Here is a 72,089-nt window from a genome sequence, read left to right as displayed (position 1 = left end):
TCACTAATTATTATACATTAGTTTTGTAATTATATGCTTAAGCTCTGTTTACTTCGATGTAAAATGGTTTTCGTCGGAAAATATTTCAAGGAAGCCATTTTCCCTGAAAATGTTTTCTATCAAAAACATTTTACAACATTTATAGCGCGCACGGAAAATAATTTTTTTAATATTTTTTAATATTCTTTTTTTCCAATAAGGTCCCCGTCGGGACTTGCCCGGGACCTCATCGGGACCTACCCGGGACTTGCCCAGGACCCTGCCGAGACCTGCCCGGGACCCCGCCATGACCCACCCAAGACTTGACCAGGCCCCGCCTGGGACTTGCTCGGAAAGCTGCCTAGACCCGCCCGGGACCTGACCGGGACCCTGTCGGGACTTGATTGGGACCGGTCCCGATCCAATCCTGGGCAGGTCCCGGCTGGGTCCTGGGCAAGTCCCGGGCGAGTCCTAGGCAAGTCCCAGGGGGATTCTAGTTAAGTCCTGAGCGGGTCCCGGGCGAGTCTCAATCAAGTCCCTAGCGGGTCCTGAGCAGGTCCCGGTGTGCTGCCGGTCAAGTCCCGAGCAGGTCATGATCAGGTCCCAGGCGGGTCCCAGGTAGGTCTTGGTCAAGTCCTGGGCGGGTCCCTGTCAGGTCCCGGGCGGGTCTTGAGCAAGTCCCGGGCAGCTCCTGGTCATGTCCTGGGCGAGTCCCGATTAGGTCCCGGGCGAGTCCTCGGCGGGTCCTGGTCAAGTCTCGGCGGGGTCCCAATCAAGTCCCGAGCAGGTCCCGGCGGGGTCTCGGGCATGTCCCGAGTGGGTCCTTGGCGGGGCCCGGGTAGGTCTTGGTCAAGTCCCAGGCATGTCCTAGTCAAGTCTCGAGCAGGTCCCTGTCAGGTACCAAGTGGGTCTCGGGCAAGTGTCGGTCAAGTCCTGGGCGGGTCCCTGTCAGGTCCCGGGCGGGTCCTAGGCAAGTCCCGGGCAGCTCTTGGTCATGTCCTGGGCAGGTCCCGATTAGGTCCCGGGCAGGCCCTCGGCGGGTCCTGGTCAAGTCCCGGCGAGGTCCCAATCAAGTCCCGGGCAGGTCCCGGCGGGGTCTCGGGCATGTCCTGAGTGGGTCCTTGGCGGGGCCCGGGTAGGTCTTGGTCAAGTCCCAGGCATGTCCTAGTCAAGTCCCGAGCGAGTCCCTGTCAGGTACCAAGTGGGTCCCGGGCAAGTACCGGTCGAGTCTCGAGCAAGTTCTGGGTAGGTCCGGGCGGGTCCCGTTCAAGTTCGGTCAGGCCCCGAGCAGGTCCTGGTGCGGTCCCGAGAGGGTACTGGACGAGTCCCAGTCAAGTTCCGGGCGGGTACCGAGCAAGTCCTGACGAGATTCTAGGCGGGTCTTGGCAAGGTCCGTTGATTTAAAAATGAGATGCTCACAGTCGAATTTTGGAGTATAATCATTACTTTATCAGTATTTTGTTAGAATGAGAGACAGAATGTAAAAGAAATTATCTTTTTCACAGTCTTGGATTACAAAGAAATATTGATAAAACTGAAATGAAATACAATAACCTTCCTGATAAAAGGTGAAAGCATATAGGAAATAATTTTGATCTTTTCCATGAAATCTTCTTTTACCAGCCGACTAACCAATTGGTTCGCATGCACCTTACTTCTGTGTAGTCTAACATCACCGGTTCAACGTAAAGTTTGGGCCAGAAGGGAATCCTCTACAAGTTATTGGTAGCTCTCGAAAAAAGTGCCACTTAGAAACAACGAAAGTAGGACAGACAAACTTCACCACCAACTATGATCTAGTTTACTAAATCAAGATGGAGTCACGATATCATGTGCAATTGCATAGCAAAAAAAGAGGAGAAACATGGGTAGTAGGAAAACTAAACAAAGAGGACTACTCCATGGGAGGAGTACGATTAATAGGCCCATTGTTATACAAAAGCTGATAAAATTAAAAATATCATAAAGTAGGAAGAAATAGTGGTCATCCATGATTACCTTCCCTGCCTGGTGTGGGACTGTGCAATTACCGACTGGATTGTGTTGAGGATCGCAGTTATCTTGCCAAAGTCCTCCCGGGGGGGTGAGTACCAATTGGAAGTTGATTGTTAAATAAAGCACCGCAACTACCAACAGGATACTACGCAACTCATTCGGTAGACGCATTTGTAGACGAAGCATAAACGTTTGGAAATCACGATCAAAGTTATATCTGAGGTAAACTTCATGAGTAATAGCTCTACGACTAGGAGAAAGACGTAAAACTTCTCTAGCTTCATGTAGCATATGCTCCATCTCACGGCTGATTGGCCTTTGCCCTTGCCAGATGGTACAGCCCTCTAAATTCTCAGAGTTTATTGTAACTCCATCACTATTCAATAATCGCTCCACGACCTGTATGACGCAGTCATGCACAATTAGTAATCCCGTCACTTCAAAATGGAAAACGTACAATAAGGTAATGTTACAAATTAAAGAAAAAAAAAAAAAATCATTTGAAGTCAATTTTTAGCATGTTTCTAAAATTGAATCCTTAATATCATTCATTCGAGCAACAAAATAGAGCACTAAAATGCCGACTCAATATTTCTTAATATATAGAAACTATGAGTGGAGAGAACTTGCCTGTAGTTGATTTTGAGATACTGCAACGTGCAACAAAGTGTTGCCTTCCTCATCCTTTGAATTCAGCAGGTCCCCTACGCCCGACAATAAGGCATCTTTGTCTTGTTTGTTATGTGAGGCCAACTTATCATTAAACCTGGTCCTCTCATACCAGTTCATAAGGATGTTAAAAGCATCTACCTGGTTGTTTTTCAGGGCAATATGAAAAGCAGTATCTCTTCGAATTGTTACATTTTTTATAGACTTGGGGCAAACATTTAAAAATTCAGCCAAAAGAACAAGATTTCCTGTTTGAGCTACATAATGCAAAGGAGTCACACCCTCCTTTCCTTGAACACGAACAAGGTCTTCATCAACATCAAGTAGCTGGCGCACCACTTCGGTTTGGTTATTTTGCAAAGCAAGGTGCACAGGGGTAAAGCCATCTTCATTAGGCTTCTTAGAAAATGACTGCTTTAACCTCATGATCTCCGAGGCAAATCGAGTGTGCCCCGCAAATGCAGCTACGTGTAAAGGAGTCTCAACAAACGGTAACTCGTCGATCCTATCCAAAACTTTTACATCCATCCGTATCAATGCGTACAGGGCATCAATGTTTCCCTGTTGAGCAACATCCCTCAAACTCTGATCCATGCTAGAAGAGGTGAAAGTCTGTCGGACAAAATTAAGAAAATGGCTTTAAATGAGAAGATTATGAAGTGTAAAGGACTGTGCTTCGATCTATTCCGCGAACCTGGGCTTTGTCAAGTTGTGTCAGTTGTACTTTGATTTTTTTTTTTTTTTGACATCTTGGAATCTTATTGGCTTTTGTTTGGTTTTAAGTGTCTTTGTCAGCAATAACTAATTCGCTAATTTATTATTGTATAATGTATAAAGTCTGAATGAGATGGATGAAAAAGAAAGAAATCTTTTTTTCTTTCTAACTGAAGGAGATTTCGGATCCTCTAACAAAGTATTTTTTATATGAGAAATGATAAATGCATAATTTTTTTTCACAACTTTGGCCAAACTTTTTTCTTTTTTAAAAATAAAATATAAAATATAAAAAATTTATGAAGCAATAACATCCTATGTGATCATTTTTTAATTTAGTATTTTTTAAAAAAAAAAAAAAAAAAATTGTATTTTTTTTCATAAAAATGGTATTTTTTAAAAAAAAAAGAAAAAAAAGAATGGTAAATATCTCTAACAACACATTTATCATATTCATTCTTTGATGAAGCACAAATATCTCTAACTTGATACAAAACAAGACAAGAGATATGAGGTAAACTTCATGAGATCTAACCCTTGGAAGAGAGGAAGCTAACATATCCCTGATCTCATTGTTGTCGATCTGCGTTTGCCCTTCTAAGATGTCCAAAGTTGTAAAACCCGCTAAATTTGTAGCGTTTGTATCAATTCTAGCATCCAATAACCATCTCACGACCTGTATGATATAGTGATGTACTATTACCGATCCCATCTATTTAAAATAGTTTACAAATAGACAAGAATAAGATAATGTTACAAATTAAAGCAAGAAAAAAAAAACAAAAAAAAAAAGAATGAAAGAGATAACATAAATATCACTATCATGTGCTCAAGTGAAATCATTTGGAGCATTTTCCTGAAATTAAATCCTTAGTATCATCCTTTCAAGCAACAAGATAGATGTACCCCAAAATGCTGACTCAATTTTCAATATTAGAAATGTTAAATCATTATTTGTCTTAAAAGCTTAAATTCATAATGTAAATATCCTTGATCATGATCAAGATTATCGTTATCATGCTTCTCATACTAAATTAAATGTCTCTCTTTTCTTAGTGACATTACATGACAGAAGATATAGAGTACCTGATGTGTACGTCTCCAAAGCCTCCGAAAAAGTCTTATACATATTATGTCCGGAAATGCTTATTAAGCCCTAATATTTGGAGCAAAAGAGGACTGTTTCTCTTTCTCTGTTTCTTGACCTTGCAAGACCTAAAAGAGAGAACACTTGTCATGAATGTTATGGAATTCCTTGCTTGGGAACTTACACATATATTAATAATGGATGAGGATCTTACATTAATAAGATGTATGTTGATTGAGTTGAAATAATATAGTAGAGAGATTTTTATTGAGATTGCAGTATTGACATAAAAGTATAACCACGAAATTGGTATAGTGCCGCGTGGGGGGCCGCGTGGGAGTGGAGGAAGAAAAATAAGGAAAAGGAAAGAAAGTGGTGAAATACGTTGATTTGGGGGTGAGTGATTGAGGAAGTGTCGGCAACCACAGAAAAATAAAATAATGAGAAGAGGGGAACATGTTACGTAGAATATTGAGGAAGAAAACTTGAGAAAAATGAAAGTTAGGCGATGAATGATATAAGGAGGACTAGAGTCCTCTTAGAATTATTTCAAAGGATCAGGATCTAGTGAAATTCTTAAGAAATTTTAGTTTCTGGAATTTCAAACTCAGGCTGTTCATTTTTCATCAAGGGACATTGTTCTACCACGTGTCTCACTACTAATAAAATAATAAATATTCATTATTTTATTATTTTATTAGTAGTGAGAATTTTATTATTTTATTAGTAGTGGGACACGTGGCAGAACACTAACCCTTAGATGGAAAATGATGGCTTAGTCGAAAATTTCAGAAACTAAAATTCCCCTAAGAATTTATTTAGATTCCATTCAAAATATAATGTGTTACCATTCAATTTGAAATGATCATTATTAAATTTTATTAAAATTAAGTGCTGCGTAAAAAATTAAAAAAAAAAAATAGTCATTGAAAGAGTGGTGAGTTTATTTAATAAGAAATTAAAGATGCTTAATGATTTCCCCACTATCATAAAAGTAATAATAATCCCATCCTTCAACCTTCATTATTCACATACTTAATCATACATCATCTTTAAAAGTATTTAATATAAGTGCCGTGATCACGCTGCATCCAAAATTTCCCACCGCTTTCTCATTTTGTTTTTTTTTTCCCCTTTTTTTTTCTCCTCTCTGTTCTTCCCTTTTGATTCCTTCCCACTTGACTTTTGGTGCATACTTCACTTAAATAAAAGAAGGCACCCATGTGAACTTTGATTAAAAAATGACAACACTATGAAATAAAAAATAAAAGAAAAAAACCATGCGTGAATTTCACACACAACCCTCCCACTTTGTTTTCTTTTTCCCCACACACAGTACACACCCCCTCCTTCGGTCCTTCCTTTTCTTTTCCTTTCTTTCGTCTCTACTTTCTTTCTTTTTTTTCTCCTTCTTTTCCCTCCAAAATCACTCACTTTCTTTCTTAAAGTAAGTTGTGTCGGCATACGGATAAGAGTCATAAGACCAAGGGAAAAGTTGAAAAAAATGAGAAAATGGAAAAGAATAGTTAGGCGTCTAAAATGTGAGGGGGTATATTTTATTAAAAATAAAAATAAAAATAAAAAAATAAAAAAAATAAAAGATAAAAACCTTCCATTAATGCATCTAATCATCATATTAATCATCAAATTCTTAACTCCGCCAAATACAATTATAATGATCACAGAATAATTACACAAGCTCCTTATATTATTTACAGAAAGATGTCCAACAGTAATAATAAAAATATATATAATACAGCAAAAGAAATAGTAATAATAAAGAGTGGATGTCTTCGTTGAGCCACTCCAAAAAAAAATGATTCCTGCGCACGAGAAAATTGTAGTTTGAGTACTATTGTACATAACAAGCTTGTACCCCGTGCAATGCACGGGTTGTTTTAAAAAATGATAGGACAGAAAAGAATAATAATAATTAGTGGATGTAAAAAAAAAAAAACCTGCTATAAAGCTTTTTTTTTTTTAAAATAAAAAAAAAAAAAAAAAAAAAAAAAAAAAAGCATTGAGAGAAAAGTTTATTTAAAATACTTTCAAATAGAGAAGTTTGAGAAATTACACTAACTAATTTCCTTCTCCTCATTCAATTAATTAATTGGCTACCCAAAATAAAAAACTTTCATTAAATCATGGTTAAAAAGTAAATGAATTATATCATTTATCTTTCTTCTTTACTCAAAAGCATAAGCAATGGAATTCATAAGGTATAGGATGAAGTCCAATCAAATAGAGCTTTTTTCTTCCAACCATACTTTCGCATTATAAAGCTTTTTTCCATATACTTTTCTCAATTCAAATGAAATTCATAGGAATAGAAAGCAGCCATGTCAATTAGATATTTTTTCTTTCGACAATCGTTCGTATATACAACGTTAAAAAAACTACTTTTACAGTAAAAAATATTATAAAAATTAAAACAAAAAATAGAGACAAAAAAATGGAATCAAAAGCACATAACCACAAAAAATAAAATTAAAATAAATAGACTATTTACTTCTTTGCTACATCATTTATCATTCCCTCAGAACACACCCCTTCAAATGCAAATTTCATAACCCAAACATTTTTCTTTTAAAGGAAAACACATCTTTCATCAAATAAACTAATAGCAAATTAACAACAATTAAAATCGATCCTTGATATCTATTGATCAGGGAAAGAGATCGAGAACACATGGTGTGATACCTGTTATATCTTAATACAAATAAAATTCATAAATTCTGAACATTTAGAAAAAATAAAAAATCAAATCAAATCAAATCAAATCAAAATCAAAATCAAAGCAAAATAAACAAAAACAAATAATTTCACTCAACATTTAAGGCAATCAAATAAATCATCTCACATTAGGTTCAATGCTTCATTATACATTTAGTGTTTTGAAAGAGTTTATGTTCCTTTTATGTACAAAAATCAATTTTTTTTTTTTTTCCTTCTTTTGCTCTTAAGAAGAGAAGAAAAAAAAAATTCCAAAAATACATGAAAATCCGAGTAAGTCACACAAAATGAAAAAAAAAAATCCCATAAAACATTCAAATGAATTAAAATATAGACCTATTATATTTCAATACAAATAAAACTCATAATTTTGAACATTCGAAATAAATACAGAGAAAAATAAACAATTTTTTTTAATAAATATAAAATGAACAAAATCTTCATTAAAATGGATGAACAAAATCTAAAAATTATAAATAAAAACAAGTTAAAAAAAATAAAAATAAAAAAAGTTACATTCACATGCATGGAATGCGTTGAAATATGGATTAAAATTTTATATATATTCTCGATCTGTTGTTAGAGCAGTTGTAATGGATAAATCGAAACTAAATTTGGTAGACTAGATAACACATGATTCTTAAAGATGATATTCTAATACTTATCGTGGTCATCTTAAACATAAACCAATTAGTGAAATAAGTGATCAATTTAATTATAAAAGAAACTAATTTTAGACAAAAAGTGAAAAATAATATAAAAATTAAATCAACCAATAAGGACAAAAAATGGAATTCAGAGCGCAGAGCCACATATAATAAAAATAAACAAATAGATTATTTATCGTTTTCTACTACATTATTTACCATTCTCTAGCAACACGATCTACAAATACAATTTTCAGAACTTAATCAAAATTATCTGTCTTTTTGTATTTGTTGCAGAAAAATGAAAAATAGTAATATAATAGAAAATTAATTAATTTCTTTTCTATGTACTTTCTTGGTTTCAATTAAATTCACATGTATACAAAAGAGTCTTGTCAAATACAGTTTTTTTTTTTTTTTTGTAAGACATCTTCTCAAATCTCAATATATAATAATAAATTAAACTACTTTTAGTACAGAAGTCAAAAATAATATAAAAGTTAGTACAAAAAATAAAGAGAAAAAATAACACATAACAACAAAAAATAAAGAAACAAATGGTTTATTTATCATTCTCTTTTGACACGGCCTGCGAATGTAAAGTAACCTACATTTAACAAACAAAATACATCCTCATGAATCTCTATTGATCAGGGAAAGAAACTGAAAATTCGTCGAAGAGAGTTCAACACAAAACTTACATTCGAAATGAAAATCTGACATTTAGTTTAAAACTTACGTTTAATGAGAGGGAATTTGCCGTTTGAGTAAAAGTGTGAAGTGTTTTAAACCAAATCCAGATCCCCCTTTCCCGCTTTGAATAGAAAAACAAAAAAAACAAAAAAAAAAAAACAAAAAACAAAATCCAAATTTCTATACGTGAAAAAGAGGGGAAGTGGTGTTTGAGTGAAAGTGTGAAACATGGTGTTTTAAACCAAGTCCAAAACGACTTTGAAAAGAGTAATTTTCTTAATCAAATTAGCACCAACAACTACCAAAATATACATCACAAATGAAGAATAGAATAAAAAAAAAAAAAAAATTAAAAAAAAAAAAAAATCCAAATTTCTATTCATGAAAAAGAGGGGAAGTGGTGTTTGAGTAAAAGTGTAAAAACATCGTGTTTTAAACCAAGTCAACAACTGACGAATTTGAATAGAGTAATTTTCTTAGTCAAATTGGCACCAACAACTACCGAAATATACATCACCAAAAACGAAAAAAAAAAAAAAAAAAAAAAAATCCAAAACCAAGTCCAAAACGAATTTGAAAAGAGTAATTTTCTTAATCAAATTGGCACCAACAACTACCGAAATATACATCACAAAAAAAAAAAAAAAAAAAATCCAAATTGCTATACGTGAAAAATAGGGGAAGTGGTATTTGAGTAAAAGTGTGAAACATTGTGTTTTAAACCAAGTCCAAAACTGACGAATTTTAAAAGAGTAATTTTCCTAATCAAATTGACACCAACAACTACAGAAATATACATCACTAAGAATTTTTAAAAAATAAAAATCCAAATTTATTTAAGTGAAAAAAATGAGAACCTTCAAAACTCGATTAGATGATAGCCAAACCGTGATGCTTCTTTTTTCTTTCTCTCTTAATTTCTGATTGCTTTTGCTTTGCCTCTCTATGGCAAAACCAAATGCACGATCCCCTCAAGCTAGCTTCATCTCCCCAAACAATTTTTCCAACTACCCAACTTTCCATTCCCAGAGGAGTTTTTGGAATATCCCACAAAATATCAGTTTATCGACTACCTTGAATCCTACGCGAAACACTTCAATGAAACAGTGCAGTCTGCTAAGTATGCTGAAACTTTTGGTTTGTGGAGGATCCAAACCAATAAAGAAAGCTGTTCAAACGACCATGGCGATCAAGTTGAGTACATTTGCTGGTGGCTTGTGGTGGCCAGCCAACGGTGAGAATGCAGAGAAAGGGATGTCCGTGTAGAACATCCTGAAGCCATCTTCTTCTCCATAGTTGTCCCCTTGAGATGCTCTATATTGGAATAACCGCATGCCATAGACATTTAGGAGAGAAGCAAAGTGAGTAGAGATGTATGGAAAAGACATTTGATTTATATACATTGTTTTGAAAGAGGTTTGATTTACTGTTTATTGGATAAGTTATTTTTTCAAAATAACTGAAGGTACAACGTTTCACCAAAGCGTTGTTTTGGTTTAAACCAAAAAAAAAAAAAAAAAACTAAACGTTTGTTTTACACTTAAACATGGACAGTTGTCTTCATAAAAAGACGCCACATGTCACAATATTAGCCTCTCTACGTCAAAACTCGGTTTTTATATATATGATGATGATGATGATTAGATTAGATTAGATATGGCAGTTGAGATTGAGAAAGAGGGTAGTTTGAAAAAAACACTTGTATTTTGATTTTAAATGAAATGACACATATCATGATACTAGCCTATTATACTTTAAACTTAAAAAAATTCAAACACATAGTTTCATTTAATATAATGATTTGTCAGATAAATAGAATGCCATGTGTCAAACTCTTAGACTCTCCTGTCTAAAACTCTCCTATTATATATATATATATATATATATATATATATGTGTGTGTGTGTGTGTGTGTGTGTGTGTGTGTGTGTGTGTGTGTGTGTGTGTTAGATTAGATATTAGATTAGATGTCTAAATTTTATTAAATAAAATTAATGCTTTATTGAAATACCTTATCGAGGATTAGAATTAGAAGTGCATGATAGTTTTGGAGGTCAATCTGAAGGCTCTTAGTTTGTTCCTGAAGACTTTTAGTAGTCTTCTATATGTCTATCAATCTTACATGTAGGTTGTTTGCGTCTGACTCCAACATATTGTTCAGCTCTATTTATTTTTTCCTTCTTTTCCCTCCAATCACTCACTTTTTTCTTTTTTATTCCCTTTCTTTCTTTTTGTCTCACTCACAACACACTCACGCTTCATTTAGTACAAAGGAGCAAGAAAGAAGACTTCTTACAAATGTTTGCACACTGTTAGAACAGTTTTCAATACGGTGGATGCGCTTTCTTCGAAGTCTTCAATACGTCGTCGTGCAAAGTAATATTGTTAAGGGGGTCCCCAGGGAACCGGGGACACTCCGATGCCAAAGTCAGAAAGTTTCTAAGAGAAATATTGTGCTTCGGCGCACAATAATTCAATACCCTCAATAATGTGTGAGGATATTTCCGGATGTTTTAGTACCTTATGTAGGGGCATATTTATAGGATTGGGGAGCTGAAGTAGACTTGAACTGGATCTTCTTATTTGAACTGGTTTGAGAGTCCAGAGTTGAGATAGAACTCAACAGCTATCATGTAGAGATAAACATTCAACAGATATCATGTAGATAAGTAGGACATCTTTATTCCAATATTATCCTAATTGGAATATATCTGTCTATTTAATTAATAGCCCTTGCTTATTAATTAATATCTTCGTGGGCCTATGCTTGGCCATTGGGCCCAGAATTTGATGGGCTTGTAGTATGAATTTATTCCCAACAGTTACCCCCAATAACCTTAGCCAAGGTATTTGGGTAATGGAAATTTAGTCAAAGTCCTCTGGCGACTTGTTGTTTGACCTTGTCCGAGACTCGTGTCTCCCTAGTGAGTGTGCTTTGAGCTCGTCAGTTGGAGCTCTTTAGTTCTATTTTTGGCATCGTCTGAGTTCCCGGGAGCACCCCTCAGCTCTATCCTTTGCCCGGGGTTAAACCCGTCCTAGTTCTGAGATACCTAAGGATCATGCCTAGGTCCTTCTCCAAGTCTTAAAGATAATCCAAACCTGCACAATAACCTTTAAGCAGTAATTTATAAGTCTTTCGACAGACTAACATTTGTTCCCCGTTCACCTTGGGGTGATTTCTTAATTTTGTTCAAGGTTTTCTCCTTGTCTTCTTGTTGTCGGGAATGAGTCTTCTTGTTTTTTGACCGAATTGTCTCCCGTTAATTGTTTTTGCCCAAGGTTGTCTCCTTATCCTTGTTTTAGAGGGCTGTCTCCCTATTCTTGTTTTTGCCCAAGGTTTTCTCCTTGTCCTTGTTTTTGCCCAAGGTTTTCTCCTTGTCCTTGTTTTAGAGGGTTATTTCTCTATTCTTGTTTTTGCCCAAGGTTTTCTCCTTGTCCTTGTTTTAGAGGGTTGTCTCCCTATTCTTGTTTTTGCCCAAGGTTTTCTCTTTGTCTCCAGTGGTGACATATCAGGGGGTGACATACCCGATTCTTTCTTTGACATATCTGGGAGTGATATACCTAGTTCTTTCTTTGACATATTCGGGAGTGACATACCTGATTCTTCTTTGAAATATCTAGGGGTAATATACCCGGTTCTTCTATCAAATATCATGGGGTGATATACCCAGTTCTTATATCAAATATCCAGGGGTGATATAGCCGGTTCTTCTTTAAATCCCGCTTGACAAACTAAGCTTTAACCTGTGGAATAACCTTGAAACAATAATTTATAAGTCTTTCAACAGAGTAACCTTTGTTCCCCGTTCGCCTTGGGGTAGCTCATTGTTTTTGTCCAAGGTTTTCTCCTTGTCTCTGGGAATGAACCTTTGCTTCCCTTTCACCTCGGAGTAGCTTATTGTTTTTGTCCAAGGTTTTCTCCTTCTGTTGTCTACCAAAGAGTAATTGTCAAAGGGGGTTCTCGGAGGACCGAGGACACTCTGTTGCTTAACTTAGCATTACTCTTTATTCAAATCAAATTTATTATTGAAAGACAATCAAATAATAAAAGCATAAATAAACCAAACTCTGGGCGTACTACTGATAGTACTTCTTCAAATGCTCCGCATTCCTTGCTATTTCCTGTCACTGCTACACCCGATCCTGGAAGTGGTCTTCTTTGTGGAGTTAGTCTTTCCTCCTCCGGCGAATCCTCCAGCAATCGTCTAGATCTCACCTATCACATCCTGGTGTCTCAAATCTCCGCGTTGTTGGCTCCAGCTCCTTTCTCTTCCTCTGTTATCATGCTCCCGGGGTTCATCTTCCTAGGGATGGTTCTCCCGGCCCCCTCCATCTTGGCGCGGGTGGTCCCATGGACGGTATTCCCAAGCATGGCGGTCCTGGTTATTCCTTGGTTGATCCCTTCAACCCCCCAAGAATTGAATCAACTTACCATTCTTGATAAATTTTTCTATCAATAGCCTCAGGGCTATACTTCCTTCGGTGTAGTGACCTCTAGCTTCATGAAATTCACAATACTGATCCTTGTTCTTCTCCGGAGGATTGCTGGGTATCTTTTGTGGCCAGACAAACTCTAGATCCTTTTTGATCTCCATCAACACCTCTGACATCTTAGCATTGAGAAGTGTGAAATCATAGTCCCGGAACTTCTTCCTTGAAGGCTTATGTTCCTCCATTGCGTTCTAGGTCTCCTTCTTCTTATCTTCTTTTTGTCCCGAATGTCTCGTGCTATCTATCGCCTCCAGAACATCAGCCTCATTGATGAACTCTTGTACCTTGCTCATCAATTCTTGTAGATTGCTTGGTGGTTTTCGCGACATCTTCCTCATCATCAGCTCTTTGGTCAAGAGCCTATGATAAATTGCTGAGTATATCAGGTCATCTAAGGGTTCTTCAATTTCTGTCTTCTCTAGGTTGAACCAAGTTATGAATTGCTTCAGGGTTTCATCACTACGCTGCTTCAGAGTAAGCAAATAGGACGGCGGTTTCTTCCAGATCCGTGAAGTCATAAACTGAGTTAATAATACCCGACCTAGATCTTCAAATTTGTCGACTGAGCCTGGGGGCAGCTTCCTGAACCAGTTTCGAGCACTTCCTGATAAAGTGAGGGGGAAGACCCTGCAAGCGACCTCGTCTGGGATGCCAAGGAGGTGCACATGTGACCGAAAATCTTCCAAGTGTTCAACTGGATCTCCAACTCCCTTGTAACTCATTATAGGAGGAGCCTTGAATTTTTCAGGCAACTGATTTTCCTCCACACGTGGGGAAAAAGGTGAACCGGTTCCCTGCAACATCTTCTCCACGAAGGTGTCCTTTCCTTTATTCTTCCACTCCATCTCCAGGTTGGTGAACCTCTTGTCAAGCTCTGCCATCCTTCGGTTGAGTTCGTCATCTCTATCTTAGATACCATCGATTTTGCTATCATTCACCTGATTTTCCTCCTTTCGGCTTACATGCTGCTTGAAGTTGTCTTCTTAGTGTCCTCCTCTTGGTTGATTATGAGTGCTAACACGGCTGTTGTGCTCTTCTTCGTCCCGCCCACCACGGGTTTCCTCGCGATGAGACTGCACTGATACCCGTAGACGGAGTTCTACATTTTGCCGTGTCAGGGAGGTATGTTGTGTTGAACCGGTCCCTGCTAAACTATGTGATCAATTGGGTTAATGCTGATAACTGGATCTATCGAGTCAATCTGGCTGGCATGGTTGAAAGGTTTTGGATTAGGCTGGACCAATGGACCGACATGGTTGGCTATTTCTGTTTGTGACTTTCCCTGCCGGATTGCCACACTTCCTGATCGTGTTGTGGCCACCATGGCGGAATTTTTTCTTCCTTTTTGCTTTTTATCCAGGTTAGGGTATCCCCAAAATGTAATAATTTGGAATAAGAATTACCTTATTCTCACAACCAATCAAAACCAAATTTGGAATTTAAACCAGAATAGCCTATTCCTAAACTAGAATAGGAATATAAGCTTAAATCAGGATAATCTATTCCTACACTAGAATAGGAATATAAACTTAAATGAGGATAACCTATTCTTAAACCAGAACAGGAATATAAACTGAATAAGAAAAACCTGTTGCCAAACGCCAATTTTCTTCTCCAAATTCCTCCAACGAACAGCCCTTCATGTTTTTCTTTTTTCTTTTCTTTTTATCTTTTTTCTTTTTTCTTCTTCCTTTTCTTTTTCTTCTACGAGCAGTAGCTAAGTACGTGCAGGTCCGGCGCTTCGGCAGTGGTGGTATCGACTGCAACAGAGTGGAACCGGTGGCGTTACAGGCGTGGAGACCGGTGGACTTTGGAGGTTCGTCGGTCACGGGTTTGGGCTTGAAGAGCGGCAAATCGGCGACGTTGGCGGAGCTGCGGGTTTAGGCTCCAGCAGCCCTGTCTTGCGTTTGCGCCTCCGGCGGGGGTGTTTGGTCCGGCGACGTGAGCTTTGGGTCTCCTGCAATGGTGGTTTGGTCGTGAGGGCAACCGCAATTTGAAGGTGCTGCAGGTCTGGAGCTCTGGGGCTTAGGCAGTGGTGGGTCTCCGTGAACGCGGAGAGGTCCCAGGCAGCGGTGGCTGTTGGGCTTCGTCTGTCCAGGGATCGGCAACTTTGCGGGCTTCCGGCAGCAGTGGGTCACACCGGCATTGGGTCTCCGGCAGTGTGAGTTGCGTCAGTGTTGGGTCTCTGGCGACTCGGCTTGGGGGTCAATGACGGCAGCTCCAGCTTGGGTGCTTGGCTCTCCGGCGGAGGTTGGATCTGTGGTGAACGCCAGTGCTGCGGGTCTAGAGGTTCGGTTGCCTGCGGGTCACGAATGTGATGCTGCGCACGTGTCAGTGAGTCGCATGGTTGGCCATTGGCCTATATATATATATATATATAACATCGTACTGTGCAGATCTGCTATGGACAAAGTAAATCGGCGAATTTTTTGTGTTGGTTGTTGCTGGAATGCGTGCTTACACCGTGATGAATTTTTTTTTTTTTTTATGAAAAACGAGATAATCTTTCCAACTGACGGCGTCAAACTGTTAGAACAGTTTTCAACACGGTGGATGCGCTTTCTTCGAAGTCTTCAATACGTCGTCATGCACTCTAAATCACTACAAAAAAGTAATATTGCCAAAGGAGTTCCCGGGGAACTGGGATACTCCGATGCCAAAGTCAGAAAGTTTCTAAGATAAATATTTTCGAATGTTTTAGTACCTTATGTAGGGGCCTATTTATAGGCTTGGGAAGCTGAAGTAAACTTGAACTGGATCTTCTTATTTGAATTGGTTTGAGAGTCCAGAGTTGAGATAAAACTCAACAGTTATCATGTAGAGATAAACATTCAACAGATATCATGTAGATAAGTAGGATGTCTTTATTCCAATATTATCCTAATTGGAATATATATGTCTATTTAATTAATAGCCATTGCTTATTAATTAATATCTTCGTGGGCCTATGCTTGGCCATTGGACCCAGAATTTGATGGGCTTGTAGTATGAATTTATTCCCAACACACACCATCAAGGCAAAGGATATTAAAGTGTTCCAAGTTCCAAGCTAGAATGTGAGTGGGAGCATTTCAAATTGTTTTCCAAGCTAGCATGCATGTGAAGAAGTTATTTCACAAAAGTGAACTTCTATTAAACAAACAACGAAAAACAATTTATCCTCTACACGAATCCTTATCTCTTAAATAAATTCCTTTTTTGTGCTATCTTATGTTTTTATATAGTGTATTTTGATTCGGTGTGATTTAATTTTTTTTACCAATCTTTGAAATTCTAACAGCAAATTAATTTACACAGAAAGCAAACCACGAGAATCTATGTCAGAGTAGTTTAACGAAAAGAAACTTCTCATCTACCTTCAGAAAGTCTACTTTGTTGAAGCTTTATCACTTAAATAAATTACTTCCTTTCGTGTTGTCTTAGGAGTCTACTTTTGTTGAAGCTTTATCTCTTAAATATATTCATTTTGTGCTGTCTTCTATTTCTATATAGTGTATTTTGGGTCTGTGTGATTTAATTTTTTAAGGGATAACTTCACTGAAGATCTTTGAACTTCCACCTGATTTCACAAACCCCCCTTAAACTTCAAAATCTCTCAATTTAGTTCACCGAACTTTCAATTGCTCTCAATGTGGACCTCTCCGTCAATTTTAGCCGTTAAAAATATAGAAAAGAACAAAATATCCCTGATTTTCATTTTTTTTTTTAAATAAAAAAACGTTTTGGAAGTTGGAATTTTATACAAAAGTCAAGGGTATAAACGTCATGCAACGTTTAAAATCTGACGGAGTGGTCCAAATTGAGAGCAATTGAAAGTTCAGGAGACTAAATTGAGAGATTTTAAAGTTTAAGGGGAGTTTGTTAAATCGAGTGGAAGTTCAGGGATCTTTAGTGAAGTTACCCCATTCAGGGATCTTTAGTGAAGTTACCCCATTTTTTAAACAATCTTAAAATTCTAATTGCATGTTAATTTATACACAGAGCAAGTTAACATTCTCTTCATTTTTAAGAGAAAGAGACAAATAATAATATTTTCTTAAGATAAAGAGACAAATATAATAGGCTATTTACTTATCAATCCAATCTTACCAAACAGTCACACATAAAAAAACAAATAGTACAATACAATTCCTACAACCAAATAGAACAAAAAATCAAACAAAACCCACCAAAAATTAAAATTAAAATTCTCGTAGCTCAAAATCTTTTTGTTACTCAATATTTTGAATATAGGTTATCAATGTTTTCCACTTTTTTTATAATACCAACAAATACCTTCCACTTCTCGTGGAACCTTTGTAACAAGACTTCCTTCTTATTTTTATGATTCATCAAACCTATCTTACTTTTATTCTCAGGGCATTACTAACATATAAAGCCTTGCAAGGCTTTCTTCAGAGCAAGAATTCATTATTCGGCTAAGAGCTACATTGATTGACGGACGTGAAGGACCACACCAAAGATTCAACATTACTACTGTTCAAGAGCTACCAAACGAAGATGGATCAATTTCCACAATCCAATAATTCATAGCTTCATCCTCTCCTTTCACTAACTAAATTGTAAAGTAGTGTATTTTGAAACAAATTTTAAAGTAGTCATGCAAGATGAAGACATATATGTGCTATGTCAATTAACTCTTTCTCATATTTTATTTGGTATATCATATTTACTTAATTTATAGTTTCACTTTTTTTGTCTAGCAAATTAAATAAAATTTTTTCCAATAATTTAGATATTAAATCTGTTAGGTCATGGATCAATTTCATAAGACCTAACGGGTCCTAAGCCCAAGACTCCGCAGATATGCAGGCCTGCTAAGCCCTCAGTCGGCTTAGCCCATGGAGGTCTCGGGCTCCTAATCCGAGACACTACTCATGGGCCAAAATAGTCAAAGGCCGAGGGACAAATTGGTCATTCTACCATGGAGATATATATTCATATTGTCCAACACTTGGATTATCTATATCAATTAAGATGTATATCAGTTGTTAGCACCTAACCTACCGTCACACGAAAGCTGTAACACCTATCCCGTGATCTTAGGTTACTAAGATCACAGAGCAGCTACAAACCATCCCTTTCTTAAATACCTGCGCAGCTGATATCAAGGGATAAGGCTCCGAGATGTGTGGGAGGACAAACTCCTTTTATGCCTATAAATACAAGTCACTTATCAGTGCTAAGGTAATCACAACTCTTACTATTTGAGTTTTATTGTTGCTTACATCTTTTCTCTCTCTTAAATCACTGACTTAGGCATCGGAGTATCCCCACCGAGAGACCACCGGTGACTTTAATCCTATTGTTTGTTCTTGTGTGAAGGCCCGACGCATCCTCGGACATCGCGATACCATCTGAAGAGTGCGCCATGTTTCATCCTTGAAAAACTGTGCATCAACAGTTTGGTGCCGTCTGTGGGAGCATTGAGATTTTCATCAGTTCCTGACAACAATTCGAAATGGTAACTACACGTGCATCGCATCCTTCGCCAGATGGCCGAGCCGAGCTGCCCGGCACAGCTGCAACACCTCTTGACCTCGCTGAGTTCATGAGGCAGATGACTGCCTCCATGGATGCGTTGAAGAAGCAGAACAATGATCTCACTACCAAGCTCACGGCTGCTGAAGGCCGCAATGGCCGACGGGAGCGTAAGCGAGAAGAAAGGCGGGAGAAGGAGCATAAAGAAAGGCGAGAAAGGGAAAGGCGAGAACTCATCTGCCAAGGCAAGCAGGTTGAAGGTAGTGCGAGCTCAGTTCATGGCAGCCGTCATACTACGACCTAGAACGAGGATCATCATGAGAAATCCTGTGCTCAAAACAAGGATCACCACGAGAGGTCCCATGCTGAGAGGTCTCATCGTGAAAGACGCCGCAGAAGGGCTCATCGCGACCGATCTCATCGCAAGAGATCCCATACTCTCCATAATGAAATTGATGCAAGTGCTGAGCTGGGAAACCTGAAGAGGAAGTATGCTGAAATGGTTGACAAAATGGCCAATGGGGAGAAAGGGTTGATGGCGGAAGAACTCATGGAGAACACCAACCTACCTTTCACGGATAGGGTGATGAACTTCCCCTTGCCCGACAAATTCAAAATGCCTCATGTAGACAAATTTGACGGCAATGGGGACCCTATGGAGCATATGGAAAGCCTTAGAGTACACTTTATCCTCCATAGTACTCTAGATGAGATCGCATGTCGGGCGTTTCCGTTAACTCTAGCAGGAGTAGCCAAGGAGTGCTTCAATTCCCTGCTAAGTCGGTGGATAACTTCAATTCCTTGTGATGTCTCTTTCTAAGCCAATTTTTGGCTACTCGGAAAAGGAAGAAGAGCCCAACTTACCTGCTTTCTTTGGTTCAAGGGAAGGATAGGTCCCTAAAAGACTTCATGCTCAGATTTAATAAGGAAAAGTTGACAGTAAAGAGTCCGAGTGAGTAAACGGTACTTGACGCTCTTATGCATGGGGTGAGAGCCGAAGGGCCACTGATGGCCAAGTTAGCGTAGAAATCTACAATGGTGACTATTTGTCATTTTCTAAACAAGGTGGAAGAGTACATCAATGAAGAGGAAACTGTTGCTGCCCTGATGAAGTCCCAAGAGAAGGTAACTCGGCAAGAGAAGAGTAGTGAGAAGGCAGCACCAGTGAGCTCCGGGAAAAAGTAGGCAAGAAACCAAAAGCAGCAGGATAAGAGAGCCCTCAAACCAAAGAACGAGTCTCTAAGAGAATTTAGCAAGTTCACTCCATTGAACACCAGTATGACCGAGGAGTTGATGGAGATCCAGAGAGACCCTAACTTCAGATGGCCAACAAGACTGAAGGGTCTCGCATCAAAATGAGACCACACCAAGTTTTGCCACTATCATAATGAAGTCGGCCACTTGATCGAGGAGTGTGTATCTCTTTGTCATGAAATAGAATCCTTCAATCCTTCATAAGGAATGGTAAACTGGTGAGGTTCCTTACAGGTGAGAGGGCCAGAGGAAGGGATCGTCAGCAGCCCCTGTTGGTCGAGGGAAACCTAGAAGCTGTCGGAGGCCGAAAGCAGAGGCAAAGACATGACAATGGCCCAAGAGATGATCGATATGCTAAACCAGTGCATAATCGGCAAGCTGAGCCGAGGAACGATTGGGAGGCGCTTCCCCCACCTCGGAATCATGATGTAGTAGGAGAAATCCTAACCATTTTAGGAGGTATAGCTGGTGGAGGAGAGTCTAACTCAGACAGAAAAGCCCATGCTAGAAGGGTGCAAACCGAAGAGGTTCTTTTTCTTGAAAAGGCCTGCCAAAGCCTTAAAGCGAGAGCCCATAGTCTTATCGTTCTCTGAAGAAGATGCGAAGGGAGTAATGATGCCCCATGACGATGCATTGGTGGTAACGGTGATAGTGGCCAACCATGTGCTCCATCATATCTTAGTGGACAATGGGAGTTCGGCTGACATCCTCTACTAGCCAGTTTTCAAACAGATGGGCATTGATCGCAGTAGGATCAAACCATTTGGTTCTCCCTTAGTCGGGTTTGTAGGGGAGCAAGTTCAACCTATTGGGATTATCTCACTTCCTGTAATAGCAGGAACGACTCCCAAGCAATCAACTGTCATGGTAAACTTCTTGGTGGTTGACCGACCATCTGCTTACAACGCAATAATCAGTCGGCCGACATTGAATAAGTTGAAGGCCGTAACTTCAACTTATCATTTGAAAATGAAGTTCTCGAGAGAAGGAGGAGTTGGAGAGGTCAAAGATGACCAGACTGCGGTGAGGAAGTGTTACATCACTTCCCTGAAGAAGCCTTCAGAAGCCACACCTTTGACGGTTAGTATCGTGGAAAGCAGAAAGGAAGGTGAACCGAAGGGCGAACCTGCCGAGATGCTAGAAGATGTGATGGTAGTAAACGGAAAAGTTGTGTAGGTCGGGTCTCAACTCTCCTCGAAGGTCCTAGAAGGCCTTGTCACTTTTCTGAAAAAAGAACTTGGAGGTATTTGCGTGGACGCACGAAGATATGCCAGGCATTAGCCCTAAAGACATACTTTACTAGCTCAATGTGGATCCAAGTATGAAACCAGTGAAGCAGAAGAGAAGGAAGTTTGCTCCTGATCGAAACATGGTGATAGCCGAAGAAGTAGAGAAGCTGCTCAGAGCTCGGTTTATTGAAGAAGTACACTATCCCACTTGGTTAGCCAGTGTAGTATTGGTTAAAAAATCCAATGGGAGGTGAAGAATGTGTGTAGACTTCACCGACCTTAACAACGCTTGTCCGAAAAATAGCTTTCCTCTGCCCCGCATTGATGCACTAGTCGATTCAACGTTTGGGTATGGTTTACTCAATTTTATGGATGCCTTTTCTGATTATAACCAGATGTACATGCACCCAGAAGATAGAGAGAAGATTGCATTTATTACTGACCGAGGCTTGTACTGTTATAAGGTCATGCCTTTCGGTCTAAAAAATGTAGAGGCAACCTACCAGAGACTGGTAAACAAAATATTCCGAGAGCAGATCGAGCAGAACATGGAAGTGTACGTGGATGACATGTTAGTCAAAAACACATTACCACAGGACCATATAGCTGACCTACATGAAACGTTTGAAACGTTGAAAGCGTATGGAATGAAGCTAAATCCTGCGAAGTGTGCATTCGGGGTATCCTCGGGAAAGTTCCTCGGCTATATGGTGTCAAACCGAGGAATTGAAGCTAATCCAGAAAAGATCCAAGCAGTTTTGGATATGCAGTCTCCAAAGAATGCGAAGCAACTCCAACAATTAACAGGTAGAATAGCAGTACTTAACCGATTCATTTATCAGTCAACTGATAAGTGTCTGCCATTCTTTAAAATCCTGAGAAAGTCCTTTGAATGGTCTGATGAATGCGAGGAAGCTTTTGGAGAATTAAAGAAGTATTTAGTCAACCCACCTTTGCTAAGTCGAACAGTCCCAAGAGAAGTATTGTATTTATACTTAGCTATCTCTCCAACGGCAGTAAGTGCAACCATTGTACGAGAAGAGGAAGGAGTGTAGAAGCCCGTATACTTTATCAGCCGAGTACTGAAAGGGGCCGAGGAGAGATACCCCCAAATGGAAAAGCTTGCCTTCGCTCTTACTATAGCGTCAAGGAAACTCCAACCATACTTCCAAGCTCACACGATAAAGGTTCTCACTGAATACCCTCTCAGAAAGGTGCTTCGCAAGCTAGACTTATCCGGAAGACTGGCCAACCGGGCAATTGAACTTGGAGAGTTTGATATCGAATTCCTCCTTCAGAACTCCATCAAGGGTCAGGCATTGGCAGACTTTCTGACAGTATTTACTAATCTGCTAGATGCAGAACAATGGCCGAGGGACGAAAGTTGGGTAATTTATGTGGATGGGTCATCCACAAGACGACATGGTGGAGCTAGGGTGATATTAATCACCCCAGATGGAGAAGAGCTACACAGTTCCATAAGGTTGGAGTTTAGAACTACCAACAATGAAGCTGAATACGAGGCCGTAATAGCTGGACTCGGCTTGGGGCGAGAGATGGGAGCCGAGTTTATTGAGCTACGAAGTGACTCTCAAGTAATTGTTGGGCATATCCATAGGGAATTCGTAGCCAAAGAGGAGAAAATGAAGCTATTCTTGTCAAAAGTACAGGACTTACAGAATTCTTTCAAGAAGTCCTGCATTGTAAAAATCCCAATGGAAGAAAATGAAAGAGCAGACCACCTTGCTCGAATAGCATCGACAGAGGAATCTGTGGGAGAATCGGAAGAGCCAGTCCAAACTCTATACCAACCTACCATAACCAAGGCAGTCTCGGTCTCAACAGCAGAGGCGGTACTGGATTGGCAGAAGGAAGTGGTGTAGTATCTGGAGAGAGGAATTCTCCCATCAGGAAAGAAGTCGGCTATCTAGCTAAGGAAAAAAGTTGCTAGATTTACCATGGTAAATGGAACCTTAAACAAACGAGGTTTCATGTTACCACTTCTGAAGTGCGTTTCCAAGGAAGAAGGTAATTATATATTTCGTTAGATTCACGAAGGTATTTGTGGAAGTCATTCAAGTGCAAGGATGTTGGCACATAAGGCACTTCGAGCAGACTTCTATTGGCCTAACATCACCAGGGACTCGGTAGAAATGGTCAGAAATTGTGACAAATGCCAACGTTTCGCTAACATTACCAAGCAACCCCCGGAGGAATGAAGCTCAGCCTCCTTACCATGGCCCTTCTCGCAATGGGGGGTAGATATAGTAGGACCGCTACCTCGTGGAAAGGGGTGTGTTCGGTTTGCAGTAATAGCTGTGGATTATTTCACAAAGTGGGTGGAAGTGGAGGCTTTAGTGAATATAACGGCTAAGAGTATAGAGAAGTTTTTATGGAAGTTTTTAAGTTTTTATAATACTTTGGTATTTCTATTAATTTTGCTTTCTATAAAACTGCAAGGTGTCTGATTGTGGAAGAACGGTAGGATTGGGTTCGTCGAAGATTGTGGGTTGGTTTCGTTCGAGATTTGGCCATGGAAAACAGTGGGTTGGTACGATGATTTGGCCGTAAAAGAACGGTGGGTTGGGGAGGAAGCTTCGTGGCCGGAGTGTGGGTTCATGGCCAGAGACTATTTTGCCTAGAGATGACCTTTGTCGCCGGAGCCTAGGATTTAGCGTTGAAGGATATATAAGATATTGGCTTTCGCGTTGAAAGAACTTGAAATGAATGATTCTGTTTAATGGGTTATGTTTTAATTCAAGGTGTTCAATTTTAATTTTTAATGTTAATATATATATATATATATATATATATATAAGGGAAAATTACAGTTTACCCCCTAAAGTTGACAGCGTTTTTCAATTCGAACATCAAAGTTTCAATTTTTGCAATCCACCCCCACAAAGTTTCAATTTTTTTCAATTCGACCAATATTATCCCAAAATTCCCATATTGCCCCTGATTTTTTTTTTTTGATGAAAAAAAAAAAATTGGGGGTGCAAAAATGGCTAGATGGGCAAAGGGGTGGCTACGGCCACCCTGAATTTTTTTAAAAATTTTTTTTATAAAAAATAAAAAAATAAAAATTAGAGACAATATCGGAAGTTTTGGATACAATTGGTCAAATTGCAAAAATTTGGAACTTTGGGGGGGGGATGGATTGCAAAAATTGAAACTTTGGTATTCGAATTGAAAAACGCAGTCAACTTTGGGGGGTAAACTGTAATTTTCCCTATTTTTAAAACAAAAAAAAAAGAACCAGTCTTTTTACTTTATTAAGTGGATTTTTTTTTTTTTTTTAATTAAGTGGCAGGATGCATATCTAGTCATAGCTGATGACTTGGCACTTATGATAGGTGTCAAAAATTAATTGGTCCACGTGTCAGTGATGTGGATTTCCGTTAAGAGTAATTCTAGAAGGCATACTTATGTCCTAGTAAGAATGATGTGGTTATTAAAATTATCATTGGGCTTGTGATTGATCATTATTGAATTTTGATCAAATGGTGATTTTAGTAGCCACATCATTCTTAGTAGGATACAAGTAAGACACAAGTAGGCCTTCTAAAATTACTCTTTATGAAAACCACAGGTACTTCCTGTGCTAATGACCATTTTTCTTGTAGAATGAATTAAAAACCACTTTAGACTATAATTATCAAATAACAACTTAGACTATAATTATCAAATAACTATTAAAACATATTGTAGTTTACAATCAAATAACTACAGTAATCAAATAACTAATATTTCTTATAAACACATTTCATAACAGAAAAATAATTTAGAACTAACATCAAAAAGTACAACCTTGATTGGTAATCTGAGTAGTTTAGCTATATGCGAGTTGTTATTTTGTACAGGGAAATATGTAAACAAATAAACAATAGTTAGTATTCCGTCTTCCGTATTCCGGCTAATGTGTATTCTGGCTAATGTGTTCCGTCTTTCATGCTCGAGCTATTGCTGGTTGTTTTGTTATGTTTTTGTATTTTCTGTTGTTTTTTGTTTTGGGTTTATGTCTGCCTATACTTTTATGGTTAGATCCAATTGTGAAGACCTTTTTTTCAAAACTTTGTGTTGGTGTCTTTTATTTTTTATTTTATTTTTTTCAGTATTGATTTGGACTTTGACATTGCATTTACCACTTTAGACTCTTTTGGATGCTGTTTCCATTTCCTAATGGGGGCTCAAATATATTTGCATTAATCTGTGCTCATTTTGTTTTTCTAACCGCTTTATACGGCTCATTAAGAATGCTGAGTCACTTGTTTATCCTATCTCCTTCCATTTTTTTTTTTTTTTTGAGACTATTTCCTTCCATTTGTTTGGGATTATTGTTTGGGAGCCCACTAATTATTCAATTAGTTTTGTAATTTCCCCTTTCAATTAGTTTTATTAGTTTTGTAATTAAATTAATTAATATAATTTATTACTATACATTAGTTTTGTAATTATATATACTTGGTTATAACTACTAATAATTATAACTGAATTATTAATGGTTATCAATAATTACATATCATTACGGAAAGTTATTTATACTTATCCATAATTTTTTTTTAAAAAAAAAAAAAAAAATCTATGAATTTCTTAGAATTAATTTTGAAATATATATACATATTTCTAATAACATTGTTATAAATTTTTTCTCTATTGATTTCTAATTTTCTAAAACTATCTAAAATTTTATGATTATTCATATATTTTTTTTTATAGTAAAGATACGTACTTATAATTCTATATAAGTTTTTTATTTTTTATTTTTTGACTGAATGGGTAATTTCGTAATGATGAAAATCAATTTGTACAAACAAACACTCCAGCATATAAAAATGCGAGTCGTGATTGAGAGAACAGCACGCCACGAAGGAAAAAATTTTTTTTTAATATTTTAATACAAAAAAAAAAAAAAAAAAATTGCATTGGCGTGCTTTGCACGCCGCGTGCTCTTTTGTTTCACCCTAAAAATGTGGGTAAATGAAAACAGCACGCACGCCGCGTGCAAAAAAAATTTTTTAAAAAATAAAATAAAATTTGCACGGGCGGGCCTGCGTGCGTGCTGCCAATCACTAGAAACCAACCATTACAATTTCCAGAAGGAAAACAAACTAGACAACTACAAACGTCCGGTCCTGTACGGCTTGGGTTTTGGGCAAGTCAAATTATATTTTTGTAATTATTTAAAAGTTAGATAATTCAAAGCCACCGCTTGGGTTTTGGGCAAGTCAAAAACCCCATTGAGGGCCTGACAGTTTAGGCCGAGCCAGGCCTTCATTTAGGGCCTAGTAGCTTGGGCCAAGCTAGGCTCTTTTTAGATCAAGGCCCGGTAGAGAAAATGCTTAAGCGTTTTTTTTTTTTTTTTTTTTTTTTTTGTGAATGCTTATGCTTGAACCAACTACAAAGCATTTTCTTTTTCATTTTTTTTCAATTTCTCACCAGGGGCTCCATGGCTCCCCAGTCCCTATGACCACCGGAATGGGGTCCATATATGGCCCTCCACGACCATGGAGAGATTTTGTGATAATTTTTTTGGAGTATAATCATTACTTTATAAGTATTTTGTTAGGAGAGACAGAATGTAAAAGAAATTATCTATTTCATAAAGTCTTGGATTACAAAGAGATATTGATAAAATTGAAATGAAATACAATAACCTCCTGATAAAAGGTGAAAGCATGCATAGAAAATAATTTTGATCTTTTCCATGAAATCTTCTTTCGCTAGCCAACTAACCAACTGCTTCACTTGCACCTTACTTCACCGTTTCAACTTAAAATTTGGGCCAGAAGGGAATCCCCTACAAGTTATTGGTAGCTCTCGAAAAAAGTGCCACTTAGAAACAACGAAAGCAGGACGGACAAACTTCACCACCAACTACGATCTAGTTTACTAAATGAAGATGGAGTCACGATTTCAATTGCAAGCATATAGCTTAATTTGTTAGGAAAATTGGTTGAGTACTGGAGGAAGTACGTACATCTATATGATAAAGTATTCAATTACAAAAATTTGTTTGATAAAATTGAAAGTAGATCGAATAATTAAGCCTCTTGATAAAAGGTGAAAGCATAAGAAATAATTTGGAATATTCCCAAATTTTTTCCACTAATTCTTCTTTCATGAATAGAGTAACTAATTGTATAACTCGTCACTTCACTTTCTTCTAGTCTAACATCATCGATCTAAAATAGATTTTGGGCCACAAGGAAATCTAGTACAAGTTCTTTGTGGCTGTTAGAAACAATGAAAGCAGAATAATAGCACAAGCCTGTTAAACTAATGATAAAATGATTAAATTTATCTCTTTCTATCAGTTTAAGTTTTTGGGATAACTGGTGATTTAACATGGTATCAAAACTAAAGGTCATGAGATTGAACATTGACTCCGTCAATTTCAACCCACATTTAAATTAAATATTATACGTGTTGTAAGAAGCATAAAACCCTAGTAAAACTAATCGGGAGGAGGAAGGCTATTTTGAAAACTAATAAAACAAAGCACAAATTATTAATTAAAAAAGAGTAACTGAAAATAGAGTTTATTCATGATTTTAATTTCGTGGAGATAGACTTCTGATTAAAAATGCTTTAAAATAGAGACCCTAAACCTGATAGATTCTTTTTCTCCTTGTTTCCAAGATCCAAACTAAGTCTTAAGCATGTTCACAGTACTTGTCCTTTCTTTCATTGTTTCCAAGAATCAAGTGAAGCCTGATTTTATGGTAAAGGGAATCACCTTTGATTGTAAAATGACATCTATTTTGAATTTTTAATATCAGATCAAAATTATGATCGCCTTGTTAGTATAGGTTCACATCTTTTTTAGATTCACAAACTATTGACTTCTTTCTCAAAACCAACATCAGTTCTTGGCCTTCCAGTTGGTTATTTTGACGGCAAACAAAATTAGTTTTTAATCTTAAAGTTTATGAATTAAATTCAGTTATAAACCTACAAGCTATCACAAGAAAATGCATGCACCAGGAATCATACATGTTAGGGGTGAACACCAATTTCAGATGCTCAGCAAAATTAATCTATCCCTCTTTGTGCAAATTAAATAGTAACACAATAGCAAAATAATAATCAAACAAACCCACAAACCCACGGGACCTAGTCCAGTTAAATCTTCCACTATCAACAATAATGAGTTTACAATTTGTCTTCCCTAGAGAAATATCTAAAGGTTATCACCACATCAAGAATACATGCATTCTTGGATTAAACATAAAATTATCACCCTAAAGTGGATTCCAACAAGAATAAAAAAAGATCTCACCAAGTAGGTATTGGCAACCAATCGATTGGAGATGAATTCCAACTATCGACACCAGTCAATATGTAGCACTCGTCGTCAAGAGCAATATTCTAAAATTACATCAAGATTGAACCATAAACGGCTTTCCAATCTCTGACGAATGTGAAAAAAGGCCTAACTTTTTTTTTTTCTTTTTCTTTTTCTCCCTGCGCCGCACTGTTTCCTGCGCCGCTTCTTTCTTTTTTCTCTCTTTCTTTTGTCTCACGTTATATATATATATATATATATTTATAGCACACAAAAGGGTTTAAAACTTTTTTGTTGCTGCCACGTGGGATGGTCCCCACGTAAAGAGGGACCACCCCCAACAATACCCCAGGCGTATGGATTTTTGTTATTATTATTCTATTTCCAATATTATGGTAGTAGCACATTTTAAATTCTAGAGTAAATTATCTTGATTGGTTTTGTTTTGGTAGAGACGTTCATTGCAGTCACACACCAGCAAATTCTGAAATTGTTGCATAATATTTCTATATTCTACCATATCTTGATTGCATTTGTCAAAATAATAACTTTTATCACAACTAAGTGTTCCTATTTTGAGTTCTTGTGAACGCTTTCATTACAGACCCAAGAAACATTCATTAAAGCTTACTAATTAATACAACACACCAAAAAAAAAAAAGTACATCACACTTCACAGAACAACTACATACCCACAGGAAACAAGCTAAAACCGGCCCAAAACACACCTACACAATAATACAAGCCAATCAAAACAGAATAACAAAGGAAACAACAAATACTGCATGCAGAACCTATCTACGTAAGAGTTGGGTCAAGGCCTTTGACTTTGGTAGAAAGGCCTGGACAAGTTTTCTTTCCCTAGACCTCACAATGCCTTCCAAAAGCGGAACCAACAGAGGAGAAAACATGAAAGGAACTGCCCGCCGAGGCTCTGAAACTGGAATGAGTTCTAACGGAGATGTGATCAATATTGACGCGATAAAACACAGAGAGAAGATATAAAGAGGCAGGAAGAACAGAGCATTTCGAAAACCACTAGGGAGGAGAACCAATATGGTAAAGACTGCTACACTAAAAGATATCAGATTTAAAACCGCGAGTATAATGAAAATGTATTCATTCATGATTGGTGTCCCCGCAGTGTGTGCTGCACCGGTGGGGGCAATGCTATCGGCAGACTTGTTTTCTTGCCAAACTCCCCCAGGGTGGTTGAGTGTTGCTTGGAAGGTGATTGTTACAAGCAAAGCAGCAACCACCAATAAGATATTGCGTGTGTTATTTGTCATTTTTATTCTCTAACGGAGAAAGAATATGTATATCTTCTCGTCAATTTTGATTGGAGATTTCAAATAATCTGCAAAAGATTCAACTTTCGGATGATGGAAAATGCTGAAACATTTGGCACGACGTAGCATGTCCTTGATCTGTTGGTTTTGCTTGTCAGTGCATACCCTTGTAACATGTTAGACGCCGTAAAACCCTCTAAATTCTTGGCGCTTATATCAATTTTACAGAGGAAGGAGGACCTAAAATTCAATAACAATTGCACAGCCTGCATGAAATAAAGATGCACAATCATGATCGCATGAATGAATATAATAGCCAATACGTACCGCTTATACTAGTCAACCGTACCCCCCAAATGCTAAAGCTGTTAGGAAATTAATCCTATTTCCCAAGACCCATGAGATGCGAAAAATAAGAAGAATGCGGAATAACAAAGATTAGGCAATCAAATCACACACGACACAAAGATTTAAGTGGTTCGGCTTAACAAGCCTACATCCACTGGCGGAGACGACCCGGAGAAAATTCACTATCAAAAGATGAGTACAAGAGAGTAACAGGTGAGAAAACCACTCAAACCCAAAGCCCCAAATACACCCAATTCTCACTTTGCCCAAAGGAGAATAATAACAAAAAAGGGAAAAACAAACTCTCTCTTTTTCTTGCTCTCACTTTCTTCTTTCTCTCAATTGCTTTTGGCACACAAAAACACAAAGAGCCCATGCCTTTATATACTAGACAAAGTCGGTGCTTCCAAAGACCCAATACAACATGTACATAAGAGATTTCCAAGAGCCAAGAGGAAAAACCAATACGTGTGGGACAAGCATTCTAACTCCTAATAGGAGAAGGAATCCAAGTACAAGACAAGCTTGTAGATAAACCAAAAAACTGGTTGGGTCCCACCATAACTTTCTTGGTGAAGTGCAAGGCACGCATAACAATCTCCCACTTGACTTGAATTCCACCAAGTCGCAACATAGTGACTCTCCTCCGGATGTCTCCTCCGCCTATCTTCAAGCTCGAAGACCAACTGAAGCTGCGCACAGCTTCAGTTTCTCAATAGTCACACCTTTTGTCAACATGTCTGCTGGATTCTCAGTTCCACGAATCTTCTCAAGTAACAATTGTCCACTTTCAAGAAGAGATCGAATGAAGTGATATCTCAACTGTATATGCTTTGTTCTTGAATGATACGCTGGGTTCTTCGCAAGAAAAATTGCACTCTGACTATCACTGTGTAGAACGCCCTTCTCGTTCTTCTTTCCCAACTCATCCAAAAAACCTTGTAGCCAAACCATCTCCTTTCCAGCTTCTGTCACGGCCACATACTCCGCCTCGGTAGTGGAAAGGGCTACAATTTTTTGTAACCTTGAGGTCCAACACACAGCAGTATCTCCTAGAGTATATACAAACCCTGTAGTACTTTTCCTGCTATCAACATCACCCGCTAGATCAGCATCCACGTAGCCCTGCAGCTTCAATTCTGCACCTGTGAAACAAAGGGACATATCTGAAGTTCCTCTCAGATATCGCAGAATCCACTTGACTGCCTCCCAATGCTGCTTCCCTGGATTACTCATGTACCTGCTCACAACTCCCACTGCATGTGCAATATCCGGTCTAGTACAGACCATTGCATACATCAGACTTCCAATTGCTGAGGCATAAGGTACCTTGCTCATGTATGCTTTCTCTTGATCCGTCTTCGGTGACTGATCCTTGGTTAGTCTAAAGTGACTCCCCAAGGGTGTGCTCATTGACTTAGCTTCATTCATGCTAAATCTGCTGAGAATCTTCTTCACATATTCTGTCTGTGAAATCTTCAGTGTACTATTGGCCCTGTCCCTGATGATTCTCATCCCAAGGATTTGTTTAGCAGCACCCAAATCCTTCATTGCAAACTGCTTTGACAGCTGGTTCTTCAACTTGTTGATGTCTTCCATACTGGCCCCTGCAATGAGCATATCATCTACGTACAAAAGTAGAATAATGTAAGAGTTCTTAAGACTCTTGACATAGCAGCAATGATCTGCATTGGATCTTGTGAACCCAGTACTGCACATGAAACTGTCAAACTTCTTGTACCATTGTCTTGGAGCTTGTTTCAGACCATACAAGCTTTTTCTTAGTTTGCACACTAAACTCTCCTTCCCCTGCATTGCAAATCCCTGTGGCTGCTGCATATAAATTTCTTCCTCTAACTCACCATGAAGGAACGCTGTCTTCACATCTAGCTGCTCTAGATGTAAGTTCTCCGCCGCCACAATGCTCAGCACAATTCTGATGGTTGTCATCTTCACCACCGGAGAGAATATGTCTGTGTAGTCAATTCCTTCTTTCTGCTGGAATCCCTTGACTACTAATCTTGCCTTGTAGCGTTTGCTACCATCATGTTCACCCTTTATTCTGAACACCCATTTGTTGTGCAAAGCCTTTTTACCTGCTGGCAACTCAGTCAGCTCCCAGGTCTGGTTAGTCAATAATGAGTCCATCTCATCCTTCATGGCTAACTCCCACTTGATTGAATCTTCAACCTCCAAGGCTTCAACAAACGTCTCTGGCTCACCACCATCCGTCAACAAAATATGAAATAGGGAGGGTGAAAAACGCTGTGGAGATCTAATGGTTCTAGTAGATCTACGGACAGCCACTGTTGGTGTACCCTGTTCAGTCTCTTGATCTACTGTTTCTTCAACTTCTAGACCATCTTCAGTTTCTGAATCCTTATCAACTTCTGAATTCCTTCTCTGAGCTGCACCTTTAGAAATTCCATCTAGGTTGATAAATTCAGGCTTCTCAGCCTCTGACTCTGTACTTACTGGTTCTGCACTTAAATTATTCTTATACACAGCCATTTCATTAAAAGTAACATTTCTACTTTTAATGATCTTCCGATTTTGATCATCCCAAAACCTATACCCGAATGCCTCATCCCCATAGCCAATGAAATAACATTTTCTAGACTTAGCATCTAGCTTGCTACGAGCATCAGATTCAATATAGACATACGAAACACAACCAAAAACTTTCAAGTGAGAAAGATTTACCTCCTTTCCACTCCAAACTTCTTCAGGTAGTCTGTGGCCCAAAGGAACTGATGGTCCTCTGTTTATCAAGTAAGCAGCAGTGCTTACTGCATCCGCCCAGAAAGTTTTCGGTAGTCCAGCATGCAACCTCATACTTCTTGCACGCTCATTGAGGGTCTTGTTCATGCGCTCAGCCACGCCATTCTGTTGTGGTGTCCCTGGGATAGTCTTTTCCATTCTAATCCCATTCACTGCACAAAACTGTTTGAAACCCCCGTCTTCGTATTCTCCCCCATTGTCTGATCTTAGACATTTCAATTTCATACCAGTTTCTGTTTCTACCATGACCTTCCACTTCTTAAAAACTTCAAATACATCAGATTTAAGCTTTAAGAAGTAAACCCATACCTTCCTGCTTGAGTCATCAATAAATGTGATATAATACCGCGAGCCTCCAAGAGATGCCACTGGTGCGGGACCCCACAAATCCGTGTGTACCAACTCCAGTTTTCCCGGCTTCGGTGTTCTACCAACTTTCGCGAAACTCACCTTCTTCTGCTTTCCTAGGATGCAGCCTTCACACAGATCAGACTTAACTGACTTCAGCTCCGGTAGTTTCCCCTTTGACAGAAGTACCTTCATCCCTTTCTCGCTCATGTGCCCAAGCCTTAGGTGCCATAATTTTGAGTTAGCACCCGTATCTGCAACAGCAATTGTATCTCTGCTGTTCGTCGTCATATAGAGAGTACCCGTCTTATGACCATGAGCCAAAATCCTGACTCCCTTGCTGACCTTCCACTTTCCACCGTGGAAATGAATTGAATGCCCTTCGTCATCAAGCTGTCCTACTGAAATCAGGTTCTTTTTCAGTTTTGGGATATGCCTGACACTTTGCAGCTTCCATACCGAGTCACTGTGAACTCTAATGCGAACATCGCCTAGACCCACAACATCCAGCGCCGTTCCGTCAGCCAAGTGCACCTTTCCAAAATCTCCAGCCACATAATTTTCAAGAACTTCACGGATCGGTGTAGTGTGAAAAGAAGCTCCTGAGTCCAAGACCCAAGAATCAAGAGGACTGTCAACAGATAGAAGTAGGGCATCGTGCACTTCTTCTGTTACCACGGCATTTGCGGCGTCATTTTCGGTTTTCTTCTTCAGTTCTCTGCAGTTCTTCTTGAAGTGGCCTATCTTGCCACAGTTCCAACACTCAGGTTGTCGTCCAAACCTGGATTTGCTCCTACCCTTCCTGGACTTAGATCTACCCCTCACAAAGTTTCTGTCTTGTCTTCTGCCCCGAGTCTCGAGGTTTAAAGCAGCACCAGAACAAGAGGCTTCACCCGCATCTCTTCTGCGAACCTCTTCACTGAGAATCAAATCCCTGACGTCTTCATAGCTCAGTTTACTCTTTCCTACAGAGTTACTCACAGCCATCCTCACTGCTTCCCAGCTATTTGGCAAAGATGCCAAGACGATCAACGCACGAACTTCATCATCAAAATTAATTTCCACTGAGGACAATTGATTTGTGATGGTGTTGAACTCATTGAGATGATGTGCCACCGAAGCTCCTTCCGCCATCTTTAGGTTGAACAATTTCTTCATCAGATGCACCTTGTTGTTAGCCGACGGCTTCTCGTACATGCTTGACAAAGCCTTCATTAGACCTGCTGTGGTCTTTTCTTTTACAAAGTTGTGTGCAACTGATTTTGACAGAGATAACCTGATAACTGCTAGGGCTTTACGATCAAGCAGAGCCCACTCGCTATCATACATGTCGTCGGGTTGTTCTTCCAGAAGAGGTTGATGAAGATCCTTCCCATAAAGAATATCTTCAATCTATACCTTCCAATACCCAAAATCTTTGCCGTCGAATTTCTCGATTCCCATCTTTCCTTCTTCACCTGCCATCGCTCCCACTCGAACCAACAGCTCTGATACCAGTTGTTAGGAAATTAATCCTATTTCCCAAGACCCGTGAGATGCGAAAAATAAGAAGAATGCGGAATAACAAAGATTAGGCAATCAAATCACACATGACACAAAGATTTAAGTGGTTCGGCTTAACAAGCCTACATCCACTGGCGGAGACGACCCGGAAAAAATTCACTATCAAAAGATGAGTACAAGAGAGTAACAGGTGAGAAAACTACTCAAACCCAAAGCCCCAAATACACCCAATTCTCACTTTGCCCAAAGGAGAATAATAACAAAAAAAGGAAAAACAAACTCTCTCTTTTTCTTGCTCTCACCTTCTTCTTTCTCTCAATTGCTTTTGGCACACAAAAACACAAAGAGCCCATGCCTTTATATACTAGACAAAGTCGGTGCTTCCAAAGACCCAATACAACATGTACATAAGAGATTTCCAAGAGCCAAGAGGAAAAACCAATACGTGTGGGACAAGCATTCTAACTCCTAATAGGAGAAGGAATCCAAGTACAAGACAAGCTTGTAGATAAACCAAAAAACTGGTTGGGTCCCACCATAACTTTCTTGGTGAAGTGCAAGGCACGCATAACAAAAGCATACTAGAAAAGGGACAAAAACAAAAGCAAGTGATAATAATTAAAGATATTAAAACAAAAAACATAAAATATCCTGGCTACCAAGTTCAAGTAAAATCATTTAAAGACAATTTTTAGCATCTTTTTGTGATTGACTCCTTACAGTAACCTCTTTGCATGTACAACGAGATATACCTTCATTGTACTAACTCTATTGGGCCTCTTTAGCAATTAGTAGAAAACATGAGCGGAGAGGACTTAATTACCTGGGGTTGATTTTTTGATACTGCAATATCTAATACAGTATTGCCACCCTCATCCTGCCAGTTTAGTAACTTCTTCTCCCACAGTGATGCATTTCTAAACCACGCCCGCGGAAGCCATCCCAACAAGAGGCGAAAAGCATCAGACATGTTGTATTTGAGGGCAATATGTAGGACAATCTCTTGTTGAATTGTTACATCTTCAATAGATTTGGGGCAGGCTCTAAGAAATTCAACTAAAAGATGAAGGTTTCCTGTTTGAGCGGTGTAAAGCAAAGTAGTCCAACCCTCCTTTCCTTGCACACAAACAAGATCTTCATCGACCTCAAGTAGCAGGAGCACCACTTGGATTTGATTATTTTGCAAAGCAAGGTGCATAGGGGAGAAACCATCTTGATTAAGCTTCCTAGCAAATGTTGGCTTTAATCTCATGATCTCCATGGCAAACTGGGTGTGTCCCGCAGATGCTGCTATGTGTAAAAGAGTCTTAACAAATAGAATTTTATCAATTGTATTGAAAACATATGCATCTCTCTGTATCAAAGAGTACAAAGCATCGATATTTCCTTGTTGAGCAGAATCCCTCAAACTCTCATCCATTTTTTTTTTTTTAAGAGTTATTAATCACTTGGCAGAGGAGAAGACTAGCTAGCTGTCCACTTTTTATAGGATTGTGAAACTAGGTTTTTTATTTTTTTATTTTTTTTATTTTTTATTAATAATAAAATAAAAATTACTATTCTTCTCATTTTTTATATATTTCTGTACAATAAACGAGTACGGCGAGTCAAGAAGAAACAATATATAAGGATAAAGTTTACTTAACTCTCTTAAACTACCACCCCCTACATTATTAATTATGACAATTTACTCCCAAAACTACCAAAATAATGACAATATACCCCCCAATTCTAGCAAAATGACGAAATTACTATTATAAAATTTTCAATAAGACAAAAATACCCTTAAAAATTTGAAAAAAAAAATTAAAATTTAGTATTTTTATTTTTATTTTAATGAGGGTAATTTTGTCATTTTTTTTAAATGGATGGTACATTGTCATTGTTTTGATAGTTTGAGGAGTACATTGTCGTAATTGATAGTTTGAGGGATAAATTGTCATTAGGATGATAGTTTGAGGGGGTTAAATGGACTTTACCCGATATATAATCATTGGATTTCTCATGGCATATGTTTAAGAGAAAACAAAATCAAAGGTGAAAAGTGGGGACTGAAGCGCCACAAGGATCATGTGATCAGTTAAATATATATGGTGAGTGTCATATCAAAAAGTAAAGACAAAAAAAGAATAAATATAAAATCATTCAATTCAGATTAATTAATTTAGACTTTTAAGATAAAATATTAAAATTGTATCTCAATATCTTGAATCTAGTGCTTCTATTTTATTTATGGGTTAATATTGTGACGTGACTTTTTGGGTATCCAAGAAAATAGGACATGTGAAATAAAAAAGATGTAACATTTGCATTATCAATTGGTCTACCCAAGTTTATCTAAATGCACAAATTTTCAAATGAGTACTGTCCTAAGAGTACCTAATACTCTATTAATGTCATCGTGTGAGGACAAAATCAGTGAAGATTTTTCCGAGTACCAAATAAATCTAAAGAAACATAGCCCATGAAAGATAAAAAGAAGATGTAATATTTGCTTTATTAGTTGGTCCCAAGTTTATCTAAATGCAAATACTTCACTCTTCGAGTCTTGTACATGCAAAATTTCTCATATATATGAGAGTCTTCAAAAGCAGGCCAACCCGTGAGACAGGTTTTGGCAACAATGTGTTCCTCTTGCAATACGTGTAAGGTTGACTAATGCTGAAAGGTTGAATGGATTTTTAATTATTATTAAATTTTAGATAATTATTATTGAATTTTAATTTATTGGTAATATTAAAAAGAGAAATGTTAGGTGCTTTTTTAGTGTTATTCTGGTGTCCTCTTAACTGTGATGTGGCTTTTAAAATTACCAATAAATTAAAAGTCAATAATGATAATTTCAAATTCAACGATGATTTTAAAAGTTACATCACAGTTTGAGGATACCAGGAGAATATTAGAAGAACACTTAACATTTCTCAAAAAGTTTGGGAGGACTTTAGCATTCTAGAATCTCTAAAGACCGTTGGAAGAATCTTAAGGTTCGTACGTAAAATAATTTTTAAAAAATAATTTTCGCATTTTATAGTGTTTACTTGGACGTAAAATAGTGGACAAATCGAAAATGATTTCAGTTAGACCAAAAAGCCTTTATATTTTGAGAAAAATGGTTTACGCTTTTTTATTTCGTAAACCATTTTCCTCAAACTCTTTCGACACCCTCGCCAACCCGACTCTTCACTCCTTCACGCTCAAACACACACACCGGCACAGGTTCTCTCTCGTTCGATTCTCGTCTTCTCCTTCACACCAGCACAGCTTCTCTCTCTCTCGGTCGATTCTCATCTTCTCCTTCACGTTCATCAGGAGGAGGAAGCTTGTGGTAATTTTCCTTTTCCTCCTCTCGTCACTCTCTTTCTCATGTTCTTTTCAATCTTGCTTGAAGAATTGATTAGTGATGATGTGGGTTCCTTAGTTTCGAATTTTGGGATGATAATGATGAAGTTTGTAGGTTATTTGATATACCCATAAGGTGATTCTATATATTTTCTGTTGATGTTGGAAACTTGGAGTGAAAACCGAAAACCCCTTGAATATTCACGAAATTGGTTGGCTATTGATACTGTTGGATTAATCTGTGATTGGGTGATAATATAGTTGATGATTTTCGATTTGTAGTAATACCCATGGAATCTAGGTTTGAGAAGCTTGGGTTTGGGTTTGTCAGGTCAGCATTTTTTTCTTACAAGCACAACAAACACGGGGGTTGAATATGGGGTATTATTTGGGCAACCAAACACGGGTCAGGAAATGTTTGGTCTTTTCTTTTCCATCTCGGTCGGTTTGCATTTTACTATGGAAAAGAGTGAATGTTTGGTGTCACTTGGGAAGGCTGAATTGAAACCCATCTCTGTTGGTTTCCAAACTTTGCTGCTTTTTGTATTTGAAGTTGTTACAGAGCACCTGGCTTGTGAATTGGTAATTAGGTGATAGCAGAGATGACAGACGGAGGAGTCAATAAGTGATTAAGAAAATACACTTATTATTTTTTTTTCTTGTCAATTGCTACTGCCTGAAGCAATGAAAAATTGGATTTGTATGCATAATTCCTATAGTTGAGTATTTGATTAGATCAGATCAGATCAGATATGTTGAGGCCATGATTTCTGCATTTGAATGTGGAAAAGAGTAAATGTTTGCTGTTGGTTTGGAATGTTGCATTTCAAATATTGTGAAAATTGTTTAGTTTGGAATTCAAATATTGTGATGTTCTCTTTGTTTCTCTGGTTTTAATATTTTGGCAAAAATTTGCCAGAAATTGATAGACATAAAGTCTTCCTTGAAGTATTATTCTGACCAGCACCAAGTTCTTTATGATGAGTTGGAAGACAGAGCCATGTGATCCTTCAAATGCCTGTCTTTCATCAATGCCCCCACAATACTCATACTCATATTTCAGAGATTTTTCCATCCCTCCTTTCATCTATATATATACACACATACATGTTATTCCAACACTCAAATCAAGTCCACTTATCTCCACTAGTAAACATTTATCCACCTTTTTCTCCAAAGCCCTTTTTGAAGGTCAAGCTTTTACAGAAATGGCTATTTGAGTTCCTGCAATTATGCATGTTAAGCAGCTTCTCTGTTGGTCTTTATATTGTGATGTTCTCTTTGCTATCAATGGAGTGACTGAACAACCCATCCATTATGAGAGACGGGTTGCTCTGATCCAAAACTACAGTGCGGTTGAGGAATCATGTTTACCTACCTTTTTGTTATGGCTACCTATATACTTCTGTGTTGAAGCATATTTAATTTATTGTTACAAAAAGTTCAATTTTTGTTATGCATTGATGTCTGGAATGACGAAGAGAATCTTATCCTGATGTGTCATTGGGGTATGGGCAGGGAACAAGTTTTTAAATCAGGGGATACTGGATAGTACTCTATCACCAAGAAATGCTAGAAACTATAATTTTTTCCTCTGTTATGGTAGTTTCAACCAACCGTTAGATCAGTCAACATTTCTCCTAAAACTTGCATTCATTTGAATCATAATGGTGTTCTGGTTTGTTTTTCCCTTATTTCTGAGTTAAGGCTTTACTTATGAGCAGGAACCAAGAGAGTCTGACATCTCTAGCTAAGTCGTATTTATTATCTCTCCTAATTAATGTCATTGTGGCTGAGCATGGGTCCCCTTTTGGTTTATTATCTCTTCTGCATTCGACTATTTGAATGGAGATGAGAAGCTTGCAAGAGAATTTCTGGTAAAAAATGCTAAGCTTAGAAAGTTTTGACTGGACAACTTCAAAAATCATGGAAATTAGAATTTGCGTATAATCGATATGTAGTAAGATACTAATGAACTTGGATGGTAGTTCTTTGGCCAAAATATTGTAATGTTTGTGGTTGAATTTTAGAATTCATGGTAATTATTTATTTATTTAATTTAATTTAATTTTTTTTTTCAAGCAAGATGAAAGTAACTTACTTGCCCTTTCATATATATCAATCTTCCTAGATGTGGAATATTCATAATATTGATGTATGGACAGTTTTAGATAAAGTACTTTCAAAATGCTTTTTCTATTTTTTTTTTTTTTCTGAAAAAATAGAAAATCCAAAAATATTCTCAAATAGGTTGATTGTTTTTGTCGAATTTTAACAATCAAACATAAATTATTTTATATTAATATTTTTATATTTTGAATAAAAATTATATTTTATAGGTTAATATAATTAAATGAAAATATTTTTTTAAAAAAATTAATTTTCTGTGCACGTGGTAAATACTGTAAAATGTTTTCGGTGGAAAATATTTTTAGGAAAAATGACTTTCCTGAAAATATTTTCCGACATAAACCATTGTACGTCAAAGTAAACGGAGCCTAAGTTTTACAAATGGCATCTTTTTAGGAAAAAAACTCCCCCAAACCCATTGGAAGTCCATCGGTTTATCTGTACAAATATGCCTAATTGGCTTGTGGAATATTTAATTTAAATAGAGTTAATTGACGGAGTCAAAATTCTAATTCAAGATCTTTGGCTCTGATATCATGATAAATCATCACTTGTCTAAAAAACTTAAGATTATAGGAATATGTAAATTTAATCGTTTAATCAATATTTTAACAAATGTCTTATAAGAATCCATACGTACAAAAATGAAAGAAAAAAACAAGGGAACCTCTTCACGTGTTTAGAGCACTAGTAGCAGCATTCCTTAAAATTTTCTTAAATTTAGAGAACCAAATTACATTTTGCTTTCCTATTCAAATAAATTTTACAATACCTCCCCTTTAACATTTTCTATATATGGTTTAAATATTCTTTCAAAGAAAAAAAAAAATAAAGTCTTTTTATATTAAAATAATATTAAGAGAAGGCTATCCTAAATTTAGGGTAGCATGCAATTTTGGTCCTCTTGGTGTTCCCAAAACCAACTAAGTCTATTTCAGAGGGTATTTTTTAAAAGTTTTTTCTACATGAATTGAGATTTAAGACATCGGATTAGAGTTGAATCTGTGAATGCTCATGATGTGCTAAATTGACCAAATTGTCAAAATAAAATTCAAATGCGCCTACACAAACATACCCACGAGATCGAGACGAATATTTTTGAGTTCTGAGCGAGGAAAATTCAAAAGTGAAACGAAATTTCAAGAAAGAGCTAAATGAAAAGAAAAAAAGAAGAAGAAAAAGAGGAGGGGAACCTCTCCACAGGATCGCTTAAATATTATAGGAATCCAGACGTACAAAAAAGAAAAGAATTAAAGGGAACAAATGGAGACTTGAGCGGAGAGGCAGCAAGTATTCCAATATATAATAAGCATTTGCATCCCTCCGAATCAATAAACTGATAGACAGTGAAAGGAAATGGCTTTAAATGATGAAAAGATTGGCCGTACAGCACTTTATTTATAGGATTTGGACAAGATTTACACACTAACTATGTGTTTACGGTTGTTTGAAATTTACAATATTATTCATCTTTTTAGGTTTACGGATCATTTCTATTTCATAAATTATTTTTCTTAGGTGTCAAATTTAAATAGATCTCACATATCTAATGATAATTTGTAAAATAGGAAGATGAGAGAAGGACCACAACATAACTAAGGATGTTTGCTAAATGGAGCTCTTTTAGATTCATATGTGTGCTTGGATTGTTTGGTATGTATTAGAATATTGATTAAATTATTAAATTTACATTTTTCTATTAGCTTAAATTTTTTAGATAAGTGGTGAGTTCAAGTCGCAGGAGGGTCATATTGAGAGAAAGATTATTAAAGTACAACAGTGTCACTCTTTGACGTGAACAACTCTCAGGAGAGAAATATAGAATAATATATAGTTTTTTTTTTTTTTTTTTTTTTGGGAAAAGTTCAAAGTTGAAACCATATAATAATATATAGCCATAACACCACTGTAACAAAAGAAAACAAAATAAAAAGAAGCACAGTGCAACCCTGCTCGCGTGAACAACTCTCATTGGAGAAACATAGAATAATATATAGCAATTTTTTCTTCTTCTCATTTTTCTAGGCAAAGTTCAAAGTTAAAACCATGGAATAATATATAGCCATAACAATACCATGACAAAAGAAAAAAGAATAAATGAAACCTTGGAGACATGAAGGGAGAGACAAGGTATTCTAATCGCCGGAGGAGTTCATCATTCATAACAAATAGTGGTGGGTTTAGTTGACAAGTAATGCTACACTTCATGTCTATTATCACACTTATTTCATAGTGGCTCTTGTGGCCTGTTTTCGATATTAAAAATATTGAAAATTATCACACAATTGGGACCTTAAATTATATAATTAGATATACTACATCTACTAATCAGAGTATTCCTTTGAATGGCGTCCATGTAATGGAGTTGAGTTATGTTATTATTCATAGACTATTCTGCTCAAGGATCAATTGAAGTAAAAAAGCCCATAAATTTAAACTCCAAATTATTTATATTAGGATTAGTAGAGGAAGGGCGGTACAAGTATTCTAGTTGTGCATGCCTTGAGAAATATAGTCTTAAAAGAAAGCCCGAAGCAAAATTAACTCAACTTTTTGGGCTTGGGTTGGTCCGATGGGTTTGGGTTCCAACAATTTTGTAGAGCGGACCAACACCTAACCAAGGCTTCAATGAAATTTTCTTCATCCAAAAGAAGATGAATTCTTTCCTGGTTTAATTTGATGATTCTCCTTAATTGCTCCGTAGTGTGTCAAGCCTTCTCTAGAACTTATTATATTAATTTCTAATTTTTTAAGACTATTTAAATTTTTATGATTATTCCTAGTATGTATTATTTGTAAATTGAAAGCTCTATCGGGTCAAGTCCGACCTTCATTAATAGAGTGATAGCTTGGGCGAGCCAGGCCTCATGTAGGGCCTTGCAGTTATGGACCTTCATTTACATCCTTACAACTCAGGCCAAATAAGACTTTTTTAAATCAAGAATGAGATTCTCGAAATGAAGAGAAACCGGTTAGTACAATATAATGTTATATAAATAGGGGAAAAATACAGAAAACGAAAATGCTCCTAAGGTGTGTTACAACGTCACTTTCCTTAAGAAAATATTTGCCCCCACCAGAATTGGTATGCAACAGGGTTTACAGCAAATTTTTCTCCAGGATACAATGGAGCCCAGAAACCTCTGTGTTTTTAACTACGTTATGCACAAACGAAATTAAAACCCGAAAATACCCTTAGACTTTCTATTCTAATCAGAGACAAAAAATAAAAGGATAATGCTTATTTTTAAAATTCAAAACAAGGGTATTAAAGAGAATTGAATTGTCATAGATAATTATCTATTATCAGATAGTTTCGAATTTCAAAATAAAACTGCTATTTTGAATTTCGAAGATAAAACTGCTGTTTTGAATTTCCAAATAAAACTGCTGTTTTGAATTTCGAAAATTAAACTGCTGTAAACTGTTAATCCAATTGGCACTTAAATCTGACAATTAGATTAAATAATTATTTAATCTCAATCGTTAGATCAACAATCCAGTAGATCTAACCATTGGATCTACTTAAGAAGCATCCTACGGTTTAGATCAAACCTCTAGATCAAACGATCTTGACCGTCCAAAAATGAATGGTCATGATCTGATCGCTCCAAGCTCCGATGCTTCTTGCTAAGTGCCAAGTGCGCCATCAAGGCGCCACTAGCGCCCTACAGCCCACGCCACGCGCGCGCGCGCGTCCGGTGCTTTGCACTGTACAGTAACATGTATTACGGTGTACCCTAGCATAGATCATTTAATAGCTTAAATTTGTTGGAACTTATAAATGCCAACAAAATCTTCACTCTTTCCAATGTGGGATAACTTTCATTCAATGCTCTTTAAAACCTTCAATTTAAAACATTCCCAAGACACAAAATAATATCTATATATATATATATATATATATTTATTTTGAAAATATTTCAACAATCCCCCACCATTTTCAAAATCAAAACAACTCGAGTAGAATAGGAAAAATCATGCATAAATGAAGGTGTCTTGAGGACTTGAACCTTCACTTAGTGATAGTATGTCAAAGCTAATCAGAATAACATGGTAGATAAAACTTTGAACTAGCTATCCTATTTGAGTAACCGGACATACCTCACACATGCTTTCTCTTCTCTTTAGGTATTTCCTTTTAAGCCGACACGTGGATTGGCCTTGTGTCTATATCCCGGTTTCATGAGCGCTCTAGAGACAATCCTAGTCTCATAGAAGGCGGCACCACCTCCAACACTCATATAGGTAAACTCATCAGAAGTGTCCCGTAACAAATACACTTCAACAAAACTATGTTATAAGCCTATTAAGTGCATAACACAACCTCTATTATAACATTACAGGTTCCAAGCACCCTTACCTTGGGATGTTTTATTAGTTTTAAAAACTAATATAAAATGTGGTGCTTGCAATCACAACATATAGTGTACTTTTGCTTATTGAACTCAAGATCTTGAAATTCAAGTGTTGAGTTGAGTTTCCACTATTGGTGATTTAATGGTATTAATCCCATCCCTTTTGATGTTTTCCACACCAAATCCCTTGCAAGTCCTTTAGTCAATGGATCTGCCAAATTTTGAACAGATCTCACAAAATCAATGGTAATTACTCCATCAGTGAGTAATTGTCTTACATAACCATGCCGTAAACCAATATGTCTTGATTTGCCATTATAGATTTGACTATAAGCCCGTGACAGAGTAGCTTGACTATCACAATGTAAAGACACTGGAGACACAGGTTTAGGCCATACAGGAATTTTCATTAACAAATTCGTCAACCATTCAGCTTCTTTGCTACAAGAAGCCAATGCCACAAACTCAGCCGCCATGGTAGAGTCTGTAATAAGGGTCTGTTTCTTAGAACCCCAGGAGATAGCTCCTCCACCAAGGGTGAAAATCCACCCACTGGTTGATTTGTGATCATCATTATCTGTGATCCAACTAGCATCTGTATATCCTTCCAATACTGTAGGATATCCGCTGTACAAAATACCATTATCCATGGTCTTTTTTAAATATTTAAGAATCCTGTGTACAGCAATCCAATGAATATGACTAGGATTACTAGTATATCTCTACTCATTTTACCCACTGCATATGCAATGTCAGGTCTAGTGCATGTCATTGCATACATCAAACAACCAATAACTCTAGCATATTCCAATTGATCTACAACTCTACCAGTATTAGTATATAATTTCATGCTAGCATCAAAAGGTGTAGACACAGGTTTGCAATCAAATTGATTAAACCTTTTAAGAACTTTTTCAATATAATGAGACTGATTAAGAATTAATCCATTCTCATTTCTAACAATTCTAATACCAAGAATTACATCAGCAATACCCAAGTCTTTCATGTCAAAGCTGGAAGACAAGAAATTCTTAGTATTTTCAATGCTTTCAAAATCAGTTCCAAAACTCAACATGTCATCAACATATAAACATATAATGACTCCTTGATTTTTATGAAACTTGCTATATACGCACATGTCAGAATTATGGATTTTAAATCCATTTGCAACCACAGCTTTATCAAATTTTTCATGCCACTGTTTGGGAGCTTGTTTAAGACCATAGAGGGATTTAATTAATTTACAAACTTTTCGTTCATGATTAGGCATAACAAATCCCTCAGGTTGGTGCATATAAATCTCTTCTTCAAGCTCACCATTTAAAAACATAGTTTTAACATCCATTTGATGAATTTCGAAATTATAAATGGATGCTAATGCAATCAAAGTTCTAATGGTAGCAATCCTAGCAACAGGAGCATAAGTATCAAAATAATCCAAACCTTCTTTTTGTTTAAAACCTTTAGCTACTAACCTTGCTTTGAATTTTTCTATAGTTCCATCTACCTTTAATTTCCTTTTAAAAATCCATTTACAACCAATAGGTATGGAACCAAGGGGTAGATCTACTAGTATCCACGTATGATTTCCCATTATAGAATCCATTTCATCATTTATCGCTTCTTTCCAAAATGCAGAATCTTGAGACTTCATAGCCTCTTCATATGTCAAAGGATCTGAATCTATATTAGGTGAGATCATCTTTTGTTTACAAGATGAATCTCTAGATCCTTCAACCAAATATACAATAAAATCTGGTCCAAAAGATTTTTCTTTTCTCATTCTTTTACTCCTCCTTATTTCAGAAGGTTCACTTAGCTCACCAGATTCATTGTTATTTCTAATGGGTTCCACCATCTTATCATTTATAGATGGAATTGATGTGAACCTATTTTCATAAAATTCTGCCTCTCTGGATTCTATAACAGTATTTACCTCAACAGAATTATTAGGTTCAACAACTAAGAACCTATAACCCTTGCTATGTTGAGCATAACCCAAGAAAATACATTCAATGGCTTTTTGTCCTAATTTCCTGATTTTTGGTTCAGGTAATCTGACAATAGCCCTACACCCCCACACCTTAAAATAATTAAGATTGGGTTTTTTTTTCTTCCATAATTCATATGGGGTAACCTTGGATTTCTTTTGTGGCACTCTATTTAATATATAACACGCTGTAAATAACGCTTCACCCCAAAAACTTTTATTAAGCCCAGAATTACAAAGCAAGGCGTTTACCATTTCAACTAAAGTTCTGTTTTTTCTTTCAGCAACTCCATTTTGTTGTGGGGTATAAGCAATGGATGTTTCATGAATAATGCCTACAGATTCATAATAGGAAGGAAAATGAAATTCTCCTCCTCTATCAGATCTAAGGCATTTAATTCTGACATCACATTGATTTTCCACTTCTGTTTTGTAAACTTTAAAATTTTCCAGAACTTCATCTTTTGAAAAAAGAAGATAAACATAGCAGAATTTTGAAAAATCATCAATGAAGGTTACAAAATATTTTTTACCCCTTCTTGTAGGATTGCTATGCATGTCACAAACATCACTATGCACAAGTTGCAATAATGTAGAAGATCTATCAATTTTTGGAAAAGATTTTCTGATAATCTTTGTTTTCAAACAGATTCTACATTTATCAACCATATCATTTATAGAATGAGGAATCAAATTTAAAACAGACATATCATGCAATTTTCTAATATTAACATGTCCTAATCTATTATGCCACAATGAAACAGAGTCAATCATATAAGCAGAATTTACAACTTTATTAACCAAATTAAGTTTAAACATGTTCTGAAATAAATACCCTTTCCCAACAAAAACACCCCCTTTGGTCAGCACAAACTGATCTGACTCAAAGACACATTTAAATCCGAATTTATTAAGAAGACCCCCAGACACGAGGTTCTTCCTAATATCAGGAACATAATACACATCAGTAAGAGTAAGAACATTCCCAGAAGTGAATTCCAGATTCACTGTTCCTTTGCCTTTCACAACAGCAGTGGTGGAATTTCCCATAAAGAGAACACAGCCATCCTCCACTGCTTCAAAGGTTTTGAATAGACTCCTCTCCATGCAAATATGTTTTGAAGCACATGAGTCAATCCACCATGAACCATCTTCTTCGAGCATGAAGATCTCGGATATCATGGCCACAAACTCTTTCGAGTCAGAAGCTTGTTGTTTCTTCTTCAGAAAACAGCAATCCTTCTTGAAGTGGCCTGGTTTGCCACAATGATAGCAAGCGAATTTCGCTTTCTTATCACGATTCTGGTTCTGGTTCTGAAAATTCGTCCTCTTCTTCTGAAAAGGCTTTTTCTTCTGAAAGGGTTTCTTAGAAGAAGATCCTTCCTCGACCATATGCACTTTCGAGGACAGAAATCCTTGTTCTTCATTGTCTTTTTTCTTCAGTTCTTCCTCAATTTGAAAGTGCTGGCCTAACTGATCAACAGTTATTTCTTCATTTTTATGTTTCAAAATTTTCTTTTGATCTTTCCAGGAAGAAGGAAGTTTGTCAATGATGGATGAGACAGCAATTTCCTCATCCATCTTCATGTTATGCTGATTAAATTGACTCAAAATATGCAGAATCTCATTAAATTGTTCAACAATAGGCCTATCATCTATCATTCTATAATTCATGAATTTAGAAGCCAAAAACTTCTTACTTGTAGCATCTTCTAAAAGATACTTAGCCTTGAGTGCTTCCCAGACATCTTTGGCAGTCGATTTGCTTTGGTAGATGTCGAACAGAGAATCCACCATAGCGTTGCAGATGTGGCCTTTGCAGATGTAGTCATCCTGCTCCCACTTCATCCTTGCTCGAGTCTCAGCAATCGTCTCGTTCTCACGTGCTACTGGCTTCGGAGTTGTTAGCACGTAAGCCACCCTAATTCCAACAAGGAGGAAATGCATCTTCTTCTGCCACCTCTTGAATGACGTTCCATCAAAGCGGTCGAGTTTGGTGAAATCAGCAGCAAGTTCTTTCAGAGATTGTGGTGCCATTGAAGCAGAAATATTTTCTTAAGATTGTTATATAAATAGGGGAAAAATACAGAAAACGAAAATGCTCCTAAGGTGTGTTACAACGTCACTTTCCTTAAGAAAATATTTGCCCCCACCAGAATTGGTATGCAACAGGGTTTACAGCAAATTTTTCTCCAGGATACAATGGAGCCCAGAAACCTCTGAGTTTTTAACTGCATTATGCACAAACGAAATTAAAACCCGAAAATACCCTTAGACTTTCTATTCTAATCAGAGACAAAAAATAAAAGGATAATGCTTATTTTTAAAATTCAAAACAAGGGTATTAAAGAGAATTGAATTGTCATAGATAATTATCTATTATCCGATAATTTCGAATTTCAAAATAAAACTGCTATTTTGAATTTCGAAGATAAAACTGCTGTTTTGAATTTCGAAATAAAACTTCTGTTTTGAATTTCGAATTTTTTTTTTTTTTTTTTTTGACATGTCCACACAAGGGAAGGGGGAGGGGGGATTCGAACTAGTGACCTCCGCTTCATGAGGCGTGGTTCACAGCCGATTGAGCTACTCCTTGAGGACTGAATTTCGAAAATTAAACTGCTGTAAATTGTTAATCCAATTGGCACTTAAATCTGACCGTTAGATTAAATAATTATTTAATCTCAATCGTTAGATCAACAATCCAGTAGATCTAACCATTGGATCTACTTAAGAAGCATCCTACGGTTTAGATCAAACCTCTAGATCGAACGATCTTGACCGTCCAAAAATGAATGGTCATGATCTGATCGCTCCGAGCTCCGATGCTTCATGGTAAGTGCGCCATCAAGGCACGACTAGCGCCCTACAGCCCACGCCATGCGCGCGCGTGCGTGCGTGTGCGTCCGGTGCTTCGCACCGTACGGTAACATGTATTAGGATGTACCCTAGCATAGATCATTTAACAGCTTAAATTTGTTGGAACTTATAAATGCCAACAAAATCTTCACTCTTTCCAATGTGGGATAACTTTCATTCAATACTCTTTAAAACCTTCCATTTAAAACATTTCCAAGACACAAAATAATATCTATATATATATATATATATTTATTTTGAAAATATTTCAACATATAAGAGGGCAAAATCATCTTTTCAAATTTTTAAGATTATTTTGTATCTCTTGTTTTGCCTGACCGGTTCCTCAATGGAGCGGATCGTTTTGGTTTAAATCAAAGCTTGGCTGAGAAAATGCTTATGCCTGAAGCAACTACCAAGCATTTTTCTTTTTCATTTTCCTTCAATTTCACACCAACCTCAACCTCCATAGCCCTCCACGACGAGGGAGAGATTCTTTTAATGATTTTTTTTTTTTTTTGGAGTATAAATTGTATAATTAATAGTTTATAAATATTTTGTTAGAAGAAGAGACAGAATATAAAAAGAAATTATCTATTTGATGAAGTCTTCAATTACATAAAGAAATTTGATAAAACTGAAATTAAGTACAAATAGGCTAACCGGCCAACTGCTTAGCTCGCATTGCACCTCACTTTTGTGTAAATTGTGGACCAGAAGGAAATCCCATACAACTTCTTTATGGATCTTGAACAAAGTGACAATGAGAAGCAACGAAAGCAGGACAAACTTCACGACCAACGTTTATTAAAGGAGGAGAATCATATTCATGGGTATGAAGCAATAAAGGCTAACAACAGTCCATGGGAGGAGAATGGAGATAGATTATTACACAAAATGATGTTCTAGCAAAGCACAGACTACTAAAAACGGGGAGTTGCTAGAAAGAGCTAGGATTCATCCATGATTAGTTTCGCCGCTGGGGGAATAAGCGAAATGTCACTCATCTATGTAAGAGTAGGGTCAAGCAGTTTTGCTTCCGGAAGAAAGGCCTGGACAAGTTTTCTTCGTCTCAGCCTCACAATGCCTTCCAAACAAACAATCAGAAGACGAGAAAGAAAGAAATAAAAAATATTCAGAAGAAGATTTACCTTAATGTTTACTGGAACTGTGATCCATAATGACATGATAAAACATAGAGAGAGGATATAAAGGGGTATGCTGAACAGTCCACTTCTAAAACCACCAGGGAGGACGACGAATATTGTAAAGACCGTTATGCAAAAGGATGTCAGATTACAAACCGCAAGTAAAAGGAAAACGCTTAAATTCATGATTGTTGTGCCCGCAAAGTGTGGGGGTGTACTGTATTCACTATTATTAGTGGTCGGGGCAATACTATTGGAGTTAGTGGTCGTAGGAGGGTTATAGTTATCTTGCCAAACTCCTCCAGGAGGGCTCACCATTGCTTAGAAGGTGACTGTTACAAGCAAGGCAACAACCACCAACAAAATATTGCGCGTCATTTGTGATTTTTGTTCTTTGACGGAGGAATAATATGTATATCTTATCGTCAAATCTAACAGGAGATTTCAAGTAATCTGCAAGAGACTCAATTCTCGGAAGATGCAAAATACTAAAACTTTTGGCAAGACATAGCATGCTCTTGATCTGTTGGGTGTGCTTGTCCCGTGTGTGCCCTTGTAACATGTCAAACGCTGTAAAACCCCCTGAATTTTTGGCACTTATATCAACTTTACAATGGAAGAAGGACCTAAAATTCAATAACAGTCGCACAATCTGCAAGATATAAAGATGCACAATCACGATCTGATCAATGCATAATAGCCTATATATATAGCTACTATTCAACCCCCCAAACTCTAAAGCAAACTTGAAAAAAAATAAACAAAAATAAAAGCAAATGATATCAATTAAGGAGATTAAAAAAACCAAAACACAAAATATCCCAACCAGAAGTTGAAGTAAAATCATTGGAAGACAAATTCTTGCATGATTCTGTAATTAAAACCTTACAGTTACCCTTTGCATGTTAATATATATACCTTCAATATTGTACATACCAACTCTATTCGCTGTCTTTAATTAGTAGAAAACATGAGTATTGGAGACTACTTACCGGGGGTTGATTTTTGAATACCGCAATGTGCAATAGAGTGTTGCCTTCCTCATCCTGCCAATTGAGCAACTTCTTCTCCGACAGTGAGGCATTTCTAAACCAGGCCCGCGCTGAAGCCATCCCAACAGGAGCCGAAAAGCATCGAACATGTTGTATTTGAGGGCAATATGAAGGACAGTCTCTCTTCGAACTGTTACATATTCAATAGATTTAGGGCATGCTTTTAAAAATTCGGCCAAAAGATGAACGTTTCCTATTTCAACTATGTAATGCAAAGGAGTCACCCCCTCCCTTCCTTGGACACAAACAAGGTCTTCATCAACATCAAGTAGAAGGAGGGCCAATATGGTTTGCTTATTTTGTAAAGGCAGGTGCATTGGGGTGAAGCCATCTTAATTAAGCCTCCTAGCAAATGAATGCTTTAACCTCACGATCTCCATGGCAAATTGGGTTTGCCCTGCCGATGCAGCTGTGTGTAAAGGAGTCTCAACAAATCAAATCGCATCAATCCTATCCAAAACATATGCATCTCTCCGTATCAAGGAGTACAAGGCATCAACACTTCCTTGCTGAGCGGCATCCCTCAAACTCTGCTCCATTCCTATTGCTGAAATGAGAAGATTGAGTTTAATTAACATATGGTAATTATGGCTAGCTCCCCCATATTGTTCACTCCTATCATGACTAGTAGAAAGTGGAAGGGTTCCCAAAGGGTAGCTCAATCGGCTGTGAACCACGCCTAATGAAGCGGAGGTCACTAGTTCGAATCCCCACTCCCCCTTCCCTTGTGTGGACATGTCAAAAAAAAAAAAAAACAAAAAAAAAAAGAAGAAAGTGGAAGGAAAAATAATGATTAGTATATAGGACAAAAATTAATGCTACAACAATCTTTACCCTTTCATGTTCCCTGCCTCATTATATATTAATTAAACTTTTATCATCTCTTTTTTCCTTTGCACTTATACCAATCTTATTATTATTATTATTTTCTTATTTCAAGCCCATCCAATGTAGATGATATTGAAGACTTGAAGTTGATTGGTAGTATTCATTGTTGGTAACCCTTCCTCGCCTTTTCTGAGGGTTTTTTTTTTTTTTTTTTTTTTTAAATATTTGCCTCCACGACCATGGAGTTCTTACTTTTTAAAGAAAAAATAAAAATGTTTTGGAGTATAATTAGGAGAATAATTTCTATAAAGACATAGCATAAACCAGGTCTTTTGAGCCCTCTAATAAACAAAAGACACATCAGCATATTACATAAAATACCATAACAACAAAAACACAAGATCAAATCCCCTTTCCCTTGGCCTTAACCAATGTGTGGTCGATAAATTTTTTTTTTTTCTTTTTCTTTTACATGTTTGCACAAAAGGAAAAAAATAGTTAAAGAAGGATTTGAATTAATAACCTCCTTTATCATGTGTGGTGGATAGATTTTTTTGTACGTGTATATGGGACTTGTGAATTCGTATTATTATTATTGTACTAACATTTTTTAATTAATTAAGTGGTGTAATAGTTATATATCCTAGTCTCCCAGATATATACTTCTGACAAATTATTGTAATGTCTTTTCTAAATTTTTAATTCAAGTAATGTCTCTTCTCAAACAACTGAAAAAAAAAATTGCAATTCACTCTCTTTTATTAAAAAAAAAAAAAAAAAAAAATCACTGATAATCCACGGCAGTGGCCATGAGTAACTACTAATCTTTACAAATGTGTGGTGGATAGAATTCAAGTACATATGTGGGGTCTTATTTTATTTTTATTTTTTTCCTTCTAAGCACATATATATGAGGTCCCTAAACAAATGTTTGGTGGATAGAATTTTTTATTTATTTTTACGTGTTATGCACCAAAAAAAGAAAAAAAAAAAGAAGAGAACCATTCGTTTCATGTGTGACGGATAGATTTCAAGTAAATATATGGGTCATGTGAATTCGTATCGTGTGTATATATATATATATATATATATATATATATATATATATATATATATATATATAAAAGCTGAATTACTCTCAGAAGTGGCTTAATATTACGACATATGGCGCGAATTTTGTTTTTTAAAAGGATAAACCGATTTTTTAAGGTATAATTTTTTAACCGATTTTTTAAGACTGAACCAGTTTTTCAATAGTGAACTGGTCATTAAATTAGCTTAATTTAAGGCATTCAATTATATTTTAATAATTTTCGTTATATGTGATTTCATTAAATTCAAACATTTTAAGTATTATTAATGTCCAAATCAAATAAGGAAACAAATAATACAAATCAAATTATTATGTATTAATACTTTTAGTCACTTTAATATTTTTAATTCAAATTTAGAAAAGGTTAGAGAAGACGATTTTTTTTTTTCTACATATACTTTGTGCATGTAAAAATAGATAATTTATAAAATAAGAAGTTTTTTTTTTTTTTTTTTTTTTTTTTTTTTTTTCAAAATAATAAGCCACTGAAAAACAATTTGATTAATAATAGATTATCTACAAAATAATAAGGCCTACAAAATAAAAATTTCCCAATTATTTCGGATTTTTTTTTTTCTCTCTGAAAAATCAACTTGAAGTAATTCTTCTTCTTAATCTTCCATGTGTATGTTTTTTATTTGAGAAAAACTACAACTTCAAGAATTAACTTCTTTTTTTTTTTCTTTCTTTTTTCTCTCTCCACTCTTCAACAATAATAACCTAAAAACTCAATCCCGAAGTAATTCTTATTTTTAACCTTTCAAAAACGCAATTTTTTAAAAAGTAAATTTTTAAAATCGTACTTATTAAAACTGCAATCTCAAATAAACCCTTAATAAGAATAACACAACCATCTCCAAACAATTATAATTGAGTATTAACTGTATTTGTACGTTGTTAATTTTTTCAGTTTGTTCTTTGATGAAAATTACAACTTCTTAATTAAGATAATAAATTGTTTAGATTTTTAGTGGGCTAATGGAAGATTATAGTGTGTTTATTTGATTTTTGTGCCAAAAAAAAAAAAAAGAATAGAAACTCTTTCGAAACACTAAAGAGATAATTAAACATTGAACCTGAGAGGATTTATCTGATCTCTTGAAATGCTGAGTGCAATATTTTGTTTTATTAGGTACTTATAAATTAAAAAGATTTTGTTTATTTTTGCACTGTATTTGATTCCGTCTAGGATTTCTATTTATTTGATTTGACAATTTGATATGCTTGTGGCTTTTGTATTTATAGAGCAATCGTTTACATGAGGTTTCATATTGAAATGTAAAGACTATAGGATATGATATACAAGAGATAAGATTAACTAGAGATATGTTATCTAATAATCTGTTGCAAGCTTTATCTAGATATATTGTTGAACTTTGAGATTATCTTGTGTAGAGTTATTATTGGAAGAGATGTCTCTAACAGGCCCCCCTCAAGCTCAACGGTATGGAATGAACGTTGAGCTTGTCTATAAGAAATCCAAACCGAGATGAAGACAGCAGTTTGGTGAAGACATTGGCTAGCTGATCCTTACTAGATATAAACTTGATGTTGAGCGTCTTTTTGGCAACCATGTCCCAGACAAAGTTGAAATCGATTTCAACATGCTTGGGTCGTGCATGAAAGACTGGATTAGAGGATTGGTACGTAGCTCCAATGTTGTCGCACCATAGTGTAGGGGCTGTGGAGAGATGTAATCCCAGTTTAGAGCATAAGGATAAGATCCATGATAGCTCTGCAGTAGTGTTTACAAGTGCTTTGTATTCAGCTTCCGTACTCGAACGAGCAACAGTTTATTGTTTTCGGCAACTCCAGGAAATTAGATTTTTACCAAGAAAAACACAGTAGCCCCCTGTTGAACGTCGATCATCCCTGCTTCTGGCCCAATCAACATCTGAGAAAGCTTGAATTGCAGTGCTATTGGACTTGTAAAATTGAAGGCCATACTGCACAGTTTGCTTGAGATAGCGTAGTAGTCTTTTTGTTGCTTGCCAATGTAGCTCAGTTGGGTTTTGTATAAATTGAGAAAGCTTGTTCACACAGTAAGAGATGTCTGGTCGAGTAATGCGTAGGTACTGTAATGCCCCAATAGTACTGCGATACAGAGTTGGATCAAGAAAAATATCACATTCGTGAGCAGATAGGTTTATGGATGAGGCCATAAGGGATGTGGCTGGTTTGACTTCTACCATTTTAGTGCGCTTAAGAAGGTCAACAATATACATTTGTTGAGAGAGAATCACACCATCAGAGGAAGGAACAACTTCTATGCCCAAGAAAAAGTTAAATTTACCTTGGTCTTCGACTGTAAATTCATTGTGAAGTGTTGCAAGAAGATCACGAATTGCAGAGGAGCTGGAGCAAGTTATCAGGATGTCATCCACGTAAATTAACACAAACATAGTGCAGTCCTTGGATTTATAGATGAAGAGGGATGTATCTGATTTGGAGTTAGAAAATCCAAAAGCTAGGAGCTGGGTACTGAGTCTGGAAAACCAAGCCCGAGGGGCTTGTTTGAGACCGTACAAAGCTTTGTTCAACTTACATAAGTGTTGAGGATGTGCGAAAGCCAGGGGGCGGGGACATGTAGACCTGCTAGGACAGATTGCCATGGAGGAAGGCGTTTTGTATATCTATTTGATGTATGAGCCAAGCACTAGAGAGGGTGATAGAGAGAACAATACGGACTGTTGTAGGCTTAATCACAGGACTATAGGCCTCACCATAATCAATTCCAGCTAATTGGTGGAATCCTTTTGCGACAAGCCGTTCTTTATAGTGTTCTACAGAGCCATCCGCCTTTCTTTTTATCCGAAAGACCAATTTGCACCCAATGAAATTGGCAACCGAATCTGGGGGAACCAAGGTCGATGTGTTGTTCTTCTATAGGGCATCGAACTCAGTGTTCATAGCCTGTCTCCAATTTGCGTTTTTAACAATTGATGTAAAACATGTTGGCACCAGATCAATTAAAGATGATTCAATAATAAGGGCATGAGGAAGTGGGTACCTAACTGTGCCATCTGTGAATGATTTGGGTTTGGAGATGTTATTTCTGGCACGAGTGACCATGGAATGAGGTTGGTTGAGATTAGTGGAGGGAGAAGTTGCCATGGATGGAGATGTAGCAGAGTCTGAGGTAGAAGATGGAGTTTCAGCCAAAGGGAAAGTGGGGTTCGTGATTCCCGGAGAATTGGGTGATGCGGCATCTGGGAAATTGGGTATTATGTTTTGTAGGCTAGGTGGGTTTTGAGAAGATGGAGGCCCATTTTCGGGTGGGTTAAATGGTGTTGGGTTTTGATTGTTGTGGACTGTGTGTATTATGTGAGGTAGGGAGTTGGTTTGTGAAGGAGATGGTTCCGTGAGATTCTGGAGGGTTGATTTTGGTGTGCAAGGGAAAATATTTTCTTTGAAAATTACATCTCTGGAGATGTAAAGGCGTCTTGTAGGTAAGTGAAGGCATTTGTATCCCTTATGTTGGGGACTGTAACCTAAGAACAAACATTGTTTAGGCTGGGGTTGAAATTTATTTTTGTTGTAAGGAGGTAAGTTGGGCCAACAAGCACAGCCAAAGACTCGAAGAAAATTGTAATCAGGTTTACAATTAAAAATGGTGACAAAAGGTGAACGATTTGAGAGAACTGGAGTAGGCATATGATTGATTAAATAGCATGCTGTTAAGAAAGCGTCATCCCAAAATTCTAAAGGCATATTGGCATGAGAGAGGAGTGCCAATCCCGTTTTGACAATATGTCGATGTTTACGTTCAATGGCACAATTTCGTTGGTGAGTATGGGGGCAAGAGACTCTATGAAGAATGCGAAATTGAGTTAGCAATTTATTTAGGGGACGATATTCGCCACCCCAATCAGATTGAACAGTTTTAATTTTTGAATTGAAATAACATTCCAAATACGATTTGAATTTTAGGAAAATAGAGCTAACATCACTTTCGCATGACATTGGAAAAAGCCACGTATATTTACTGTAAGCATCAAGAAAAGATACATAATATTTGGAGATAGATCTAGATAAAACAGGAGTTGGTTCCCATACATCAGTGTAAATTAATGCTAAAGGACACATGGTGATAGATGAAGATGCTGAAAACTTGAGCTATTTGCTTTTGGAACCCAGGCAGGTAGAGCAATCCATGGATTCTTTTGAAGAAGCAACAAGTAGATGAAAACTGGAAAGGACACGACGAACAACTTTCAAAGCAGGATGACCCAACCTTGAGTGTCATTTAGACTCTAAGACTTTCTCACCCACCATGGCAGAAGCGGGTGGTTTATTTGCAAAATTAAAAAATTGATAAAGGCCATTTTTATTCCGGCCGTGGAGCAGGAGCTTCCTGGTTCGGTGGTCCTTCAAGAGAAAATAAAATGGATGAAACTCAAAGAATGTGTTTGTGTCTTTTGTGAATTGATGAACAGACATTAAATTTTTGGAGGTGTAGGGAACGTGCAAGATATTATATAAATTCATGTTGAAGGATGGGAGAGAAAGACGGGTATTTCCAATATGTTTGATGGAAAGTCTATTACCGTTTCCAACTCAAATTTGATCTGTGCCCATGTATTCATCAACCGTGATGTTCAAATTGGTGAGATCAGGTGTCATGTGATGAGTAGATGCGGAGTCCAGATACCAATTTGGATCGCCACTGGTCGAAAGGGCAATGAGATATGCTTGTGGAGGAAAGATCTGATCACGAGAGTATGCTACATTGAAGCGATTGTAGCAGTCCCGGGCAATATGTCCGTAGTGATTACATACCTAGCAGAGTGGGCAGTTTGATTGATGGCTGAATAGAGCTCCTGGTAAGTAGGAGTTGTTGCGCCCGCTGCCACAGTAAGGACGAGAACTAGGAGTGCTAGAGTGTTGACTAGATGATTCACGTCTAGATGAGTTGAAGTCACGTCCAGATGGTGCAACAAGTGACATGAATTTCCAATTTTTCAGAGATTGCTGAATTAATTGCTCCTAAGATAATTTGATCTTGCATCTGCCAAGTGTGATAGGAAGGGTTAGGTTTCTCGGTGACAACTTGATCTTTGGTAGTTTTAATTGATGGGGAAGGGCAAGGAATTGAACCATCTACATAACTGTAGACATCCCCACCTTTGAGGTGAGGAACAATTTGAGTCGGCCAGATTGAGTAGTTGTCCCTAGTCAATTTGATAGGGTTGAGATTGGAGAAAGTAACAAGGTTTGAAGATTGGGTAGCCATGAAAAGAGAAAAAGTGGAAGAGAGAAAAAAAAGATCGAGCGACGTGAATCTAAAGCTCTGATACCATATTTGATTTGACAATTTGATAAGCTTGCTGCCTTACCAAATCTTTGGTATAGGCTTTTGTATTTATAGAGCAATCGTTTACATGAGGTTTCATATTGAAATGTAAACACTATAGGATATGATATACGAGAGATAAGATTAACTAGAGATATGTTATCTAATAATCTGTTGCAAGCTTTATCTAGATATGTTGTTGAACTTTGAGATTATCTTGTATAGAGTTATTATTGGAAGAGATGTCTCTAACACTATTTAATTGAAAATTTTGTTGCTTGGAATTATCTTTTTTCATCACAATAAATTGATTATTTTTATGTTTGTTTCTCTAGAAAGTTTCTTTGTATTGAAATATAATAGGTATCACACCAATAAGATTTTATGTTTTAATTCATTTGAATATTTTATTGGATTTTTTTTTTTCATTTTTGTGATTTACTCGGATTTTCTAGCATTTTTTGAAAGTGTTGAAGAGATTTATTTAATTGCATTAAATATTGAGTGAAATATGTGTTTTATTTTGTATTAAAAAGGAGAGAGAAGATTTTGTTTATTGAGTGAATATTTTATTTTGATTGCATCTCAAACATTGTAACGATGGAGCATACCGTTCCATCGGTTGATTTGTTTTAATGAGAAAGCAATGACTACTATTTCAAGAAAGAATGAATGATAATATATTCTTTGTAAGATTTTGTTTATTTTATTATGTATTTTTCTGAAATAATTAGAACCTTATGAGTTTTATTTTTATTGAAATATAATAAGTATCACATCAACAACATCAGAGTTTCCTACTAATTTTTTATAATATTTTGATAGATTTTTGCATAAACCTATTTTAATTTATAATGAAAACTAAGATGGGATGTGTTTAAGTTTTTGAAATTAAATTATAATGAAGAATCATGCGCATAGCACGGGTTATGTACTACTTAATATTATTGTACTAACATTTTTCAACTAAGTGCAATAGTTAATAGATTATTTTAGGAGAAAGTACACATATTTCTTACAAAGTACAAACTATTGTAATGTCTTTACAAATTTTTAATTAAGTAATGTCCTTTCTCAAATTATTAAAAAATTACAATAAGCTCTGTTTTACCAAAAATGACAAAAATAACCCTACATTTTTTTTTTTTTTTAGAAAAAAAAAACATTAAACTAAAAAACAAGTGATCTACCGCACTGGTCATGGGTCTTCATTAGACATGCGGCCACCGTAGGTTCGAATTTAATTATAAGGATATTTGTTTTTTGAGAATTATTGTTGGGATGTTGGATTCTTTTGGTTATCGTAGATAAGAAACGATAACCAACATGAAATGAAATTGACAAGAAACTTCGGCTCTATTTGTTGAAATTCTTGTTTTTCGTCTTTTATTTTTTATTCTTAAAATGAAAACATTAAAAAAAATAAAATAAACACAAAACCTTATTTAAAACATAAAAAATAATTTTAACATTTATCTCATATTAAAGCATATTTTTTTTTTAAAAAAATTCAAAACAAGTTAACAAACTGTACGTTCACATCAGGTGACTAGCTACTAATCTTTACAAATGTGTGGTGGATAGATTTCATGTACATATATGGGTTCCCTTTACAAATGTGTGGAGGATAGATATTATTATTATTATTTTTACATGTATGTACAAAGAAAAAAAAAAAGAAAAGAAGAAAGATTCCAACTAATAATCTATGTATCATGTGTGGTGGATACATTTCAAGTACATGTATCGGTCTTGAGATTATCTTTGTAGTGCTTTACGTTTAAAGTTGTTATGATTTATAAATTGCTCGATTTCTTTTTTTTTTTTTTTTTTTTATAAAAAAAGTATATCTATCAGTCTTGTGAATCCATATTCCTATTATTCTACTAACGTTTTTTAATTAAGAGGTGTAATAGTTAGTATATTATTATTATATGAGGAGAAAGGATACACATACTTCTTACAAAGTATTGTACCGTCTTTTCCAAATTTTTAATTGAAGTAATATCTTTTTTCAAGTTAATAAAAAATTATAATGCACTCTTTCACCAAAAATGACAAAATACCCTTATAAATGTTTTTTAGAAAAAATACATAAAAAAAAAAATCAGAAAAAAAAAATGGTGATTCACAGCATGGGTCTTCACTAGACCTACGGTCACCGTGAGTTTTTTTGTTTCTTTATTTATTTTTTTTTTCAAAATTATAAGAATATTTGTTTTTTTTTGAGAATTTTTAAGGATTTTTTGTAAGAAATTTGGGAGAAAATTATATAAACATAAAAGAAATACTAACCTCTGGCCATTGTTGTTTAAGCACTTGAATTGAATACTCGTTGAACGTTTGTAGAATTCACAATCCCAGAACCCTCAATTTGCAATCCTAGAACCCTCACTTTTGTTGGAGAGTGATAGATAAGGATTTTTGGCCTATCTGTTTTTCACGTTAAAAAGTTGTGATCGATGGATATCACAAGCTTGTCTTTTATATAGGCCAAGACCCCTATCCATTTATCTTACGTTGCTTCCTTCCATCAAGGGAGACAACACTTGGTGAAAAATAAAACACCTTTTCACCTTTAGTAGTTAACTGTACATTAATTACCCAAAGTTTTTAGTTTAATAAAATTTATATTTAAATAAGATACTATATACATATAATATATGTGACATGTGGGCCAACTTAAGTCTCCTGATATAAGATTAATTCTAATATTCTCCCACTTGGCTCACATGACACATTTTAAAATCGTTTGGGTAACTAAAACTGTATATGGCCAAATTGAAAACTACTAAAGCTTTAGTTTTCGCTTTAAAGAGAGATACAATACACGAATCATGGCGGTTATGTTATTATATCAACATTTCCTTCCATGTATTACAATGTATGAATCTTTCAAAATAAAATCTGTATATGGTATAATTCTTTATGAATAACTTCCAATAAGTTATTCTGGGTCTAACTGTATTGGAGCAAATACTTTATGTGCACAAAATAAACATTGTTTTGACAATGAACGAGTACTCTAAATAACAAGAATTTAATCAAGCATAAAATGAGCTCACTAATCCCATGCTCTCTACATGTTTCGAAAATGTCTTTATTGAGAGCCCTTTTGTCATGGGATCTGCAATCATAGAAGTTGTACTTGTATGCTCTATAAAGACTTCTTGTTCCTTAATTCTCTCTCTGACAGCAAGATACTTTATGTCAATATGTTTGGTTCTGCTCCCACTTTTGTTGTTCTTTGAAAAGAAAACTGCTGCCAAATTATCACAGTAAATTCGTAACGGCTTGGATATTGAATCTACAACTCGAAGCCCTGTGATAAAATTTCTTAACCATTTTGCCTGTGAAGTCGCTTCAAAGCATGCTATGAACTCTGCCTCCATAGTAGATGATGCAATTATCGTCTGTTTAATGCTCTTCCATTAAATAGCACCTCCTGCCAACATAAAGACATATCCCGAAGTGGACTTTCTAGAGTCTTTACAACCCGCAAAGTCTGAGTCTGAATATCCAACCACTTCTAGATAATCTACATTCTTATAAGTCAGCATATGATTCTTGGTTCCTTGTAAATATCTCATAACTTTTTTAGCAGCCTTCCAGTGTTCCATTCCAGGATTACTTTGATATCTTCCTAACATTCCTACTGCATATGCAATGTCAGGTCTTAAACAAACCTGTGCATACATTAAACTGCCAACAGCAGATGCATAAGGAATGCTTTCCATTTCTTTCTTTTCCAAAACATTTTTCGGACATTGACTTAAATTGAATGTATCACCCTTCAATATGGGTGTACATTCATGCATTCTGAATTTTTCCAAAACTCTTTCAATATAGGCTTTATGAGACAGACCTAACATCTTTTGAGACCTGTCTCTATGAATCTCAATGCCTAAGACATAAGAGGCTTCACCTAAATCCTTCATTTCAAAGTTTTGGGAAAGAAATTGTTTAGTGTCATGCAATAGACCCAAATCATTAGTTGCAAGTAAGATATCATCAACATATAGGACTAAGAAAATAAATTTACTCCCACTAAATTTTTGGTATATGCAATTATCCACAATGTTCTCCGTAAATCCAAATGAAGTAATAACATTGTGAAATTTTAAATACCATTGACGAGATGCTTGTTTTAGTCCATATATAGATTTCTTTAACCTGCAGACTAATTGATCATCTTTATCAGAACAAAACCCTTCAGGTTGTTTCATGTACACCTCTTCTTCAAGACTCCCATTAAGGAAAGCCGTTTTCACATCCATTTGATGTAGCTCTAAATCAAAATGAGCTACTAATGCCATGATTATTCTAAAGGAATCCTTTTTAGAAACTGGAGAGAAAGTATCATGGTAATCAATACCTTCTCTTTGTGTGAATCCCTTAGCTACAAGTCTAGCCTTATATCGATCGATGTTACCATTTGAGTCTTTCTTGGTTTTATAAACCCATTTACAACCAATGGCTTTAACTCCTTTAGGTAACTCAACAATTTCCCAAACTTGATTTTTAGCCATAGATTCTATTTCTTCTATCATGGCATTATACCAAAAGTTTGAGTTTTCATCACTCATGGCATGTGAAAATGAAATAGGGTCATCCTTAGGTCCAACATCAAAGTCAGATTCTAATAGGTATACATAATAATCACCAGAAATGCTTGGCCTCCTTACTCTTGAGGATCTTCTTAATTCTACAGTCTCATCCACATTATGTAGATATTGATTTGCAGACTCCACATTGACATGTTCCTCCTGAGGTGGTGGTAGTTCTTGAATTGATTGTTCTTCAAGGATATCTGATTGATTTTCCTGAAAAACAGTCAACTTATTTTGATTCACGGATGTTGTATCTGAATTCCGTGTTTCCTCCCACTCTATCTTTTGAGAAACATTACTCCCACTGATGTCAAGAGCCTCAATAAATTTTGCATTTCTAGCTTCAACAATTCTAGGTGTATGTGAGGGACAGTAAAATTTATAACCCTTAGAATTTTCTGCATAGCCAATGAAATATCCACTGACTGTTCTCGGATCCAATTTCTTTAATTGTGGATTGTAGACCCTAACCTCAACTAGGCAACCCCATATATGAAAATGTCTTAAACTAGGTTTCCATCCTTTCCATAACTCAAATGGTGTTTTGGGAACAACCTTAGATGGAACTCTATTTAAGATATATACAGAAGTTTTTAAGGCCTCACTCCACAAAAATAAAGGAAGATCACTATTGCTAAGCATACTTCTTACCATATCCATAAGGGTGCGGTTTCGCCTTTCAGGAACACCATTTTGGTAAGGTGAACCTGGCATTGTATATTGAGCAATAATCCCTTCTTCTTTGAGAAAATTGGCAAATGGACCCGGTCTTTGCCCTGACTCTGTGTATCTACCATAATATTCTCCACCCCTATCAGATCTTACAATCTTAATTTTCTTTTCTAATTGTCTCTCTACTTCCCTTTTATATGTTTTGAAAGCATCTAGTGCTTCAGACTTATTAAAAAGGAGGTAAAGATACATAAACCGTGAATAGTCATCAATAAATGAGATAAAATATCTCTGACCGTTCAAACATGGGGTACTAAATGGTCCACAGATGTCCGTGTGTATGATTCCAAGTATTTCTTCACTCCTCTTGGCACCTTTACTGGTCTTGTTGGTTTGCTTTCCTTTTATGCAATCCACACAAGTACCAAAATCTGAAAAATCTAGAGCCTTAAGGACTCCATCATTTATTAGTCTTTTGATTCTCTCTATGGAGATATGTCCCAATCTCCTATGCCATAACATAGAGGATGACTCATCAATAATGTTGCGTTTACTGCCAATATCATGCATAGTTAAGAGACTTTGTTCATAAATAGGATCTAAATTTAATTTATATAAACCATTGACTAAGATTCCTGAGCCAACATCTGTAGAGTTTTTAAACAAATAGACATTGGACCCAATAAAATTAAATTCAAACCCCAACTGTACTAGTTTAGATATAGAAATTAAATTTTTTGAAAATGAAGGAACATAAAAGGTGTTTGCAAGGTCTAAAATATATCCATTTTCTAAAACAAGTCTAAAGGTTCCTATAGCCTCGACATGCGAACGCATCCCATTTCCTGAATAGATGCCTTGTTCACTTCCCATCGGTTTCCTTAGGCTGAGAAATCCCTGCATGATATTGACAACGTGAATTGTAGTACCCTAATCAATCCACCATGTATTATGATGAGTATCTATGAAGTTAGATTCATAACACACTAGAGAATAGAGATTACCTTTTTTCTCGAGCCATTTTTTGTATTTTAGGCAATCCTTCTTTTTGTGCCCCTTTTTCTTACAGAAGAAACATGCATCTTTATTTCCATAAGGCTTGAATGATGCTTGCCCATCCTTCTTCCATTTAATTTCAGCACCTTTGCCCTTTTTCCCTTTGCCCTTTTTATGAGTCACAAAATGTGCACTCTCCAAATTTTCGTGTTTCAACCTCTCCTCTTCTTGTACACACATTGTTAGAAGTTCATTAATGGACCACTTTTCCTTATGTGTGTTGTAAGAAATCTTAAATGGTCCATATTCAACAGGGAGAGAATTGAGTATGAAATGGACAAGGAATGACTCTGAAATCTCAATTTCTAAGGACTTAAGTTGTGCAGCAATGTCCCTCATCTCCATTATGTGCTCACGCACACTCCTAGATTTGTCATGTTTCATAATTGACAACTTGTTCATTAGAGTGCTAGCTAATGCCTTATCAGAACTAACAAATTGTTCTTCAATGGCCTTTAAGTAGTCCTTTACCTTATCACGTGGAGGAATTGAACCTCTAATGCTCTTACTAATATGTGACTTAATGAGCATTAGACTTAATCGGTTTGACCGCTCCCACTTTTCATATGTAGTTTTTTCTACTAACGAACTTGTTTCAGTGGGCACGGGTGGTTCATCCACACGTAATGCAAAGTCTAGGTCTGTGCACCCTAATGTCAAGAGAATTTTGTCTTTCCAGTCCGAAAAATTATCTCCATTTAAAAATGGAATATGAGAAGATTCATTATTTAAAACAGATGAAACAGTAGCTGCAATAACCAAGAATAGGCATTAACGCTTTGAAATAAACACAAACTATAGTATGAATCAACCAATGTCAAATTCATAAACAAATCAAAATCTCCCTGTAGGTAAAGATCGTATTATGCATAAGATTTGTTTGTATATCTTCATAATAAGACTAGTAAATTTTGTAAATGCTTAAGGAAAAATAGATCCTGCACCTGTGGGTATTAGGTATCCAATTTTTCTAATAACCTTTTTTTACTGTTTTATTCTAATTAAGTCATATAAAATGATCACTTCCCTGTAGGGCAAAGTAATTACTATGACAACTTAATTGCAATATGAAATGCCATTATAAAAATTTCACATCATTATGTTTTTAAGATGCTGTGGCTATTCTTAATGCACAATAAAAGGCACTTTCCATCATTAAATCTGTAATTTCATAATGGCATAACATTGTATATATAAATAAGTAAATGTATATCAAACCAAAACAACACATGCCTTGATGGTAAAGTCGGCTATGCCAAACCAAGTACTGTGGGGTTCGAATCCCACTGCTGGCAACTCCCCATTAGTTGTGGGAAATTTTTTTTTTTTTTTAAGTGGCGCGTGTACTGGACGCGCCCAGTACGCGAGTGGGCTGCATTCGGTAGGGAACTTCATCCCCTACCTTCAGCCGGGTCTGAAAAACGGATCTGGGTCGGGTCTCACCCTAAACGGGTCTAAAAACGGGTTTTCTCATTTTTCATCAAATTTTCGCACTGAAACCCGATTTTATAACATGGTTTTGGTTCGGAATCATCAAGACTACTAATTTATGGGTTTGGAAACATATGGGTATTCAAAAACAATGAAAAGAAATCATTGTTTTAAAGAAAAATGGAATGGCCGAAAATCTTAATCTTTGTTTTTTAATGATTCCAAAATTGTAAAAATAGAGTATTTTGCACAATAAAAAACAACAAGATTAATCTTCTAAAACCACTAAAGCATCACAAACATTAAATTTTAAAGATCGGCCAAACCATGAAACCATACCCATTATGAAACTTGAAACCCAAAACAAAAATCTCACAACAACCATATTCCTAATACAAACATTCAATCATTCTACTAAAATTCAACAGATTGATACTAAACAACATGGCACAGAATCTGGCTCTGATACCACTAATGTAAGAAATTTGGGAGAAAATTATATAAACATAAAAGAAATACTAACCTCTGGCCATTGTTGTTTAAGCACTTGAATTGAATACTCGTTGAACGTTTGTAGAATTCACAATCCCAGAACCCTCAATTTGCAATCCTAGAACCCTCACTTTTGTTGGAGAGTGATAGATAAGGATTTTTGGCCTATCTGTTTTTCACGTTAAAAAGTTGTGATCGATGGATATCACAAGCTTGTCTTTTATATAGGCCAAGACCCCTATCCATTTATCTTACGTTGCTTCCTTCCATCAAGGGAGACAACACTTGGTGAAAAATAAAACACCTTTTCACCTTTAGTAGTTAACTGTACATTAATTACCCAAAGTTTTTAGTTTAATAAAATTTATATTTAAATAAGATACTATATACATATAATATATGTGACATGTGGGCCAACTTAAGTCTCCTGATATAAGATTAATTCTAATATTTTTATTTTTTATTTTTTATTTTTTATTTTTATTTTCTGATAGTTTTGAAGAACATTGCTTCAGCTGAAAGTTTAGAATGAAGGGTACTTTTCCAATTATATTTATAGCATAGAGTTGTATCCTAACCCAATCTAGAGATCAACCTAACCTAACCCAAGGTAAGTAGCCCGAGTCCAATAAAAAACCTCTGGGCTCCCTTTTAGTTGTACAAGTTGAAGACCAGGCTTGGGTAGGTTGGGACTCAAGGTTTGAAAACTTGGGTTAAGCCTGTGTGCCACATCCAACTGGACCAGGCTACCTAAATTGCAATTCTAAAAACTTGACCGTAACATTAAATTCTTAATCCCTTTGAGATACACTGCATAATGAATGGTATGAGATCCTCTCTATTTCAAATGAAATCAATATTATTTATTTTATAGTCAAGATTTAAAGTTGATCTATCTAACAATTTAGATCTATTTTAAATGTACCAACTTTAAATCATGACATTAAATAAAGAAAATTTATTTTAATTGAAATTGAGAGGATCCTTGTCCCTAGCCCTTAGATAACACTTACCTCAACTGCCATGTCATTATAACAAAACTATAATCAACCATTGAATCTGTATGAGTCCTAATGATTGATTTTAAAAAATAGATATAATAATTAACATATACAAGAGATATACATTTATATTACAGGTCTTCCCAATAATATCCACTATTAAAGAGGTAGCTCAATCGTATTTATTATGCAAATTAAATGCAAAATACATTTTTCGTGCAATCGGTGAAATAATCCAATTAGATAGGTGGTCTCCAAGAGGTAGCTCAATCGGTTGGGGATCACGCCTAATAAAGCGGAGGTCACTAGTTCGAATCCCCCCTCCTCCTCTTGTGAGAACATCTTAAAAAACAAAAAAAAAAAAATCCAATTATGTAGGTGAGCAAGTATAAAAAGGAAGGTCCTATATATCAAAGACACAACAAGTTTTATGCACTATGCTCTAAGGACTCCATAATCAATCAAGAGTCTTTTTATCTTAAGAAATATACTAATTTAGCCATATCGAAAGTATCCCCTAGCTGTCGGCTCATCTCGACAAACCTCTAAGCCTTTTGGTGAAGTAGTTTTCGGCACAGTGAACCCAGGGGAATTCGGGTTTTCGAGCTACGCCTCTCGTGATTCGTCTTTCTATAAGTCTTGTGGCAAATCTGCAAAATCAAAGCATGCATTAAGAGGATACACTGGGTGTTGGCCGGTAGTTCCTACTCCAATGCTTAAGTCAGTATGTGTATAAGTCAAGTATATGAATTCGTGGTTCCTCATACCTTCGGAGTGAGGCCTTTTATAGTTGAGCATGCGTAGGTGGTCATGATGGCCGGGAGGAAGATTTGGGATCTAGTGATAACGGCAGGAAGGGTTAATGCTTGTGTTCCTTCTCTTTATGACTAGTAGGAGGCCGTTACGTACGTTGATCCGAGGATTGCCTATACCTGCGAGGTGGTTTAAAGAGCAGGATCGTAACCGTCCCAACTATCCTGCTAGGCGCGGGCTGCCTATTTATCCGAACGTTAAGTGCGGGAGGTTCACAGTGATCCCATGCTTGGAATTTTGCTACCCGAGAGCGCATGGGACGACGTTGTCTTCATTGCTTTCCATCCGGGGCCTTTGGTGGGCCCATTTGGATGTACCGGACTTTCTTAGGCTCATGGGCTCTTGACCCATAGGCTTGGGATGACCCGTGGGCTTCTGGCGCGGGGTCTATGTGTAACAGTTACCCCCCAAATTCCTCCTGCCGAGACTTTGGGAGGAGAGAATTCAAACCCTTGATCTTCTGTTGGTGTTCTTTTTTCTAGGGTGGACCATTCAAGTGTCTTTTCATGCCCGGTTCCCTGTAGCCGTTTTTCTTGGCGTCTTAACTATTTATGGAACCTGACATTCGCATGTCCCGGATATTTCAAGATTTGTTGCAATCTTACGGTTTTCAAATCTTTTGTCCTTATTCACACAAATGCTTCGTCGCTTGTCCACATATTCTACTAGATGTGATTCCAAAACTGACGAAACGAATTCTGATGTGTGAATCGGTGCCTATGGTTGCATTTTTTGAAGGGAAAGTTGGCTCGAGTCTCTTCGGTTCAGGCGTGATTGGAGGCTCATGATGTTCTTGCATTAAATGCCTTGCACCTTGTCTGAGTTTTCTTCCCTATAAAGGTTTCGCCACCGATCTTCGTCGTTCAAGCCTTTTAGATTTCATCCGTTTCTCAAATCTTTAGAGCATTTGATTTTTCCAGTGGTCATGTCTTCTCATAAGCTTCCAATTCAGGTTGACGAAATCGCCAATGAGCAATCATCGGAGATTCCTTTGGTTCGCCATTCAGGCAGCTCTTCAACTAGAGTGCGTTCGATTGGTGAAGGATCTCCTTCATCTTTGCGTTTAGACTTTGTGCGCCGGCAAAGATCCTACTTCTCGGTGGAGGATGAGAGGGTGCTTTGCCATAACTATGACATACCCTCATCCGTTTCGCTGTATTTTCCTGATGGCTCAACTAGAATGGTCAGTGGTCATGGGGAAATCTGGGTTCATGAGCGTATGTTCATGGCGGGAGTTCGTTTGCCCTTCTCTCCTATAGTGAGGGAGATATTGTCCTTTTTGGGGGTACCACCTACACAACTTATGCCGAACGGCTGGTGTTATTTCATGGCCACTCTCCTATTGTGGCCTTCTATGTTCTCGGGAAAGACCCTATCAATCCCCGAATTTTTTAATATATTTGGGCCCCATTTTTACCCTACTTCCGAGACGAGTACTGATGCAGCGTGACTTATTAGGCTGCAGCGAAGAACAACAATAAAGCAGCAGATAACTAATCCTAGATCTTGAGTCTATCAATGATCTAAGAATTCTTCTAAAAACAATAGATACTCTCTAAAGTTTAAAGGAAAAGAGGAATAAACTCAACTCTGAGTATTCTCATTAATCAAAATCAATAATAATCAACAACTGAATTGTTAAAGGCTATAAGCATATATTTATAGCCCAAGACTTCTAGCCCTAAAATTACAATAAAATAAAGTTGGTTTAGAAGTCTATGAAAAAAGACTAAACCAAATAGAAGACTAACAAAGAACCTAATTCAAAATGAAAGACTGAAAGATAAGATAGAATAATAAACTAACAAAGAAACCTAGTTTAAACAAAAGACTGAAATGTAAAGTAGGATAAGATAAGATAAGTCGTTTTAAACTATATCTGCATCATTCTTCCTACGTTGGAGAGAATTCGTTCTCAAATTCGGCTGATTCTTTCCATGGTCCTTCGGATGCCCAATCAACTCATTCTACTCGCCGTTCCTCAAGATCAAGATGAGGTAACATTCCACAATAAGCGTGACGCTTCTCATCATCGAAGTACCTTAATGTTTGTCGTGAAATCCCCACACACCCCTTTGCTGTGTAGACTTGTCATGCTTCTCTCGTGCTTTGCTCTTCCCACAAGCCATAAGAATCCCCAAAGAACTCATAAAGACCCTTTCAATCTTCGATAGAAAAGTCTTCTCCACCATATAGATCTCATCACAATTTTGGTTAGAATAATTTAATAAAATAGCATCTATCCCAATGAAATCAACATAGTCAATTGGCTCAATACTAAAATTGAAGACTTTATCTTCGGGGCTCTTATCAGGCACATGATATGTAGAATTGTCGTCAAAAAGTGCAAAACTATCCGAAAGATTTATCTCTTCCAAGGGTTCCTCTTCGCTATGAAAGTTGCAAAACTCTCCGAAAGACTTACCTCTTCCAAGGGTTCCTCTTCTTCATGAAAAATTGCGATACTCTCTGAAAGGTTTACCTCTTCCACTTGTACCCCCAATTCTTCAAGCTTTTTAGGACTCTTGATGTCGTGCGGATGAATAGGAACATTAGACCCCGGATCTAAATCAAGTTGAGGTTGACATTTCTCGCAATGATGGCCCTGCTTTTGGTAATTCTGCTCCGACCACGTCGACAAATCTTCCCAACAGCTCCTTTATCGGCCCCGGCACCTCTCCCTTGATGCTGCTTTCCTTGTCCGTCAACTTCTGCTTGGCTACAAAGGATTGATCATCCCCTTGTGAAGGTTTTGGCTCCGCCCATTGGCTATGTAACAACTTCAATTTGGTTTTACTAAACATGAAGTTGTACGTGTTCTTTGTTTCATCATGGATAGCAGCTCTATCATATTTCCATGGCTTTCCCAACAATAGGTGACACGTATCCATGTCAACCACATCACAACACACATGATCCACATATTTAGCTCCAATAGAAAAAGACACTAGACAACGTTTAGAAATTGTTACCTTGTTTCCTTTCGTGAGTCATTCCAACCGATAGGGAGTAGGATGTCTCTTGGTCTCAAGCCCTAGCTTCCGAACCACTTCCTCTGAGACTACATTCATACCACTCTTTGGATTGATGACAAGCTTGGCCACCTTGCCTCGCATGGTGCATGTAGTCTGAAGTTGTCGGTATGTACCTCCAATGTATTGGGATACCGATTGATGCTTGACCTCCGCCATCTCCCAAGACACCTTTTTTTTTTGTAGGAATTTTCTATTTTTTCTTTCTGGGTGTCGAACTTGACGCCTACGTCCCGTGATATAGCAAGGGCTTGTGTCAATGGAAATTCCTTCCGCACTCCGTGCCCCGCATAAGGATTGACAGGTTCACCCTTGACAATAAATTTGTCTTCCTCCCCTGCGTATCTTGGTTTTGGTTGACGA

The 72,089-nt window shown here is 36.7% G+C and overlaps 4 protein-coding genes and 2 pseudogenes across 4 annotated transcripts; 1 reads left to right on the top strand and 5 right to left on the bottom strand.

Moving 5' to 3' along the window:
• Positions 1-1,873: 1,873 nt before the first annotated feature.
• Positions 1,874-3,237, bottom strand: LOC148586924 (ankyrin repeat-containing protein BDA1-like). The gene is made up of 3 exons (XM_088514402.1): positions 2,605-3,237; positions 1,978-2,373; positions 1,874-1,921 (listed from the first exon to the last, which is right to left on the bottom strand). Exons 1-3 carry the CDS (start codon positions 3,235-3,237, stop codon positions 1,874-1,876), a joined length of 1,077 nt encoding a protein of 358 aa, XP_088370528.1.
• An 18,847-nt stretch (positions 3,238-22,084) lies between these two features.
• LOC148586923 (uncharacterized) lies at positions 22,085-22,855 on the top strand. The gene has a single exon (XM_088514400.1). The coding sequence runs from the start codon at positions 22,085-22,087 to the stop codon at positions 22,853-22,855; it is 771 nt and encodes a 256-aa protein (XP_088370526.1).
• A 6,199-nt stretch (positions 22,856-29,054) lies between these two features.
• Positions 29,055-35,949, bottom strand: LOC132174187 (ankyrin repeat-containing protein BDA1-like; annotated as a pseudogene).
• An 8,535-nt stretch (positions 35,950-44,484) lies between these two features.
• Positions 44,485-48,383, bottom strand: LOC148586922 (uncharacterized). Its single transcript, XM_088514399.1, has 4 exons — positions 47,182-48,383; positions 46,181-46,338; positions 45,136-46,087; positions 44,485-45,031 (listed from the first exon to the last, which is right to left on the bottom strand). The coding sequence occupies exons 1-4, from the start codon at positions 48,381-48,383 to the stop codon at positions 44,485-44,487; spliced, it is 2,859 nt and encodes a 952-aa protein (XP_088370525.1).
• A 1,829-nt stretch (positions 48,384-50,212) lies between these two features.
• Positions 50,213-51,944, bottom strand: LOC132174195 (ankyrin repeat-containing protein BDA1-like; annotated as a pseudogene).
• Positions 51,945-64,719: 12,775 nt separating this feature from the next.
• Positions 64,720-66,921, bottom strand: LOC148586921 (uncharacterized). Its single transcript, XM_088514398.1, has 3 exons — positions 66,912-66,921; positions 64,906-65,706; positions 64,720-64,798 (listed from the first exon to the last, which is right to left on the bottom strand). The coding sequence occupies exons 1-3, from the start codon at positions 66,919-66,921 to the stop codon at positions 64,764-64,766; spliced, it is 846 nt and encodes a 281-aa protein (XP_088370524.1). The 3' UTR covers positions 64,720-64,763.
• Between the last annotated feature and the right edge of the window lie 5,168 nt (positions 66,922-72,089).

This window comes from Corylus avellana, chromosome 3, assembly GCF_965113065.1.
Source record: "Corylus avellana chromosome 3, dhCorAvel1.hap1.2, whole genome shotgun sequence".
NCBI classification, from domain to species: Eukaryota; Viridiplantae; Streptophyta; class Magnoliopsida; order Fagales; family Betulaceae; genus Corylus; species Corylus avellana.
The sequence above is the reverse complement of the archived record's forward strand: the minus strand, read 5'-3'. Positions and strand labels throughout refer to the sequence as shown.

What these genes read in the sequence shown, in the direction of transcription:
- LOC148586924 (XM_088514402.1), bottom strand. Translation starts at nt 3,237, where the DNA reads ATGGATCAGAGTTTGAGGGATGTTGCTCAACAGGGAAACATTGATGCC. An exon ending in TATCTCAAAATCAACTACAG is followed by an intron (nt 2,374 to 2,604) that starts GCAAGTTCTCTC and finishes TGCGTCATACAG; the next exon opens with GTCGTGGAGCGATTATTGAA. An exon ending in TCCCACACCAGGCAGGGAAG is followed by an intron (nt 1,922 to 1,977) that starts GTAATCATGGAT and finishes TAATTTTATCAG; the next exon opens with CTTTTGTATAACAATGGGCC.
- LOC148586923 (XM_088514400.1), top strand. Translation starts at nt 22,085, where the DNA reads ATGGAAAAGCTTGCCTTCGCTCTTACTATAGCGTCAAGGAAACTCCAA.
- LOC148586922 (XM_088514399.1), bottom strand. Translation starts at nt 48,383, where the DNA reads ATGGCACCACAATCTCTGAAAGAACTTGCTGCTGATTTCACCAAACTC. An exon ending in GGTGTTTTTGTTGGGAAAGG is followed by an intron (nt 46,339 to 47,181) that starts GTATTTATTTCA and finishes TGCTCAACATAG; the next exon opens with CAAGGGTTATAGGTTCTTAG. An exon ending in AGAGTTATTGGTTGTTTGAT is followed by an intron (nt 45,032 to 45,135) that starts GTATGCAATGAC and finishes TGCTGTACACAG; the next exon opens with GATTCTTAAATATTTAAAAA.
- LOC148586921 (XM_088514398.1), bottom strand. An exon ending in AAAATGGCTCGAGAAAAAAG is followed by an intron (nt 64,799 to 64,905) that starts GTAATCTCTATT and finishes AATATCATGCAG; the next exon opens with GGATTTCTCAGCCTAAGGAA.